Genomic DNA, 72089 nt, shown 5'->3' on the forward strand with positions numbered 1-72089 from the left:
GCACCTTTCGGATTTGACAGGTCATTTTTTTCAGAATTTGATTTCAAACTCCTTACCACACATTTGGGCCCCTAGAATGCCAGGGCAGTATAACTACCCCACAAGTGACCCCATTTTGGAAAGAAGACACCCCAAGGTATTCCGTGAGGGGCATGGCAAGTTCCTAGAATTTTTTATTTTTTGTCACAAGTTAGTGGAAAATGATGATTTTTTTTTTTTTTTTTTTTTTCATACAAAGTCTCATATTCCACTAACTTGTGACAAAAAATAAAAACTTCCATGAACTCACTATGCCCATCAGCGAATACCTTGGGGTGTCTTCTTTCCAAAATGGGGTCACTTGTGGGGTAGTTATACTGCCCTGGCATTCTAGGGGCCCAAATGTGTGGTAAGGAGTTTGAAATCAAATTCTGAAAAAAATGACCTGTCAAATCCGAAAGGTGCTCTTTGGAATATGGGCCCCTTTGCCCACCTAGGCTGCAAAAAAGTGTCACACATCTGGTATCTCCGTACTCAGGAGAAGGTGGGGAATGTGTTTTGGGGTGTCATTTTACATATACCCATGCTGGGTGAGAGAAATATCTTGGCAAAAGACAACTTTTCCCATTTTTTTATACAAAGTTGGCATTTGACCAAGATATTTATCTCACCCAGCATGGGTATATGTAAAAAGACACCCCAAAACACATTCCTCAACTTCTCCTGAGTACGGGGATACCAGATGTGTGACACTTTTTTGCAGCCTAGGTGGGCAAAGGGGCCCACATTCCAAAGAGCACCTTTTGGATTTCATAGGTCATTTTTTACTGAATTTGATTTCAAACTCCTTACCACACATTTGGGCCCCTAGAATGCCAGGGCAGTATAACTACCCCACAAGTGACCCCATTTTGGAAAGAAGAGACCCCAAGGTATTCGCTGATGGGCATAGTGAGTTCATGGAAGTTTTTATTTTTTGTCACAAGTTAGTGGAATATGAGACTTTGTATGAAAAAAAAAAAAAAAAAAAAAATCATAATTTTCCACTAACTTGTGACAAAAAATAAAAAATTCTAGGAACTCGCCATGCCCCTCACGGAATACCTTGGGGTGTCTTCTTTCCAAAATGGGGTCACTTGTGGGGTAGTTATACTGCCCTGTCATTCTAGGGGCCCAAATGTGTGGTAAGGAGTTTGAAATCAAATTCTGAAAAAAATGACCTGTCAAATCCGAAAGGTGCTCTTTGGAATATGGGCCCCTTTGCCCACCTAGGCTGCAAAAAAGTGTCACACATCTGGTATCTCCGTACTCAGGAGAAGGTGGGGAATGTGTTTTGGGGTGTCATTTTATATATACCCATGCTGGGTGAGATAAATATCTTGGTGAAATGCCAACTTTGTATAAAAAAATGGGAAAAGTTGTCTTTTGCCAAGATATTTCTCTCACCCAGCATGGGTATATATAAAATGACACCCCAAAACACATTCCCCACCTTCTCCTGAGTACGGAGATACCAGATGTGTGACACTTTTTTGCAGCCTAGGTGGGCAAAGGGGCCCATATTCCAAAGAGCACCTTTCGGATTTGACAGGTCATTTTTTTCAGAATTTGATTTCAAACTCCTTACCACACATTTGGGCCCCTAGAATGCCAGGGCAGTATAACTACCCCACAAGTGACCCCATTTTGGAAAGAAGAGACCCCAAGGTATTTCGTTATGGGCATAGTGAGTTCATAGAAGTTTTTATTTTTTGTCACAAGTTAGTGGAATATGAGACTTTGTAAGAAAAAAAAAAAAAAAAAAAAAAATCATCATTTTCCGCTAACTTGTGACAAAAAATAAAAAGTTCTATGAACTCACTATGCCCATCAGCGAATACCTTAGGGTGTGTACTTTCCGAAATGGGGTCATTTGTGGGGTGTTTGTACTGTCTGGGCATTGCAGAACCTCAGGAAACATGACAGGTGCTCAGAAAGTCAGAGCTGCTTCAAAAAGCGGAAATTCACATTTTTGTACCATAGTTTGTAAACGCTATAACTTTTACCCAAACCATTTTTTTTTTACCCAAACATTTTTTTTTTATCAAAGACATGTAGAACTATAAATTTAGAGCAAAATTTCTATATGGATGTCGTTTTTTTTGCAAAATTTTACAACTGAAAGTGAAAAATGTCATTTTTTTGCAAAAAAATCGTTAAATTTCGATTAATAACAAAAAAAGTAAAAATGTCAGCAGCAATGAAATACCACCAAATGAAAGCTCTATTAGTGAGAAGAAAAGGAGGTAAAATTCATTTGGGTGGTAAGTTGCATGACCGAGCAATAAACGGTGAAAGTAGTGTAGGTCAGAAGTGTAAAAAGTGGCCTGGTCTTTCAGGGTGTTTAAGCACTGGGGGCTGAGGTGGTTAAGTGGTTGATAGTGAAAAAAAAAAAAAAAAAAGTATGTGTATATATATATATATATATATATATATATATATATATAAAAAAAAAATAATAATAATATATACATTTTTGAGTCTCTCACGCATGGCTTCTCCGTGTTAGTTTTACACATACAGATCTGCCATTAGAGTCTCTCACGCATGGCTTCTCCGTGTGAGTTTTACACATATGACTCCGCCATTAGTCTCTCACGCATGGCTTCTCCGTTTTAGGTTTACACATATGACTCCACCATTAGTCTCTCACGCATGGCTGCTCCGTTTTAGGTTTACACATATGACTCCGCCATTAGTCTCTCACGCATGGCTGCTCCGTTTTAGGTTTACACATATGACTCCGCCATTAGAGTCTCTCACGCATGGCTTCTCCATTTTAGGTTACACATTTGACTCCGCCATCTGAGTCTCTCATGCATGACTTCTCCGTTTAGGTTCACACATATGTCTCCGCCATTAGAGTCTCACGCATGGCTGCTCCGTTTTAGGTTACACATATGACTCCGCCATTAGAGTCTCTCACGCATGGCTTCTCCGTTTTAGGTTTACACATAGGACTCCGCCATTAGAGTCTCTCACGCATGGCTGCTCCGTTTTAGGTTTACACATATGACTCCGCCATTAGAGTCTCTCACGCATGGCTTCTCCGTTTTAGGTTACACATTTGACTCCGCCATCTAAGTCTCTCACGCATGGCTTCTCCGTTTAGGTTCACACATATGTCTCCGCCATTAGAGTCTCTCACACATGGCTTCCCCGTTTTAGGTTACACATATGACTCCGCCATTAGAGTCTCTCACGCATGGCTTCTCCGTTTTAGGTTTACACATAGGACTCCGCCATTAGAGTCTCTCACGCATGGTTTCTCCGTTTTAGGTTACACATATGACTCCGCCATCTGAGTCTCTCACGCATGGCTTCTCCGTTTTAGTTTTACACATATGACTCCGCCATTAGAGTCCCTCACGCAGAGCTTCTCCGTTTTAGTTTTACACATATGACTCCGCCATTAGAGTCTCTCACGCATGGCTTCTCCGTTTTAGGTTTACACATAGGACTCCGCCATTAGAGTCTCTCACGCATGGTTTCTCCGTTTTAGGTTACACATATGACTCCGCCATCTGAGTCTCTCACGCATGGCTTCTCCGTTTTAGTTTTACACATATGACTCCGCCATTAGAGTCCCTCACGCAGAGCTTCTCCGTTTTAGTTTTACACATATGACTCCGCCATTAGAGTCTCTCACGCATGGCTTCTCCGTTTTAGGTTTACACATATGACTCCGCCATTAGAGTCTCTCACGCATGGCTTCTCCGTTTTAGGTTTACACATAGGACTCCGCCATTAGAGTCTCTCACGCATGGCTTCTCCGTTTTAGGTTACACATATGACTCCGCCATTAGAGTCTCTCACGCATGGTTTCTCCGTTTTAGGTTACACATATGACTCCGCCATCTGAGTCTCTCACGCATGGCTTCTCCGTTTTAGGTTACACATATGACTCCGCCATCTGAGTCTCTCACGCATGGCTTCTCCGTTTTAGTTTTACACATATGACTCCGCCATTAGAGTCCCTCACGCAGAGCTTCTCCGTTTTAGTTTTACACATATGACTCCGCCATTAGAGTCTCTCACGCATGGAGATTAAAAAAAAAAAAAAAAAAAAAAAGAATTTCCTCACCAGGCCCAGCTGCGCTGGGACTAGTCTCCCATCTCACCATAGCTAAGAGACTGATGGCCAATTCCTTGGCCAGTAATACTCTGAGGGCTTACAAGACAGCTTGGCACCTGTTTCAGAGATATGAGAACACCTACCCGGCCGCTGGCCGGGGACCTATCACTCACCTATTGGGCTTCGTCTGGGTTTTGCCACTCTCAATTAAACCTGTCCTATAGCATTGTTAACTATACATGGCAGGTATTCAGCACCATTGGTGCAGGCTACATCCGGACCTACCGTCACTCTTCTCCGCCCACCCGATCAAAGCGGCGTTGAAGGGTTTGCGCAAGATGTCTGTTGTGAAACGACATGGGCGTCAGCCATTTACCGGTAGCTTGTTCAGGCCGTGACAGGCAAACTGCAGGGGCAAACCGTTCGGGCCACAGGTTAGCGCTCTGGTAGAAACAGCCTTGTACCTGGCTTTCCATGGATTCCTCAGGTCAGGCGAGCTCATGGGCACCAATACGCTGGCTGGGTGCCTGCGGAAAGGTCAGCTCATCCGGCGCGGGTCCATCTATGTCCTCACCTTGGCCTCGTCCAAGACGTCACGGCCGGGGCAACCAGTGGCGGTCAGATACTTTCCCACGGACAGCAGATGGTGTCCGGTGCAGGCCTTGGAGGCTTGGCTGCGTAGTATTTAGTCCAAGCGGCATGTTCTCCCGTACTCGAACTAGGCAATGCCCGGCTAACCACCGCGGCCTTTCTTACGTACTTTCAGGTTAGTTGACAGGTCCAGGGGTCGGTCCTCGCTGGATCACAGGACATTCCTTCCGCATGGGCGCGGCAGCGGCGGCGTCCATGCATAAGGTGCCAGTACATGTCATCAAACGGTTGGGTCGTCGCAGTTCCGTGTGTTCCATACGTAATATCCCGGATCCTTATACGAAATATCATTGGCTTTCGAGTTTTGGTCTGTAGTTTCTGTTATCAAGTTTTCTAACTCCTATGCATGGTTCTTTTGGCCCCTTTAGGCTACCCTTCGATAAGCAGTTCCGGCATAACTCTGCTGCTTCTAGGTTGGGGGGGTGGAGTATAGGCGTAGGTAGGGGACCCTCTCAGCATGAGCCGATCCGAGCACAAGTGGTAGGCAATTAAGAGTGCCGTATTTGTGTGAGGGGAGGCGGGGCGTTCACTATTTAAACCTGGCCCTCCTCCCCCCACTTGTCGGTTCGAACGATTTCAACCCACCCAGGAGCCCTCCCTTCTTTCAGGTCTCATTATTGGGGTAGCCCCCTTTAGGCTACCCTTCGATAAGCAGTTCCAGCATAACTCTGCTGCTTCTAGGTTGGGGGGGTGGAGTATAGGCGTAGGTAGGGGACCCTCTCAGCATGAGCCGATCCGAGCACAAATATATATATATATCATAAACACACTCCAAAACTGTTTGTATCAGGCCGCAAACTAACTCCAAAAGGGTGAAAGGACGTACTTTTATATATTTAAAATAAATACACGCCAAAACTGGTTTCATCAGTGTGCAAATTCACCCCAGAAGCAAGGATTAATTGAAGTACTTTTATATATGAAATAAACACACCCCAAAACTGTTTGTATCAGAGTGCAAATTCACCCCAAAAAGCAAGGATGAATAGAAGTACTTTTAGATTTAAAATAAATACACCCCAAAACTGGTTGTATCAGACCGCACTTTCAGTACAGAAGCAAAGTAGTTGCAGTAGATATCATCTAAATACTCACCAAAAGCAAAGTAGTTACAGTAGATATCATCTAAATACTCACCAAAACTGGTTGCATCAGACAGCACTTTCACCCCAATAACAGATGCTTGGATTACTGCAATTACTGTTTGTAACAACCTAAAATCTATAGTAATAGATCCGTGTTAGTAACCCCAATTAGTGCTGCAAGGTGTAATAGAATAGCTCAGTGCCGTAGCTATAAATGACTGGGCCCCAGAGCAAATTTTTAAATGGGCCCCCCTCCCCCAGTAATTTTTTAGCGACCCCTTACTTTCATGCCGCCCCCATTCCTGTGATTATTAAAGATTGCTCTCTCAGACCAGGCCCAGCAGCTGTTCCACCCGTTTTCTACACTGTCTACAGCATGGGTGTCAAACATGCGGCCCGGCAAAGATGCAGCATCGCAGACTGGAGAGAGGAGGAGGACGGGAGAGAGGAGGGGCTGGAGTCCGTAACTAGGGGCGGGGCCCGGTGCAGTCACTGTACTCTTACACCGGGCCCCGCCGCTCACCAAAGTATTTATAAACGTGAATCCTTATCCTGTTATTAAGTTGAACTAACGCTGCCCTCTCCCATGTTCCCATGTTCCCCTGTATCCCCATAGCACTTACTTAAGCTTCAATAGCAGGCAGAGCGGACGGCAGCAGTAACGTCACTCACTGACGTCGAGCGCCTGCTCCGCCCACTTTATGAATGAAGCAGGCGGAGCAGACGCGCAACATCAGTGAGTGACATTACTGGTGCCGTCCGCTCTGCCTGCTATGGAAGCGTGTGAATCGTAAGTGCTGTGGGGATACAGGGGAACATGGGAGAGCGCAGCGTTAGTTCAACTTAATAACAGGATAAGGATTCACGTTTATAAATTCTTCGGTGAGCAGAGGGCCGGTGTATTGGGGGACACTGTTATGAGGGAGATCTGTGGATGACATATAGCAGTGTCATCCACAGATCCCCCCCATAACAGTTCCATCCACAGATCCCCCCACCTCATAGCAATGCCATCCACAGATATCCCACCCCATAGCAGTACCATCCACAGATATCCCACCCATAACAGTTCCATCCACAGATCCCCCACCTCATAACAATGCCATCCACAGATCCCCCATAACAGCACCATCCACAGATCTCCCACCCCATAACAATGCCATCCACAGATCCCCCCACCCCATAACAATGCCATCCACAGATATCCCACCCCATAGCAGTACCATCCACAGATCCCCATAACAGTGCCATCCACAGATCCCCCATAACAGTGCCATCCACAGATCCCCCATAACAGTGCCATCCACAGATCCCCATAACAGTGCCATCCACAGATCCCCCATAACAGCACCATCCACAGATCCCCCATAACAGCTCCATCCTCAGATCCCCATAACAGTGCCATCCACAGATCCCCCATAACAGTGCCATCCACAGATCCCCCATAACAGTGCCATCCACAGGTCCCCCATAACAGTGCCATCCACAGATCCCCCACATGACAGTGCGTCATCCACAGATCCCCCATAATAGTGTCATGCACAGACCACCATTAATTCAAAGACCACCAAAAGCACAACTTTTGGTTAAAAATATTTTTTTCTTATTTTCCTCCTCAAAAACCTAGGTGCGTCTTATAGTGAAGTTTAATATTTGTATATATATATAGGTCTCACTTGTGTTATTGGGCAACGGGATGTTGGGGGTCAGCAGTCATGAAACAACAATGTTGTTCTATGAAAATGTACGATTTTTTTATTTTTTTTATTTTTTTTGATGCGGCCCACATAAACTTAAATTTTGATTTTTTGGCCCATGTTAGCCTTTGAGTTTGACAAGCTTGGTCTACAGTATACTGTCACTGTATATAATTTCCTTGTTTAATACTGTTGAGGGGGCCCTGACCAAATCTTTTAGTCCTCCTCCTTCTGGATGGGCCTCTTCTGGGTCAGGGCCCCAAAGCAGCCACTTCCCCTGCTTCCCCTATACAGGGAGTGCAGAATTATTAGGCAATGAGTATTTTGACCACATCATCCTCTTTATGCATGTTGTCTTACTCCAAGCTGTATAGGCTCGAAAGCCTACTACCAATTAAGCATATTAGGTGATGTGCATCTCTGTAATGAGAAGGGGTGTGGTCTAATGACATCAACACCCTATATTAGGTGTGCATAATTATTAGGCAACTTCCTTTCCTTTGGCAAAATGGGTCAAAAGAAGGACTTGACAGGCTCAGAAAAGTCAAAAATAGTGAGATATCTTGCAGAGGGATGCAGCACTCTTAAAATTGCAAAGCTTCTGAAGCGTAATCATCGAACAATCAAGCGTTTCATTCAAAATAATCAACAGGGTCGCAAGAAGCGTGTGGAAAAACCAAGGCGCAAAATAACTGCCCATGAACTGAGAAAAGTCAAGCGTGCAGCTGCCAAGATGCCACTTGCCACCAGTTTGGCCATATTTCAGAGCTGCAACATCACTGGAGTGCCCAAAAGCACAAGGTGTGCAATACTCAGAGACATGGCCAAGGTAAGAAAGGCTGAAAGACGACCACCACTGAACAAGACACACAAGCTGAAACGTCAAGACTGGGCCAAGAAATATCTCAACTGATTTTTCTAAGGTTTTATGGACTGATGAAATGAGAGTGAGTCTTGATGGGCCAGATGGATGGGCCCGTGGCTGGATTGGTAAAGGGCAGAGAGCTCCAGTCCGACTCAGACGCCAGCAAGGTGGAGGTGAAGTACTGGTTTGGGCTGGTATCATCAAAGATGTGCTTGTGTGGTCTTTTCGGGTTGAGGATGGAGTCAAGCTCAACTCCCAGTCCTACTGCCAGTTTCTGGAAGACACCTTCTTCAAGCAGTGGTACAGGAAGAAGTCTGCATTCTTCAAGAAAAACATGATTTTCATGCAGGACAATGCTCCATCACACGCGTCCAAGTACTCCACAGCGTGGCTGGCAAGAAAGGGTATAAAAGAAGAAAATCTAATGACATGGCCTCCTTGTTCACCTGATCTGAACCCCATTGAGAACCTGTGGTCCATCATCAAATGTGAGATTTACAAGGAGGGAAAACAGTACACCTCTCTGAACAGTGTCTGGGAGGCTGTGGTTGCTGCTGCACGCAATGTTGATGGTGAACAGATCAAAACACTGACAGAATCCATGGATGGCAGGCTTTTGAGTGTCCTTGCAAAGAAAGGTGGCTATATTGGTCACTGATTTGTTTTTGTTTTGTTTTTGAATGTCAGAAATGTATATTTGTGAATGTTGAGATGTTATATTGGTTTCACTGGTAAAAATAAATAATTGAAATGGGTATATATTTGTTTTTTGTTAAATAATAATAATTATGCACAGTAATAGTCACCTGCACACACAGATATCCCCCTAAAATAGCTAAAACTAAAAACAAACTAAAAACTACTTCTAAAAATATTCAGCTTTGATATTAACCACCTCAGCCCCCAGTGCTTAAACACCCTGAAAGACCAGGCCACTTTTTACACTTCTGACCTACACTACTTTCACCGTTTATTGCTCGGTCATGCAACTTACCACCCAAATGAATTTTACCTCCTTTTCTTCTCACTAATAGAGCTTTCATTTGGTGGTATTTCATTGCTGCTGACATTTTTACTTTTTTTGTTATTAATCGAAATTTAACGATTTTTTTGAAAAAAAATGACATTTTTCACTTTCAGTTGTAAAATTTTGCAAAAAAAACGAGATCCATATAGAAATTTTGCTCTAAATTTATAGTTCTACATGTCTTTGATCAAAAAAAAAAATGTTTGGGTAAAAAAAAAAATGGTTTGGGTAAAAGTTATAGCGTTTACAAACTATGGTACAAAAATGTGAATTTCCGCTTTTTGAAGCAGCTCTGACTTTCTGAGCACCTGTCATGTTTCCTGAGGTTCTACAATGGCCAGACAGTACAAACACCCCACAAATGACCCCATTTCGGAATACCAGATGTGTGACACTTTTTTGCAGCCTAGGTGGGCAAAGGGGCCCATATTCCAAAGAGCACCTTTCGGATTTCACAGGTCATTTTTTACAGAATTTGATTTCAAACTCCTTACCACACATTTGGGCCCCTAGAATGCCAGGGCAGTATAACTACCCCACAAGTGACCCCATTTTGGAAAGAAGACACCCCAAGGTATTCCGTGAGGGGCATGGCAAGTTCCTAGAATTTTTTATTTTTTGTCACAAGTTAGTGGAAAATTATGATTTTTTTTTTTTTTCATACAAAGTCTCATATTCCACTAACTTGTGACAAAAAATAAAAACTTCCATGAACTCACTATGCCCATCAGCGAATACCTTGGGGTCTCTTCTTTCCAAAATGGGGTCACTTGTGGGGTAGTTATACTGCCCTGGCATTCTAGGGGCCCAAATGTGTGGTAAGGAGTTTGAAATCAAATTCTGTAAAAAATGACCTGTGAAATCCGAAAGGTGCTCTTTGGAATATGGGCCCCTTTGCCCACCTAGGCTGCAAAAAAGTGTCACACATCTGGTATCTCCGTACTTAGGAGAAGGTGGGGAATGTGTTTTGGGGTGTCATTTTACATATACCCATGCTGGGTGAGATAAATATCTTGGTCAAATGCCAACTTTGTATAAAAAAATGGGAAAAGTTGTCTTTTGCCAAGATATTTCTCTCACCCAGCATGGGTATATGTAAAATGACACCCCAAAACACATTCCCCACCTTCTCCTGAGTACGGAGATACCAGATGTGTGACACTTTTTTGCAGCCTAGGTGGGCAAAGGGGCCCATATTCCAAAGAGCACCTTTCGGATTTCACAGGTCATTTTTTACAGAATTTGATTTCAAACTCCTTACCACACATTTGGGCCCCTAGAATGCCAGGGCAGTATAACTACCCCACAAGTGACCCCATTTTGGAAAGAAGAGACCCCAAGGTATTCGCTGATGGGCATAGTGAGTTCATGGAAGTTTTTATTTTTTGTCACAAGTTAGTGGAATATGAGACTTTGTATGAAAAAAAAAAAAAAAAAAAAAATCAGCATTTTCCACTAACTTGTGACAAAAAATAAAAAATTCTAGGAACTCGCCATGCCCCTCACGGAATACCTTGGGGTGTCTTCTTTCCAAAATGGGGTCACTTGTGGGGTAGTTATACTGCCCTGGCATTTTCCAGGGGTCCTAATGTGTGGTAAGTAGGTAAATGACCTGTGAAATCCTAAAGGTGCTCTTTGGAATGTGGGCCCCTTTGCCCACCTAGGCTGCAAAAAAGTGTCACACATGTGGTATCGCCGTATTCAGGAGAAGTTGGGGAATGTGTTTTGGGGTGTCATTTTACATATACCCTTGCTGGGTGAGAGAAATATCTTGGCAAAAGACAACTTTTCCCATTTTTTTATACAAAGTTGGCATTTGACCAAGATATTTCTCTCACCCAGCATGGGTATATGTAAAATGACACCCCAAAACACATTCCCCACCTTCTCCTGAGTACGGCGATACCAGATGTGTGACACTTTTTTGCAGCCTAGATGCGCAAAGGGGCCCAAATTCCTTTTAGGAGGGCATTTTTAGACATTTGGATACCAGACTTCTTCTCACGCTTTGGGGCCCCTAGAATGCCAGGGCAGTATAAATACCCCACATGTGACCCCATTTTGGAAAGAAGACACCCCAAGGTATTCAATGAGGGGCATGGCGAGTTCATAGAAAATTTTTTTTTTTGGCACAAGTTAGCGGAAATTGATATTTTTAATTTTTTTCTCACAAAGTCTCCCGTTCCGCTAACTTGGGACAAAAAATTCAATCTTTCATGGACTCAATATGCCCCTCACGGAATACCTGGGGGTGTCTTTTTTCCGAAATGGGGTCACATGTGGGGTATTTATACTGCCCTGGCATTCTAGGGGCCCTAAAGCGTGAGAAGAAGTCTGGAATATAAATGTCTAAAAAAATTTACGCATTTGGTTTCCGTGAGGGGTATGGTGAGTTCATGTGAGATTTTATTTTTTGACACAAGTTAGTGGAATATGAGACTTTGTAAGAAAAAAATAAAAAAATTCCGCTAACTTGGGCCAAAAAAATGTCTGAATGGAGCCTTACAGAGGGGTGATCAATGACAGGGGGGTGATCAATGACAGGGGGGCTGATCAATGACAGGGGGGGTGATCAATGACAGGGGGGGTGATCAATGACAGGGGGGGTGATCAATGACAGGGGGGTGATCAGGGAGTCTATATGGGGTGATAACCACAGTCATTGATCACGCCCCTGTAAGGCTTCATTCAGACGTCTGTATGTGTTTTGCGGATCCGATCCATCTATCAGTGGATCCGTAAAAATCATGCGGACGTCTGAATGGAGCTTTACAGGGGGGTGATCAGGGAGTCTATATGGGGTGATCACCACAGTCATTGATCACGCCCCTGTAAGGCTTCATTCAGACGTCCGTATGCGTTTTGCGGATCCGATCCATCTATCAGTGCATCCGTAAAAATCATGCGGACATCTGAATGGAGCTTTACAGGGGGGTAATCAATGACAGGGGGGTGATCAGGGAGTCTATATGGGGTGATCACCACAGTCATTGATCACGCCCCTGTAAGGCTTCATTCAGACGTCTGGATGCGTTTTGCGGATCCGATCCATCTATCAGTGGATCCGTAAAAATCATGCGGACGTCTGAATGGAGCTTTACAGGGGGGTAATCAATGACAGGGGGGTAATCAATGACAGGGGGGTGATCAGGGAGTCTATATGGGGTGATCATCACAGTCATTGATCACGCCCCTGTAAGGCTTCATTCAGACGTCCGGATGCGTTTTGCGGATCCGATCCATCTATCAGTGGATCCGTAAAAATCATGCGGACATCTGAATGGAGCTTTACAGGGGGTTGATCAATGACAGGGGGGTGATCACCACAGTCATTGATCATGCCCCTGTAAGGCTTCATTCAGACGTCCGGATGCGTTTTGCGGATCGGATCCATCTATCAGTGCATCCGTAAAAATCATGCGGACATCTGAATGGCGCTTTACAGGGGGGTGATCAGGGAGTCTATATGGGGTGATCACCACAGTCATTGATCATGCCCCTGTAAGGCTTCATTCAGACGTCCGGATGCGTTTTGCGGATCCGATCCATCTATCAGTGCATCCGTAAAAATCATGCGGACATCTGAATGGAGCTTTACAGGGGGGTAATCAATGACAGGGGGGTGATCACCACAGTCATTGATCATGCCCCTGTAAGGCTTCATTCAGACGTCCGGATGCGTTTTGCGGATCGGATCCATCTATCAGTGCATCCGTAAAAATCATGCGGACATCTGAATGGAGCTTTACAGGGGGGTGATCAGGGAGTCTATATGGGGTGATCACCACAGTCATTGATCATGCCCCTGTAAGGCTTCATTCAGACGTCCGGATGCGTTTTGCGGATCCGATCCATCTATCAGTGGATCCGTAAAAATCATGCGGACGTCTGAATGGAGCTTTACAGGGGGGTAATCAATGACAGGGGGGTAATCAATGACAGGGGGTGATCAGGGAGTCTATATGGGGTGATCACCACAGTCATTGATCATGCCCCTGTAAGGCTTCATTCAGACGTCCGGATGCGTTTTGCGGATCCGATCCATCTATCAGTGGATCCGTAAAAATCATGCGGACATCTGAATGGAGCTTTACAGGGGGGTGATCAATGACAGGGGGGTAATCAATGACAGGGGGGTGATCAGGGAGTCTATATGGGGTGATCAGGGGTGATCAGGGGCTAATAAGTGGTTAATAAGTGACGGGGGGTGGGTGTAGTGTAGTGTAGTGGTGCTTGGTGCTACTTTACTGAGCTACCTGTGTCCTCTGGTGGTCGATCCAAACAAAGGGGACCACCAGAGGACCAGGTAGCAGGTATATTAGACGCTGTTATCAAAACAGCGTCTAATATACCTGTTAGGGGTTAAAAAAAACACATCTCCAGCCTGCCAGCGAACGATCGCCGCTGGCAGGCTGGAGATCAACTCTCTTACCTTCCGTTCCTGTGAGCGCGCGCGCCTGTGTGCGCGCGTTCACAGGAAATCTCGGCCATCGCGAGATGACGCGTATATGCGTGACTGTGCGCAGCGCTGCCACCTCCGGAACGCGATCCTGCGTTAGGCGGTCCGGAGGTGGTTAATGAGTTTTTTGGGTTCATTGAGAACATGGTTGTTGTTCAATAATAAAATTAATCCTCAAAAATACAACTTGCCTAATAATTCTGCACTCCCTGTAGCTACGCCCCTGGAATAGCTCCTATTACACATGATTTACACTCCACTATTGGACCTTGTCCAGTACGCAGCCCTGCAGGGTATTGCGATGGTGAGGTCACGGTTACTAGGCAATCGAGGGTTGCTCTTGGTTACTCACAGTTTATAGGAAAACCCTGGGCAGGCGTACAGCAGTGATGGAGAGGCTGGCACAGAAGTCCTCTGGGGCACTCTCTGTACAGGGAGTGCAGAATTATTAGGCAAGTTGTATTTTTGAGGATTAATTTTATTATTGAACAACAACCATGTTCTCAATGAACCCAAAAAACTCATTAATATCAAAGCTGAATATTTTTGGAAGTAGTTTTTAGTTTGTTTTTAGTTTTAGCTATTTTAGGGGGATATCTGTGTGTGCAGGGGACTATTACTGTGCATAATTATTAGGCAACTTAACAAAAACCAAATATATACCCATTTCAATTATTTATTTTTACCAGTGAAACCAATATAACATCTCAACATTCACAAATATACATTTCTGACATTTAAAAACAAAACAAAAACAAATCAGTGACCAATATAGCCACCTTTCTTTGCAAGGACACTCAAAAGCCTGCCATCCATGGATTCTGTCAGTGTTTTGATCTGTTCACCATCAACATTGCGTGCAGCAGCAACCACAGCCTCCCAGACACTGTTCAGAGAGGTGTACTGTTTTCCCTCCTTGTAAATCTCACATTTGATGATGGACCACAGGTTCTCAATGGGGTTCAGATCAGGTGAACAAGGAGGCCATGTCATTAGATTTTCTTCTTTTATACCCTTTCTTGCCAGCCACGCTGTGGAGTACTTGGACGCGTGTGATGGAGCATTGTCCTGCATGAAAATCATGTTTTTCTTGAAGGATGCAGACTTCTTCCTGTACCACTGCTTGAAGAAGGTGTCTTCCAGAAACTGGCAGTAGGACTGGGAGTTGAGCTTGACTCCATCCTCAACCCGAAAAGGCCCCACAAGCTCATCTTTGATGATACCAGCCCAAACCAGTACTCCACCTCCACCTTGCTGGCGTCTGAGTCGGACTGGAGCTCTCTGCCCTTTACCAATCCAGCCACGGGCCCATCCATCTGGCCCATCAAGACTCACTCTCATTTCATCAGTCCATAAAACCTTAGAAAAATCAGTCTTGAGATATTTCTTGGCCCAGTCTTGACGTTTCAGCTTGTGTGTCTTGTTCAGTGGTGGTCGTCTTTCAGCCTTTCTTACCTTGGCCATGTCTCTGAGTATTGCACACCTTGTGCTTTTGGGCACTCCCGTGATGTTGCAGCTCTGAAATATGGCCAAACTGGTGGCAAGTGGCATCTTGGCAGCTGCACGCTTGACTTTTCTCAGTTCATGGGCAGTTATTTTGCGCCTTGGTTTTTCCACACGCTTCTTGCAACCCTGTTGACTATTTTGAATGAAACGCTTGATTGTTCGATGATCACGCTTCAGAAGCTTTGCAATTTTAAGAGTGCTGCATCCCTCTGCAAGATATCTCACTATTTTTGACTTTTCTGAGCCTGTCAAGTCCTTCTTTTGACCCATTTTGCCAAAGGAAAGGAAGTTGCCTAATAATTATGCACACCTAATATAGGGTGTTGATGTCATTAGACCACACCCCTTCTCATTACAGAGATGCACATCACCTAATATGCTTAATTGGTAGTAGGCTTTCGAGCCTATACAGCTTAGAGTAAGACAACATGCATAAAGAGGATGATGTGGTCAAAATACTCATTTGCCTAATAATTCTGCACGCAGTGTATATAGGGACCAGGCCGGTGGTAGGTGAGGTGCCCTGGGTGTTGCAGGTTTAATGTGCCGGTGGCAAGATCCCTTTAAGTTTGTGACGCCAGTGCCGGTAACGGTGGCACACCGATTTATAATAGGAATAATACATAGAGATATGAAATGCACACGTAATTAGCATTTTTCTTTGCCCCATTCAAATGAATAGGTCTGCAGACGGGCCGCAAAAAAAAATAAAAATGGAACGGACACGGACAAAAAATATGTTTGTGAGCATAAGCTCTAAGGGTACGGGTAAACGCTCAGAAGAATTGCATGATTTTTCATACTTATTTCTGTGCGTTTCTGCATACAAACCACACCAAAACAACAATTTCTAATTGTGTTTTTTTTTTTTTTTTGCAGATTTGATACGGTTTGCAACAGATCTCACCCTTCATTTGAAAAGTGTCATCCGACAACATTTGTCCACGGTTCCTCACTTCTATGTTTTACTAAAAGCAACCAGGGTATGACAGAGATCTGTGCACTAGTGATGATCGAGCACCCCGAATCTCGGGTGCTTGGGTGCTCTGCCCGAGCACACGGGGATGCTTGGGTGCTCTACCGAGCACCCGAGCTCTATAGAAGTCAATGGGAGGACTCAAGCATTAAACCAGGCACCCCCTGCTCTGAAGAGGGGAGGGTGCCTGGTTCATAGGAAAAGGTCAGAAATTGATTGAAACACCACCGAAATGGGTCGGGGACAGCATGGGAAGGATGTCTGGAGGCATCTTGGACTACAATGTCGCTGCTGGTAACGATGTGCCCGAGTTGTACGCCACTTTTACAGACTGACCATAAAACTCACAAAACTAAAGATAAAAGCGATTTTAGATGAAAAATTGTTAGGAAACATTCTTTCCTGTATATTTACTGAGCAAGTTCAGACAAAAATTTTCGGGATTTTCGGAACTAGGGCCATGACTAAGAGGGACGGCCGGTGGTTTCGATTGTGTTGACCGGACTCTTGGACGATCAATCTGAACTCATTGGAAGAGGAATGGCCGGTGGCATCCGTATTGTACCTGTAGAGGTGAAATTCTTGTACCGGCGCAAGCCGAACCACAGCCGAAACCTTTGTTGCCACGAACGTTTTCATTAATCAACAACTTAAGTTGGAGGTTCGAAGACGATCCCCGGCAGCATTATTCCCATTTCCCGCCGAACATTTTCTGGGAAACTAAAGTCTTTGGGTTCCGGGGGGAGTATGGTTGCAAAGCTGAAACTTAAACTAATTGATGGAAGGGCACCACCAGGAGTGGAGCCTGCGGCTTAATTTGACTACGCATGGAAAGCCTCACCCGGCCCGGACAGCGAAAGGATTGACAGATTGATACCTATTTCGCGATTCTGTGGGTGGTGGTGCATGGCCGTTTTGAGCGTGTGGATCAAGTCGATTTGTGTGGTTCATTCTGATAACCAAAGACACTCCTCCGTGCTAATTAGCTACGTAACCCCCGGCGATTACTATTGTGTTGACCAGACTATCATCTGATCATAATGAACTTGGAAGAGGAATGGACGTTGAGCTGACCGTGTAAAAAATTGTAGGTGAGGGCCTGCTGCCGCTTTGTTAACTCTAGATAACCTCTAAGCTGATCGCACGTCCCCGTGATGTTGACGATCTATTCGGATGTCTGCTCTATCAACTTTGGATGTTCTTTTTTGCGCCTACCATGGTGACCACGGGTAATGGGGAATCAGGGTTCGCTTCCGGAGAGGGATCCTGAGGGATGGCCACAGCTACCACTTCCAAGAAAGGCAGGTGGGGGCGTGCAAATTTCCCAGTACTGACTCAGGGAGGTAGTGACGATAAATAACAATACAGGACTCTTAAGAGAGCCTGTCATTGGAATGAGTACAAAAAAATTTCAGGGAATGTCATAGGTATTTAGGATGAGGAAACGTTATACAGGAGAGGTAAAGTATGATTGATGGCCTGCTGGTGACCCACTAAACATTAGGGGTGAGGGTCTTCAGCTGAGCTGACCATCTAAAACATTATGGGTGAGGGCCTGCTGGTGAGCTGACCATCTAAAACATTATGGGTGAGGGCCTGCTGGTAAGCTGACCATCTAAAACATTATGGGTGAGGGCCTGCTGGTGAGCTGACCATCTAAAACATTATGGGCAAGGGCCTGCTGGTGAGCTGACCATCTAAAACATTATGGGTGAGGGTGAGCTGACCATCTAAAACATTATGGATGAGGGCATGCTGGTGAACTGACCATCCGAAAAATTATATGAGAAGGCATATACGTGATGGACGAGGAGGAGGAGGATGAGAAAAGGAAGATTCAACCATATACCATTTTTTGTGGCAGAAGGGGTGCATGGGAATACAGAGTATTCAGTACATTCTAAACAACACATTTAAAGTGCCTTTATGTTCAGTTGTGGCTTTCCTCTGGTGGAGTGGAGAAGTCAGGGGCAATCCAGGCCTTGTTCATTTTTATAAGAGTCAACCTGTCAGCATTTTCAGTATCTGTTATAATGCCACCAGCAGCACTAAATACCCGCTCAGATAAAACGCTGGCGGCAGGGCAGGCCAGCACCTCCAAGGCGTAGAGCGCCAGTTCGTGTTGTAAGGCAGTGAGGGATCACTGAGGACGCTGACACGGTCTGCTACGTACTCCTTTACCATCTTCCAAAACTTTTCCCTCCTTGTGACACCAGGACGTGCATCATGTTGAGGGTGCTGGCGGGGTGTCATAAAACTGTCCCAGGCCTTGGAGAGTGTTGCCCTGCCTTTGCTGGAAGTGCTGTGTGTTCCCCTTGTCTCCCCACCTCGGTTGCCCAAGGAAGTAGGGACTCTGCTGCCAGCGCTGTCAGATGAAAATTTTTGCAGCAATCTGTCAACAAGGAACTTCTGGTATAGCACCATTTTGCTCGTCCTCTCCATCGGAGGAATGAGAGATGAGAAGTTCTCTTTGTAGCGGGGGTCCAGAAGGGTGAACACCCAGTAATCCCTGTTATCTAAAATGCGTATAACACGGGGGTCACGGGAAAGGCCAGGGCCGGTGCAAGGATTTTTGCAGCCCTAGGCAAGATAAAAAGTTGCAGCCCCCACCACCTTTATCAGATGATCTGCCCATATCATGACATCACATATGTTCCACCCCTTTCTCAGCATTTAAATTGAAAGAAATGCTATGTTTCCCTTAGGGTTAATCAAGCTTCTTGTAGCTGTCTCCCTGACAGCCTCTAGAGGTGCTTCCGCGATTCTCACTGTGAAAATTACAGTGGGAAGACGCGGAACATAGTTTTGAATGCGTGCGCATGCGCATTCGCAGCAGAGAGGAGGATCGGGGAGAAGAGTTCCCAGTGTCGGCGCTGGAGAAAGGTAAGTGGCTGAAGGGGTTTTAACCCCTTCAGCCCAGTGGGAGGGGGACACAAGGGTGCCCCACTACTAACAACTATATAGTGCCAGGAAAATGAGTTTGTTTTCCTGGCACTATAGTGCTACTTTAACACCAGTACTGCACAGTGTCTTTTCTCTGCAGGAACAGGCTATAGACACCAGTACCACTACATTAAACTGTAGTGGTTCTGGGACTATAGTGTCCTTTTAATGTGAGGTAAAATAGTTTCCAATGTAGTATTAAAAACTAAACAAATAAACATATTGCATTGTCTCCTTACCACTAGGACAATAAGATGATCTGGTCTCTGGCTGCAGTCTGGCTCTTGGTCTGGCTCTGGGGACTCCCTTGTCACTCTCTTCTCCCCCCCCCCTCCCTTGTCACACTCCCCCCCTCCCTTGTCACTCTCTTCTCCCCCCCTCCCTTGTCACTCTCTTTCCCCCCCCTCCCTTGTCACTCTCATCCCCCCCACTCCCTTGTCACTCTCATTTCCCCCCCACTCCCTTGTCACTCTCATTCCCCCCCCCACTCCCTTGTCACTCTCATCCCCCCCTCCCTTGTCACTCTCATTCCCCCTCTCCCTTGTCACTCTCATCATTTCCTCCCTCCCCCTTGTCCCTCTCATTCCATTTCCCCCTTACCTCTAGTGTAGCGTGGCCGAGCTCTGTTCGGTCCGCGGTACAGGAGCATTTTTTTCCTGTACCCGGCCGGACTGAAAGGAAGTGCACACTAAGTGAGCACTTCCTGTCAGTCTGGCCAGGTACAGAAAACAAAATCTCCTGTACCGCGGACCAAACAGAGCTCGGCCACGCTACATTAGAGGCGCTTCCCTCCTGTCAGTCCCTCTCTCTGGGCAGTGCGGGGGAGGGCCAGCCACCGTACTTTAAAAAAACAACTTGCGGCAACGCTTTTTTTAAAAACTGCACGGCTGCCTAGGTCGCCTTACAGGTGGTGCCGGCCGTGGGAAAGGCAGCCTAACATGAAGTCAGCCATGTGTGCCAGAGCGCCAGTGGGCAAGACTTCGCTGTTATCATCAGGAGGATGACTGTCCATCTCCTCATCCTCTTCCTCCTCTTCTGTCCACCCACGCTGAACAGATGGAATTAAAGTTCCATGGCTACTACCCTGTGTAGTGGAGGCAACCGTCCCCTGCTCCTCCTCCTCCTCCAATACGCGCTAAGAAGACAAACTGAGGGTGTTCTGGCTATCACCCATGGTCATGTCTTCTTCCCCCATTTCCAACTCTTCCCCACGAACAGCGTCGGCCTTAATTGTGAGCAGCGAGCGTTTGAGTAGACACAGAAGTGGGATGGTTACACTAACAATAGTGTTATCGCTGCTCACCATCTGTGTTGATTCCTCAGAGTTTCTTAACACCTCACAGAGGTCAGACATCCATGCCTACTCGCAAAAAAATATGGATGGACAGCACTCCTAAGTAGTGATGTGTCGGGTGCTCGTCTCCAGGAGGGGTGGTAAAAACCCCTAGTAAAGCAACTTGTAGAAATCCAGAAAAATAAAAAAAATGGAGACAGCACGTCCAAAAAAGGTGCAAAAGGTGGAATTTATTCCGGGTGCAACGTTTCGGCTATGTTAGCCTTTTTCAAGCATGCATTTCGGCTATGTTAGCCTTTTTCAAGCATGCATATACATCCAAATGGTGGGGATTATATACCCACATACAAATACATGTGAGGGGGAGTGACCTGTGATGCAATTAATTTCATTGACATCAGCAGTTTGGGATAACATACCTTGTACCATAATGTGCATGTGAGGTTGGGCGGGTAGCCTGTAGTATTGGAGCCGTTCATCTCGCCATGAGGAACGCCAACGGAAGTTTGATACAGGTGAAACGCGTGTGTAAAGACTCACAACATCAAAGGAGACTAAGATTGCTGTGGTAGTGACTTTCAGTTCCTGTAATTTATTCAGGAAATCTGTAGTGTCACGTATGTAAGAGCGTGATTGTGTGGCGAATCGTCTCAGCATTTTGTCTAGGAAAGTTGCCATTGGTGTGAACAGGGAATCCTTTCCTGACACAATTGGGCATCCTGGTGGGTTCTGTAGCTGTTTATGTATCTTTGGTAAGCAGTATATGACTGGAGTGACTGGGTTAGTCACTCGCAGATACTCAAATAGATCTTGATCGATCACATTATTGGTTACTGCCCCAGTTAGTATTTTGTTTATCTCATCCATGATCTTGAATTTTGGGTCTCCTGTTAGCGGTTCATATACTGCCGTGTCTGTCAGTTGACGTCTTAGTTCAGCTATATAATCAGTTGTGTTCTGAACCACTATTGCTCCACCTTTGTCTGCCGTTTTTATTATAATGGCATTGTTTTTCTTCAAGTTGTGAATAGCTTGTTCTTCATCCTTTGTTATGTTCCTATGGAGTCTCTCATATGTGTTATTACGCAAATTATGTATTTGTGTTGTGACCACATCTATGTATGTTTCCACACTATGATCAGTTGTTGGTGGCGTGAAGGAGCTCCTATTTCTTAACCCACATTCTCTCAATGTAATCTCATTTGTTAGTGTAGTTTCTCTAGTGAGTGCATGGTCATCTGATCGGGCCTTGTTGGCAAAAAATGTTTTGAGTCTTAATAGACGAAAGAATTTTTTAAGTTCAATGTCAGTGGTGAACCAGTCAATTTTGGGATCAGGAACAAAAGACATACCTTTATTCAGGATTGCTGTCTCACTTGGTGTCAGGGAACATGATGATATGTTGACGACTAAGTTGTCCTCTTCTGTCTCGCGGGATATCTTCGGAATGGTGGTTTCCTTATTTGTGCAGATGATCCCATTGCGTCTCTTGTGTTTCCGTCCTCCTCTTCTCCAGGGGCGATTCCTGTTGGTTGTCCGGTCTTGTGTTCTGAGCCTAAAAAAGGAACTGCATCCGATGAATCCGAATCAGCTGTTGCGGGACTTCCGCCTTTTCTTCCCATTCTCCTTTGTCTTCTCCTTGGAGCCTGGTCTCTGTGTTGCCATTGGTAGATGTTTCCACATTGGTAGTCCTCCGCATCGCGATGCCATTTCTGTCTCTTTGTTTCCTCCGTTTCTCTACGGTGTCGGCTGAGGTGAATCTGGATGCGTTCTTTATCAGTATTGAGTTCACTCTCTGATAATTTGGTTGATAATTGACTCTCATCTGTAGTTTTACAGATATTGCCTCATTATACAGAATTATGTACATGCCATGTCATATCAGATCACAGCATCTGACTATACGTATTCATTATGCAACAGTATCCAAAGAAATTTATCCGTTTATGTTTGTGCATTTTATGAGTGCCACACGGGGATGGAGCCCCGGGACACAATCAAAATTCAATTCGCAGGTGGATTAGGCACACACAGGATTTTATTGCTGTGCATGAGCAGGGCACATAAGTTATGCTCAGGTATACTTAAAAATATGCATATTTACAGGCTTGTTCCATTGCGCATACGCCCACCCTTGATCCTGCATCTAGACACATTATAGATATTGCACTCTATAACATTGCGCATGCGCGCCATACAGTATTGGAGTGGATTGGAGCTTACGATCCGCATTGAGTGCCATGGAAAACTATCTTTATTTTTCCATTATCCCCTCCACTTAGTGCGCCGCAACACCTACTTTGTGCGCAAATATAGTTATACTGCATTACCAGCAGAGCACACTATTGATTCTGTATCTTACGCAACCGGAAGAGTCAGGTGGAACGCAAATGCGGTCCACACATGACCGGCACCCACATCCGGAAGTCACCTGACCGGATGTGCCGCTTTGGAACGCAAATGCGGTCCACGAGGGCTCGACACCGGAAGTGACGACTCCGGCAGCCCGCTTTTGATACGCAGATGCGTTTCACCTGTATCAAACTTCCGTTGGAGTCCCTCATGGCGAGATGAACGGCTCCAATACTACAGGCTACCCGCCGAACCTCACATGCACATTATGGTACAAGGTATGTTATCCCAAACTGCTGATGTCAATGAAATTAATTGCACCACAGGTCACTCCCCCTCACATGTATTTGTATGTGGGTATATAATCCCCACCATTTGGATGTATATGCATGCTTGAAAAAGGCTAACATAGCCGAAACGTTGCACCCAGAATAAATTCCACCTTTTGCACCTTTTTTGGACGTGCTGTCTCCATTTTTTTATTTTTCTGGATTTATCCATGCCCACTCCTCGCTTGTGAAGAGCGGAAGCTGACTGGAAAGGCGACAACCATGCTGCAGCTGGTATTCCATTACAGCCCTTTGCTGCTCATAAAGCCTGGCCAACATGTGTAACGTGGAGTTCCAGCGCGTGCTCACATCGCACAACAGCCGGTGAGCTGGCAATTTCAAGCGCTGATGCAGCATCAACAGACCGGCTGAAGCTGTTGATGACTTGCGGAAATGTGCACAAACGCGGCGCACCTTCGCCAGTAGCTAGGGCAAATTGGGGTAGGTTTTCAGAAACCACTGAACCACTAAGTTAAAGACGTGGGCTAGGCATGGGATGTGTGTGAGCTTGCCGAGCTCCAAAGCCGCCACCAGGTTATGCCCATTATCACACACAACCATGCCTGGTTTTAGGTTGAGTGATGAGAGCCACAGCTCAGTCTGGTCTCTTATCCCCTGCCACAGCTCTGCGGCGGTGTGCTGTTTATCCCCTAAGCATATCATCTTCAGCACGGCCTGTTGACACATCCCCACAGCAGTGCTACACTGCTTCCAGCTGATGGCTGACTGGTGCTGCACGCGGAGAATTTGGAGATGGAAGTGGAGGCGGAGGAGGAGCCACTTACATAGGTGCTGGCGGTAACCCTGATGGAAGTAGGGCCCGCAATCCTGGGCGTCGGTAGCACCTGTGCCATCCCAGGGTACAAGTCGCTCCAAGCCTCTACTTCGTTCACCCAGTGTGCGGTCAGGGAAATGTAGCGTCCCTGGACACAAGCACTTGTCCATGTGTCAGTCGTTAGGTGGACCTTAGCAGTAACTGCGTTGGTCAGGGCACGGCAGTAACTGCGTTGGTCAGGGCACGGGTGATGTTAGCAAACACATGCTGATGTAAGACAGGGACGGCACACCGGGAAAAATAGTGGCGGCTGGGGACTGAGTACCGAGGGACGGCCGCCGACATCAGGCCGCGAAAGGCCTCAGTGTCCACAAGGCTAAATTTCAACATTTCAACCGCCAGTAACTTAGAAAGTTGGGCGGTTAGTGCCATGGCCTGTGGGTGGGTGGCTGTGTATTTGCGCTTGCGTTCAAATGCCTGGGGTAAAGACATTTGGACGCTGCGCTGGGACAGGGAAGTGGATGTGGTCGCTGATGGTGCTTGCGACGGTACAGGTGCAGCGCGGGAGGTATCCGGGCCTGTGCCTTCGACAGGTGATTGGTCGTCACCAAACATAGGGGAAGAGGAGGCAGTGGTGTGACCTGTGGACATAGATTGTGGAACCAGGCGTTCCTCCCACTTATTGCGGTGCTTGGCTGCCATGTGGCGGATCATGCTGGTGGTGGTGAGGTTGCCACTGTTCACACCTCGGCTCATTTTGGTGTGGCACAGGTTGCAAACTACTATTCTTTTATCGTCTGTACTTTCTGCAAAAAAGTGCCATACCGCGGAACACCTACCCCTTGGCAAGGGAGATTTCCGCAAGGGGGTGCTCCGTGGAAGACCTGCGGGCCTGTTTGGCGTGACCCGCCTTCTCCCTCTTGCCACCCCACTGCCTCATCCAGCCTGGTGCGGTGCTGCAGATCGCTCCCCCTCGGGACTGCTGTCCTCGCTCGTGTTTCCGCCTTCCCATGTTGGGTCAGTGACATCATCGTCCACCAAGTCCTCTTCAACTTCCCCACTCCGATCATCCTCCTCATTTGCTGACCCCAACACAACTTCAGTGATTGACAACGGTATATCACCCTCTTCATCAACCTCTGCAGACAGTAATTGTGGTTGACTTGATGGCAACTGTGTCTCGTCATCATCCACCTCCTTAAACACATCATCTTGTGAGTGTGAAGGCTCTAGAGGTTGAGAATCAGGGCACAAGATCTCATGTCCCTCTTCAAGAGTGCTTGAAGAGAGGGCCAAATTAAGTGATGGGGGTGAAAATAGCTCATCGGAACATCCGAGTACCGGATCGCTTGATTGGCCAGACTCTACATGGCGGGAGGAAGGATGATCAGGGTGAGGATTGTGTTGTTGACCAGACTGTTGGCTACTGAGACTGGAATGGTGAAAGACAGGGTGGTGCTTAACCCAGTGGAAGCATTATCTGCTGCAATCCAAACGACCACCTGGTCGCACTGGTCTGGATGACTGTTTTCCTTGTGCTCTAGCAGCAGGCACAGTTGCAACGCGCCCGGAGCCACGGCCTCTGCGTGAACCATCAGAATCACATCCACTTCCCCGTCCCTTAATACTGGCCTTCTTCATATTGACACTGGATGTCAATGATATTTGGATTAAATATAGGCCTCACACACTGTCTAGAAATAAGTGTATATTTGCTACTCACTAGTCAAAGCAAGAAGAGTTTGAACAATACAGAAACTGACTGTAAAAGCTATTTGGATTAAATATAGGGGTCACACACGGCCTAGATATCAGTGTAGATTTGCTTCTCACTGGTCACAGCAAGCAGAGTTTGTAGAATACAGAAACTGACAAACTGCTATTTGGATTAAATATAGGCCTCACACACTGTCTAGATATCAGTGCTGATTTGCTTCTTACTGGTCACAGCAAGCAGAGTTTGTAGAATACAGAAACTGACTGTAACTGCAATTTAGATTAAATATAGGTGTCACACACAGCCTAGATATCAGTGCTGATTTGCTTCTGACTGGTCACAGCAAGCAGAGTTTGTAGAATACAGAAACTGACTAACTGCAATTTAGATTAAATATAGGCGTCACACATGGCCTAGATATCAGTGCTGATTTGCCGGGTGTCTTCCAGCAGCTTTTGTTCCCCCAGGGTCAGGGTTCTGCAGTCCACCCCCATACGGGCCATGATCACTCGACCGTTCCACTACGCTGTCGGGGTTTCCTTTGAATGGGTCTCCACAGCATAGGTCCAGGCTGATCTCCTATCCGGCTGCAGCGTAAAGCCCCTTCGTCGAGCGATACCCCCTTCGGACACATAAACTTTGGCCAGCAGGGTGTTTGCGGGGACGGTTAACTCGCAGTCCTCAACATTACAGCAGCGTATAGGCACACATCCGTCTTTCACAACACCAAGGGCCCGGGCTACCAGTGGGCGAATCTGCGTGTCTTCTTGATAAGCGGGCTCGATCAGGATCTCCAGTCCATTCAGTCGTTGTCCAGCCCCTACTGGCAGCATCAATATTTGCTCCTGTCGAGGTGGGATCTTCAACGGAGTCCTCCGTTGCACCCTCACGTCTCCAATGGCCCGTCCGGACAGGTTACCCTTTTGCAGGCTACAGCTCCTCACCATTTGTTGCAAGACCTTCTGAGTAGGCCGGTGTGCGGTGGCCCTTTGCCAGTACTTCGGCCCTTCCTTGGCATAGAGTTGATGATCTAGGTCTCTCAGTATATTCATGCCCAGAGTCACGTCCATTCCTTTCCGGGACGAATGGTCCACCAGCACGACCCCTTTCTTGCTATCTCTCTATTATCGGGAGCTGAAAGCATGATGACGCTCCCGTCTTCGGGCTCCATCATATGCCCTAAGTGCCGCTCGAAGAACTCCAAAGGCATTAGAGTGCATTCTGACCCTGTATCAACTAGGCAGAAAACCTTTCGGCCTTCCAACTCGGCTTCTAATACGGGGCTGCTGGCATACAGATCACGTTCTTCACGCAGAGGGCTTAACTTCGGTTGCACCGCCGCAGGACGCCCAGCTACTACAGCGGTCAGAAGTTTAACGTCGGCTCAGACGCTACCTGTTCTGGGCACTCTCTGGCCATATGGGAGTACTTTCGGCAAACCCAACAGAGGGGCCCTCTTCTGCCCGGCCCCCTCACCGGGGTTTTTCTGGGTGGAGTGGCACGAGGTGCGGGGACAGTTTCCGGAGGCCGGGATGGTTCTGCCTTCATCTGGGACACTTCCAGCCGAAGCTCTTTCAATTCCGCCCGCAGGGCCTGGACCACATCCTTTAAGGACTCCGATTCTTCAGATCCCGACCAGTCCCTTGTCACATGCGTGCTATTCACCACTCTCGCTGCCGTAGGTATGGTCTCTTCCTCTCTCTCTACGGCGGCTAAGTAAACGCTGTAGAACAGGGATGGCCAACCTGTGGCTCTCCAGCTGTTGCAAAACTACAACTCCCAGCATGCCCACTCTGCCTACAGCTATCAGCCTACAGCAGGGCATGGTGGGAGTTGTAGCTTTACGACAGCTGGAGAGCCGCAGGTTGGATAGCCCTGCTGTAGAATGTCATATCGGCCATTGTTCGGGTCATCTCTTGTAATTTATCTTGTAGGAATTTATTGGAGAGCCCCACTATGAACTGATCTCGTATAAGCCGGTTCACCTCTAGGAAGGTGCCAATAGCCTCAGGGTCTCGTCGTTGTATCTCATTCAGTGTCCCCTGTAGAGCATTGGAATATTGCATCAGGGTCTCGCCCTCTCGCTGGGGTCGGTTAAAGAAGTGACTCCGTAACTGTACAACTTTGGCCCGCCCCCTTTGGGCTCTCTCTAGCAGGGAGAATATCTTCTCTAGGGTATCTCTCTCAGAGTCAGGTCTTACCATCACTGTCTGCCTGACGTCACCCTCTAGGGCTCCCAATGCAACCTCGGCCCGCAGTTCGAGGGTCAGGTTACACATTTTAACCGCACTTCGCACCCTTTCAGTCCAGTCCTGCAATGTCATGTAGTTACCTTCATACTTTGGCAGATGATACAGCAGTGCCCCTACAGGGATGTATCCTACTGGGGTAGCCATATTGTTGGGGGCAAGCTGGACTTGTGCCTGTGCACCCTGGGCTGGATCCTGATCCGGCACCACTGGCGCCGGGGGACGATCTCCTGCCGTGTTCCCGTCCAAAACGGTCACTGTATCCTGCCGACTACGCCAAGTTATAAGCCGTGTACCGGGGCGGGCTCCCCAGGATACAGCGAAGTCACAGACAAGGAAAGCGACACTGACACCAGCTTAATATGCAAGAACAGAAACTTTACTTATGCAAAAAAGTAATATCACAAACATAACCAAAACAATGCAAACATACATAGAAAAACACTATGTCCCAGACCCACAGTCAATGTCCCTGCCCACTGGACAGGCCTAGCCGATGGCGGACACAGCAGAGCCTGCAAGTCGTGCTGTGCCGCTACAGAGGACACCCCTAGCCGATGGCAGACGCTGCAGAGCCTGCAAGTCAATAACTGCGCTGCAGTCCAGTACAGAAAAGCCTAGCAAAACGATATAATCCTAACTAACTAATGCGAGGCCTAGGCTAGTCTCTGTTACTTCAGGCGCCACACAATATATTACAATCCGTAACCAGGTGCACTGACCTGCGTCCGTTCTGGGCCCGAGGATGCAGCCTACTAGAAATGGCCACCAACCTCTCAGCAACCGTGCGGCCTTGCTTGATGATGAGGCGTTCTGTCCACACACTGAACTGGTCTTCCTGGGACAGCCTCTCTTTCAGAAGAGCTGGATACAGAAAGGATATAACAGCTACTCTCCTTCTTTTGAGTGTCCATTAACTGCCGGCCATCTGCAAGCCAGGATGGAATCGGATTCAGTCCCTCACAGCACAAATTTGCTTCTCACTGGTCACAGCAAGCAGAGTTTGTATAATACAGAAACTGACTGTAACTGCAATTTGGATTAAATATAGGCGTCACACACGGCCTAGATATCAGTGCTGATTTGCTTCTCACTGGTCAAAGCAAGCAGAGTTTGTAGAATACAGAAACTGACTGTAACTGCTATTTGGATTAAATATAGGCCTCACACACGGCCTAGATATCAGTGCTGATTTGCTTCTCACTGGTCACAGCAAGCAGAGTTTGAACAATACAGAAACTGACTGTAACTGCTATTTGGATTAAATATAGGCGTCACACACGGCCTAGATATCAGTGCTGATTTGCTTCTCACTGGTCACAGCAAGCAGAGTTTGAACAATACAGAAACTGACTGTAACTGCAATTTGGATTAAATATAGGCGTCACAGACAGCCTAGATATCAGTGTATATTTGCTTCTCACTGGTCACAGCAAGCAGAGTTTGTATAATACAGAAACTGACTGTAACGGCAATTTGGATTAAATATAGGCGTAACACACGGCCTAGATATCAGTGCTGATTTGCTTCTCACTGGTCACAGCAAGCAGAGTTTGAACAATACAGAAACTGACTGTAACTGCAATTTGGATTAAATATAGGCATCACACACGGCCTAGATATCAGTGCTGATTTGCTTCTCACTGGTCACAGCAAGCAGAGTTTGTAGAATACAGAAACTGACTGTAACTGCTATTTGGATTAAATATAGGCCTCACACACGGCCTAGATATCAGTGCTGATTTGCTTCTCACTGGTCACAGCAAGCAGAGTTTGTATAATACAGAAACTGACTAACTGCTATTTGGATTAAATATAGGCGTCACACACGGCCTAGATATCAGTGCTGATTTGATTCTCACTGGTCAAAGCAAGCAGAGTTTGTAGAATACAGAAACTGACTGTAACTGCTATTTGGATTAAATATAGGCGTCACACACGGCCTAGATATCAGTGCTGATTTGCTTCTCACTGGTCACAGCAAGCAGAGTTTGAACAATACAGAAACTGACTGTAACTGCTATTTGGATTAAATATAGGCGTCACACACGGCCTAGATATCAGTGCTGATTTGCTTCTCACTGGTCAAAGCAAGCAGAGTTTGTAGAATACAGAAACTGACTGTAACTGCTATTTGGACTAAATATAGGTGTCACACACGGCCTAGATATCAGTGCTGATTTGCTTCTCACTGGTCACAGCAAGCAGAGTTTGTAGAATACAGAAACTGACTGTAACTGCAATTTGGATTAAATATAGGCGTCACACACGGCCTAGATATCAGTGCTGATTTGCTTCTCACTGGTCACAGCAAGCAGAGTTTGTATAATACAGAAACTGACTGTAACTGCAATTTGGATTAAATATAGGCCTCACACACGGCCTAGATATCAGTGCTGATTTGCTTCTCACTGGTCACAGCAAGCAGTGTTTGTAGAATGCAGAAAATGAATGTCACTAACGGTCGCCCTGACACAAAAAAATAATTCCCCAAAAATAAATTGTGCTGCCACCTCTAACAATTGTCCTTAAAAGGACTTTTGGGTCTCTGAAAGGTTTGAGATCAAATTCGCTCTACACTCGCTCTGTCCCTTCCTAACAGCAGTTCTCCCTGACTCGCAATGAGCCGAACCCGCGTGACCGGGTGCTATATAGCACCCGATGACGTGTTCCGGCCAGCCAATCACTGTAATGCCAGTAGAAAACATGTCTAATGGCATTACAGTGATGGCAATACTTACCAGCATGTTTATTGGCTGCTTAGAAGGCGCCAAACGTCCGGGGAGGAGACTCAAGCATGGCGCTCGAGCACATGTGGTACTCGGCAGAGCGCTCAGATCTGCCGAGCATAGCGATGCTCGAGCCGAACCGGTATTTGGCCGAGCATGCTCGATCAGCACATGTCTCTGTATTAGGGTTTGTTAAAAAAAACTCGCTTTCTGGGCCTAATAAAGTGGGGAGAGAAGGGTGGTCCCCCACTCCATCCGGACAGTTTGGGTCTTGAGATGTACAGTACAGACCAAAAGTTTGGACACACCTTCTCATTCAAAGAGTTTTCTTTATTTTCATGACTATGAAGGCATCAAAACTATTAACACATGTGGAATTATATACACTGCTCAAAAAAATAAAGGGAACACAAAAATAACACATCCTAGATCTGAATTAATTAAATATTCTTCTGAAATACTTTGTTCTTTACATAGTTGAATGTGCTGACAACAAAATCACACAAAAATAAAAAAATGGAAATCAAATTTTTCAACCCATGAAGGTCTGGATTTGGAGTCACACTCAAAATTAAAGTGGAAAAACACACTACAGGCTGATCCAACTTTGATGTAATGTCCTTAAAACAAGTCAAAATGAGGCTCAGTAGTATGTGTGGCCTCCACGTGCCTGTATGACCTCCCTACAACGCCTGTGCATGCTCCTGATGAGGTGGCGGACGGTATCCTGAGGGATCTCCTCCCAGACCTGGACTAAAGCATCTGCCAACTCCTGGACAGTCTGTGGTGCAACGTGACGTTGGTGGATAGAGCGAGACATGATGTCCCAGATGTGCTCAATTGGATTCATTTCTGGGGAACGGGCGGGCCAGTCCATAGCATCAATGCCTTCGTCTGGCAGGAACTGCTGACACACTCTAGCCACATGAGGTCTAGCATTGTCTTGCATTAGGAGGAACCCAGGGCCAACAGCACCAGCATATGGTCTCACAAGGGGTCTGAGGATCTCATCTCCGTACCTAATGGCAGTCAGTCTACCTCTGGCGAGCACATGGAGGGCTGTGCCGCCCTCCAAAGAAATGCCACCCCACACCATTACTGACCCAATGCCAAACCGGTCATGCTGGAGGATGTTGCAGGCAGCAGAAGGTTCTCCACGGCGTCTCAAGACTCTGTCACGTCTGTCACGTGCTCAGTGTGAACCTGCTTTCATCTGTGAAGAGCACAGGGCGCCAGTGGCGAATTTGCCAATCTTGGTGTTCTCTGGCAAATGCTAAACGTCCTGCACGGTGTTGGTCTGTAAGCACAACCCCCACCTGTGGACATCGGGCCCTCATATCACCCTCATGGAGTCTGTTTCTGACCGTTTGAACAGACACATGCACATTTGTGGCCTGCTGGAGGTCGTTTTGCAGGGCTCTGGCAGTGCTCCTCCTGTTCCTCCTTGCACAAAGGCGGAGGTAGCGGTCCTGCTGCTGGGTTGTTGCCCTCCTACGGCCTCCTCCACGTCTCCCGATGTACTGGCCTGTCTCCTGGTAGAGCCTCCATGCTCTGGACACTACACTGACAGACACAGCAAACCTTCTTGCCACAGCTCGCATTGATGTGCCATCCTGGATAAGCTGCACTACCTGAGCCACTTGTGTGGGTTGTAGACTCCGTCTCATGCTACCACTAGAGTGAAAGCACCGCCAGCATTCAAAAGTGACCAAAACATCAGCCAGGAAGCATAGGAACTGAGAAGTAGTCTGTGATCACCACCTGCAGAACCACTCCTTTATTGGGGATGTCTTGCTAATTGCCTATAATTTCCACCTGTTGTCTATCCCATTTGCACAACAGCATGTGAAATTGATTGTCACTCAGTGTTACTTCTTAAGTGGACAGTTTGATTTCACAGAAGTGTGATTGACTTGGAGGTACATTGTGTTGTTTAAGTGTTCCCTTTATTTTTTTGAGCAGTGTACATAATAAACAAGTGCGAAACAACTGAAAATATGTCATATTCTAGGTTCTTCAAAGTAGCCACCTTTTGCTTTGATTACTGCTTTGCACACTCTTGGCATTTTCTTGATGAGCTTCAAGAGGTAGTCCCCTGAAATGTTTTTCACTTCACAGGTGTGCCCTGTCAGGTTTAATAAGTGGGATTTCTTGCCTTATAAATGGGTTTGGGACCATCAGTTGCGTTGAGGAGAAGTCAGGTGGATACACAGCTGATAGTCCTACTGAATAGACTGTTAGAATTTGTATTATGGCAAGAAAAAAGCAGCTAAGTAAAGAAAAACAAGTGGCCATCATTACTTTAAGAAATGAAGGTCAGTCAGTCAGCCGAAAAATTGGGAAAACTTTGAAAGTAAGGGCTATTTGACCATGAAGGAGAGTGATGGGGTGCTGCGCCAGATGACCTGGCCTCCACAGTCACCGGACCTGAACCCAGTCGAGATGGTTTGGGGTGAGCTGGACCGCAGAGTGAAGGCAAAAGGGCCAACAAGTGCTAAGCATCTCTGGGAACTCCTTCAAGACTGTTGGAAGACCATTTCAGGGGACTACCTCTTGAAGCTCATCAAGAGAATGCCAAGAGTGTGCAAAGCAGTAATCAAAGCAAAAGGTGGCTACTTTGAAGAACCTAGAATATGACATATTTTCAGTTGTTTCACACTTGTTTGTTATGTATATAATTCCACATGTGTTAATTCATAGTTTTGATGCCTTCATAGTAATGAAAATAAAGAAAACTCTTTGAATGAGAAGGTGTGTCCAAACTTTTGGTCTGTACTGTACATATTATTAGTCTGCAGGTATGATGGCCTTATTTAAGGTCAGGAGCCCAGTCATACCTCGTTCTCAGCTTGGGAACAGGTCATCTGCTTGGATCTTGTGGTATGGACTTGCTGTTATGTTTGATGCCCGGTATTAGGCCGGCACTGGGTTAGTGAGGATTCCCGCTGTATAGTTAGTGCCGGACAGGCATAGGATTTTGTTTTATTTAATGTTCTGTACTTCAACCTGGCAATAAAACTGGCTGAGGTCAGTTGAATGAAATTCCTGCTGTTTGGACTGAAATTTCTATGCTGTACCTGCTAAAGTGTGCCCGTCTACCCAAGAGACAACAACCCAGCTACCTAATCCTAAAATATATATACATAATAATAATTTGGTGACAAAATCAGTTAAGAAATTATAAAATGAATAAAATGTTAATAATGTCCATATTGTATATTCTGTTTATTATGGTCAGCATTTGCTAAAAAATATTATGTAGAAATTCATATACAAATGTATTTATTGTTTCTTAAGAGGATGATCATATTCACGCTGATTTTATATCAGATGTTAGCCACTAATATTTATAAATGTATTCTGAAATATGACAATGAGAAGATTGATTAATTAAAATGGGCACCAATTCTCTAATTATGCTCCTGAGGGCAATGAACCTCTATTTTCCATTGTTTCTTTTCTTTTTCAATCCGCTTGTCATTCTTTGATTTTATTTCCCTGTACAATTTGTGTAAATTATTTGGAACAATGTTTGCACTATATGACTAACAATATAGAGAATAATATTCATACATTCATTACATGCCTTAAAAAGATGTCAAATTGCCTAATTAAATGCTTGATACGGTAATTAGGTGTCAGTTTCCTTGATCAAAATGTATCAGAAAATATTTTGTATCTCCACAGAGAGAGTAATATAGAGTATGCATTTATAGTGTGTGCAGGAAAGTCACATGCAGGTCATTTTTACTATGTGGTCTACAGCAAGGATGCTGGACGTTTCTTACAGAATGTGCCAACATTCTCAATCTTGTTAGATATGCTCTTGGGTACCAAGGTAATGACAGTGATGGCCACAGTGCCCCAATAATAGCCAAAGACACCGTGTAAATAACAGTGGCAGCTGCAGACAAACCAGTAACAGGCACAGAACCACCAATAACAGTGACAGCCAGTAACAGAAATATACATGAAACATATTTACTACATCATAGAACATGCTAGGTATAGAATTGTAATTATGATCCCATAATCAGCACTAGAGTTGAGCGAACACCTGGATGTTCGGGTTCGAGAAGTTCGGCCGAACTTCCCGGAAATGTTCGGGTTCGGGATCCGAACCCGATCCGAACTTCGTCCCGAACCCGAACCCTATTGAAGTCAATGGGGACCCGAACTTTTCGGCACTAAAAAGGCTGTAAAACAGCACAGGAAAGAGCTAGAGGGCTGCAAAAGGCAGCAACATGTAGGTAAAACCCCTGCAAACAAATGTGGATAGGGAAATGAATTTTAAAAAAATTAAAAAAATAAAAATGACCCAATATCAATTGGACAGAGGTCCCATAGCAGAGAATCTGGTTTCACGTCAGCAGAGAATCAGTCTCTTCATGCCATAGCAAAGAATCTGGCTTCATGTCAGCACAGAATCAGTCTCTTCATGCCATAGCAGAGAATCTGGCTTCATGTCAGCACAGAATCTGTCTTCATGTCATAGCAGAGAATCAGGCTTCACGTCACCCACCACTGGAACAGGCCACTGTCACACATTTAGGCCCCGGCACCCAGACAGAGGAGAGCGGTCCCGTAACAGAGAATCTGGCCGTATGTCAGCGCAGAATCTGTATTCATGTCATAGCAGAGAATCAGGCTTCACGTCACCCACCACTGGAACAAGCCACTGTCACATATTTAGGCCCCGGCACCCAGACAGAGGAGAGAGGTCCCGTAACAGAGAATCTGGCCTTATGTCAGCGCAGAATCTGTATTCATGTCATAGCAGAGAATCAGGCTTCACGTCACAGAACAGAGAATCTGGCTTGATGTCAGCACAGAATCTGTCTTCATGTCATAGCAGAGAATCAGGCTTCACGTCACCCACCACTGGAACAGGCCACTGTCACACATTTAGGCCCAGGCACCCAGACAGAGGAGAGCGGTCCCGTAACAGAGAATCTGGCCTTATGTCAGCGCAGAGTCTGTATTCATGTCATAGCAGAGAATCAGGCTTCACGTCACCCACCACTGGAACAGGCCACTGTCACACATTTAGGCCCAGGTACCCAGGCAGAGGAGAGAGGTCCCGTAACAGAGAATCTGGCCTTATGTCAGCGCAGAATCTGTCTTCATGTCATAGCAGAGAATCAGGCTTCACGTCACCCACCACTGGAACAGGCCACTGTCACACATTTAGGCCCCGGCACCCAGACAGAGGAGAGCGGTCCCGTAACAGAGAATCTGGCCTTATGTCAGCGCAGAATCTGTATTCATGTCATAGCAGAGAATCAGGCTTCACGTCACCCACCACTGGAACAGGCCACTGTCACATATTTAGGCCCAGGTACCCAGGCAGAGGAGAGAGGTCCCGTAACAGAGAATCTGGCCTGATGTCAGCGCAGAATCTGTCTTCATGTCATAGCAAAGAATCAGGCTTCACGTCACCCACCACTGGAACAGGCCACTGTCACACATTTAGGCCCAGGCACCCAAACACAGGAGAGGTTCATTCAACTTTGGGTTGCCCAGCAATATAATGGTAAAATGAAATTAAAAATAGTATTGAATGAGGAAGTGCCCTGGAGTAGAATAATATATTGTTAAGGGGAGGTAGTTAATATCTAATCTGCACAAGGGATGGACAGGTCCTGTGGGATCCATGCCTGGTTCATTTTTATGAACGTCAGCTTGTCCACATTGGCTGTAGACAGGCGGCTGCGTTTGTCTGTAATGACGCCCCCTGCCGTGCTGAATACACGTTCATACAAAACGCTGGCCGCCGGGCAGGCCAGCACCTCCAAGGCATAAAAGGCTAGCTCTGGCCACGTGGACAATTTGGAGACCCAGAAGTTGAATGGGGCCGAACCATCAGTCAGTACGTGGAGGGGTGTGCACAGGTACTGTTCCACCATGTTAGTGAAATGTTGCCTCCTGCTAACACGTTCCGTATCAGGTGGTGGTGCACTTAGCTGTGGCGTGGTGACAAAAATTTTCCACATCTCTGCCATGCTAACCCTGCCCTCAGAGGAGCTGGCCGTGACACAGCTGCGTTGGCGACCTCTTGCTCCTCCTCTGCCTTCGCCTTGGGCTTCCACTTGTTCCCCTGTGACATTTGTCAATGCTCTCAGTAGCGCGTCTACCAACGTGCGTTTGTACTCGCGCATCTTCCTATCACGCTCCAGTGTAGGAAGTAAGGTGGGCACATTGTCTTTGTACCTGGGATCCAGCAAGGTGGCAACCCAGTAGTCCGCACACGTTAAAATGTGGGCAACTCTGCTGTCGTTGCGCAGGCACTGCAGCATGTAGTCGCTCATGTGTGCCAGGCTGCCCAGAGGTAAGGACAAGCTGTCCTCTGTGGGAGGCGTATCGTCATCGTCCTGTGTTTCCCCCCAGCCACGCACCAGTGATGGGCCCGAGCTGCTTTGGGTGCCACCCCGCTGTGAACATGCTTCATCCTCGTCCTCCTCGTCCTCCAGTAGTGGGCCCTGTCTGGCCACATTTGTACCTGGCCTCTGGTGTTGCAAAAAACCTCCCTCTGAGTCACTTTGAAGAGACTGGCCTGAAAGTGCTAAAAATGACCCCTCTTCCTCCTCTTCCTCCTGGGCCATCTGCTCTTCCATCATCGCCCTAAGTGTTTTCTCAAGGAGACATAGAAGTGGTATTGTAACGCTGATAACGGCGTCATCGCCACTGGCCATGTTGGTGGAGTACTCGAAACAGCGCAACAGGGCACACAGGTCTCGCATGGAGGCCCAGTCATTGGTGGTGAAGTGTGTCTGATCCGCAGTGCGACTGACCCGTGCGTGCTGCAGCTGAAACTCCACTATGGCCTGCTGCTGCTCGCACAGTCTGTCCAGCATATGCAAGGTGGAGTTCCACCTGGTGGGTACGTCGCATATGAGGCGGTGAGCGGGAAGGCCGAAGTTACGCTGTAGCGCAGACAGGCGAGCAGCGGCAGGGTGTGAACGCCGGAAGCGCGAACAGACGGCCCGCACTTTATGCAGCAGCTCTGACATGTCGGGGTAGTTGCGAATGAACTTCTGCACCACCAAATTCAGCACATGCACCAGGCAAGGGATGTGCGTCAAACCGGCTAGTCCCAGAGCTGCAACGAGATTTCGCCCATTATCGCACACCACCAGGCCGGGCTTGAGGCTCACCGGCAGCAACCACTCGTCGGTCTGTTGTTCTATACCCCGCCACAACTCCTGTGCGGTGTGGGGCCTGTCCCCCAAACATATGAGTTTCAGAATGGCCTGCTGTCGTTTACCCCGGGCTGTGCTGAAGTTGGTGGTGAAGGTGTGTGGCTGACTGGATGAGCAGGTGGAAGAAGAGGAGGAGGAAGCTGAGTAGGAGGAGGAGGAAACAGGAGGCAAAGAATGTTGACCTGCGATCCTTGGCGGCGGAAGGACGTGCGCCAAACAGCTCTCCGCCTGGGGCCCAGCCGCCACTACATTTACCCAGTGTGCAGTTAGGGAGATATAGCGTCCCTGGCCGTGCTTACTGGTCCACGTATCTGTGGCTAGGTGGACCTTGCCACAGATGGCGTTGCGCAGTGCACACTTGATTTTATCGGACACTTGTTTGTGCAGGGAAGGCACAGCTCTCTTGGAGAAGTAGTGCCGGCTGGGAACAACATACTGTGGGACAGCAAATGACATGAGCTGTTTGAAGCTGTGTGTGTCCACCAGCCTAAATTACAGCATTTCATAGGCCAGTAGTTTAGAAATGCTGGCATTCAGGGCCAGGGATCGATGGTGGCTAGGTGGGAATTTACGCTTTCTCTCAAATGTTTGTGAGATGGAGAGCTGAACGCTGCCGTGTGACATGGTTGAGATGCTTGGTGACGCAGGTGGTGGTGTTGGTGGTACATCCCATGTTTGCTGGGCGGCAGGTGCCAACGTTCCTCCAGAGGCAGAGGAAGAGGTTGAGGCGGCGGCGGCAGCAGCAGCAGAAGAGGCCGAGGCAGCAGCAGAAGAGGCCGAGGCGGCAGCAGCAGAAGAGGTAGCAGGGGGAGCCTGAGTGACTTCCTTGTTTTTAAGGTGTTTACTCCAATGCAGTTCATGCTTTGCATGCAGGTGCCTGGTCATGCAGGTTGTGCTAAGGTTCAGAACGTTAATGCCTCGCTTCAGGCTCTGATGGCACAGCGTGCAAACCACTCGGGTCTTGTCGTCAGCACATTGTTTGAAGAAGTGCCATGCCAGGGAACTCCTTGAAGCTGCCTTTAGGGTGCTCGGTCCCAGATGGCGGTGGTCAGTAGCAGGCGAAGTCTCTTGGCGGCGGGTGTTCTGATTTTGCCCACTGCTCCCTCTTTTGCTACGCTGTTGGCTCGGTCTCACCACTGCCTCTTCCTCCGAACTGTGAAAGTCAGTGGCACGACCTTCATTCCATGTGGGGTCTAGGACCTCATCGTCCTCTGCATCGTCTTCCACCCAGTCTTGACCCCTGACCTCCTGTTCAGTCTGCACACTGCAGAAAGACGCAGCAGTTGGCACCTGTGTTTCGTCATCATCAGAGACGTGCTGAGGTGGTATTCCCATGTCCTCATCATCAGGAAAAATAAGTGGTTGTGCGTTAGTGCATTCTATCTCTTCCACCCCTGGGGAAGGGCTAGGTGGATGCCCTTGGGAAACCCTGGCAGCAGAGTCTTCAAACAGCATAAGAGACTGCTGCATAACTTGAGGCTCAGACAGTTTCCCTGATATGCATGGGGGTGATGTGACAGACCGATGGGCTTGGTTTTCATGCGCCATCTGTGCGCTTTCTGCAGAAGACTGGGTGGGAGATAATGTGAACGTGCTGGATCCACTGTCGGCCACCCAATTGACTAATGCCTGCACCTGCTCAGGCCTTACCATCCTTAGAACGGCATTGGGCCCCACCAAATATCGCTGTAAATTCTGCTGGCTACTGGGACCTGAGGTAGTTGGTTCACTAGGACGTGTGGCTGTGGCAGAACGGCCACATCCTCTCCCAGCACCAGAGGGTACACTAACACCTCCACGTCCGCGTCCCTTATTAGATGTTTTCCTCATTGTTCCCGTTCACAACAATTTTGAGAATGGCAAATTTGGGAATGCTTTTTCAACCCAGAACAAAAAGTCTGCTTTTACGGTCACTACAAATAACTTGACCAGCTAAAACTGTGCAGATTTGGTTGAATAGAGATGTGAGACCTGGTTTTTATTTGCGCTGTGTGACAGTTATAGGTTTAATCACAGAATGACACTTCTATCAGCACGCTAGCGTGTGTCTTAGGTTTTTCTGAATGACACTATCAATACCTTCAATGTAAGATTTTCTTTTTGGGATAGATTTCAAGTAGGCCTCAAATACCACAAACTAGTAATTTTGAGAATGGCAAATTTGGGAATGCTTTTTCAACCCAGAACAAAAAGTCTGCTTTTACGGTCACTACAAATAACTTGACCAGCTAAAACTGTGCAGATTTGGTTGAATAGAGATGTGAGACCTGTTTTTTTTTTGCGCTGTGGGACAGTTATAGGTTTAATCACAGAATGACACTTCTATCAGCACGCTAGCGTGTGTCTTAGGTTTTTCTGAATCACACTATCAATACCTTCAATGTAAGATTTTCTTTTTGGGATAGATTTCAAGTAGGCCTCAAATACCACAAACTAGTTATTTTCAGAATGGCAAATTTGGGAATGCTTTTTCAACCCAGAACAAAAAGTCTGCTTTTACGGTCACTACAAATAACTTGACCAGCTAAAACTGTGCAGATTTGGTTGAATAGAAATGTCAGGTCTATTTTTTAGGCGCTGGGTGACAGGCTCAACTTGTTCCTGATGTAATATATGGCCAAAAAATAACCACACTGTTGATGGTTAAATGCACTTGGGTGACACAGGCTCAGCCTGCAGCTGATGTAGTATATGGCCAAAAAATAATCAGACTGTTGATGGTTAAATGCACTTGGGTGACACAGGCTCAGCCTGCAGCTGATGTAGGATATAGCACAAAATAACCATACTATCGATGGTTAAATACACTTGGTGATAGCTCGTGCTGGTGCACCACAAGTCACAAAATGGCCGCCGATCACCCCAGAAAAAAAAGTGATCTAAAAACGCTCTGGGCAGCCTCAAAAAAGTGAGCAAGTCAATAATAACACTTCAATGATCCACAGCTGCAGATCGATCACAGAATCAAGTCTTTTGGAGGAGTTAATCTGCCTAATCTCGCCCTAACGTCGCAGCTGCAACCTCTCCCTATACTGATCATAGCAGAGTGACGTGCGGCGCTACGTGACTCCAGCTTAAATAGAGGCTGGGTCACATGGTGCACTGGCCAATCACAGCCATGCCAATAGTAGGCATGGCTGTGATGGCCTCTTGGGCCAAGTAGTATGACGCTTGTTGATTGGCTGCTTTGCAGCCTTTCAAAAAGCGCCAAGAAAGCGCCGAACACCGAATCCAAACACGGACTTTTACGAAAATGTTCGGGTTCGGGTCCGTGTCACGGACACCCCAAAATTCGGTACGAACCCGAACTATACAGTTCGGGTTCGCTCATCCCTAATCAGCACCATCATCTCTACAGCAGGCACCAAGAGAGATGCTTCTGGGCCAATAATATACAATATTAATGGTATTATTAGTCAATGGCAACTTATTTTTACCCTGTGATAAAATTGACACTGATGTTTTCATCTTCATTAGGATTACTGTCATGTCCCATGTGATGTAGTTATCAAATTATCAGATACCAGGGGTTCACCAACCCTAACCTTAAAGCCTGTAAATGTATGTGTGCATTATAAGAAATTTAATCTCATTTTAAAGAAATTTGGCAAAAATATGTTTTTATGCCAGTGTAGCAAAATAGTCTTAGACTTGGCATGTGCAAAAAATAACATTCAGAACTACTGATAAATTTGTCTTACAAGTAAAGCAACTGAAAAGTCACAATATACTCCAGAAAAAAAGACAAAACCAGTTAGAAAAATCATGGACAATGCCTCATAGTTGAATTGAATCACAGTATTTCCTTCTCGAGCACCAACCAAATTCATTGGACACTTATGCTAAGGGCAAACACTAATGGCCTGATGGATGATAACTAGTGTTGAGCGCGAATATTCGAATACCATATTTTTTTTAGCAAATATCGCAACTTCGAGAATTCACTAATATTTCGAATATAGTGCTATATATTCGCTATATCCAATATTCCTAATTTTTTTACATCTGAAAACCTGATTCCTCACTGCTTCTTGCTTGTGGGTCAATGAGTCATTGGCCCACGAGCAACTTAAGCAGGGAGCAATCATATTTTCATATGGAAAAAAATTCAACGAATATTCAAAAAAACTAATATATAGCAATATAGTGAATATATTCGTTATTTAGAATATTCATATATTTTTTTCCCCCAATCTGTACAGTTGTTCACATACTCCTCCACAACAAGCGTCCCCGTCACCATGGGAATGCCTGTGGGTTAGAATATACTATCGGATATGAGTTTTTCCTGAGATCGTGAAAACTCAGATCCAATGGTATATTCTAACCCACAGGCGTTCCCATGGTGACATGGACGCTTGTCGGGGAGGAGTATGCTAACAACTGTACAGGTTGAAGAAAAAAAATGACAAATATTCTAAATAACGAATATATTCGCTATATTGCTATATATTCATTTTTCTGAATATTTGTCATATTCTAAAACAAGAATATATAGTAATAGCGAATATTCAGCGCTTTCTAGAGCAGGGCTATGCAAGGACCTGGAAAAGAGATGAGAAAGATTCCATCATACGGTCTGTCCGGGCTGAATTAAAATTAATACGTGGGATCTGGCACAATCACAAAGCTATACAAAAAAGTTTTGCAACCTGAAACACCTACACCACGATCGGGTCGATGAGTATAGTAGGAGATTATGCCCAGGTACAATGCTTACATGAATTTATTCATATCTCTCTCTACAACACTCAGTAATGTATATATGCAGTTATGCTGCTAATCCGTAAAGATGTAGTAGGGTTAACACACAACCTCAACTCAAATTTCTTAACTCATCACGTAATCTTGAAACAAAAGCCATTTTATAAAATAGCGTAACGTATTTAAGTGCATTAAGTTTACATAACACGTTTCATAAAGCATGTGTGTTAACTCTACTACATCTGTGTTTTATCCCTTTTCAAATGATTACTTAATACCTGGTGTGACATGTACAAAATCTTCTGGTTACATCATACATCTCTACCTCACTGAGATTGTATATACAGTATATTGTTATACACACAGCGCGGTACTGATGTATGATTTCACCGGATGATTTCATACGTTTCACACACATAAATATATATAGGTCTTTTTGTTTATATCTACATAAACTGCAAACATCATTCAGTATTCCGGTCAAAGTCCCCGACCATTAAATATTTCGCCCACACAATTTGCATGGGATTCAAGATTATATTTTATATATATATATATATATATATATATATATATATATATAATGTCAAAAAAGCGTGCAGCACTCCATGAGATAAAAAAGTTGAAACATCTTTATTTTCCCAGACAGGACATGCAACGTTTCGGCTCTATGCTGGAGCCTTCCTCATGCAGTGTATACAGACAAAGTGCTCAGTATACACTCACCTAAAGAATTATTAGGAACACCATACTAATACGGTGTTGGACCCCCTTTTGCCTTCAGAACTGCCTTAATTCTACGTGGCATTGATTCAACAAGGTGCTGATAGCATTCTTTAGAAATGTTGGCCCATATTGATAGGATAGCATCTTGCAGTTGATGGAGATTTGAGGGATGCATATCCAGGGCTCGAAGCTCCTGTTCCACCACATCCCAAAGATGCTCTATTAGGTTGAGATCTGGTGACTGTGGAGGCCATTTTAGTACAGTGAACTCATTGTCATGTTTAAGAAACCAATTTGAAATGATTTGAGCTTTGTGACATGGTGCATTATCCTGCTGGAAGTAGCCACCAGAGGATGGATACATGTTCTCATTCTGTTTACGCCAAATTCGGACTCTACCATTTGAATGTCTCAACAGAAATCGAGACTCATCAGACCAGGCAACATTTTTCCAGTCTTCAACAGTCCAATTTTGGTGAGCTTGTGCAAACTGTAGCCTTTTTTTCCTATTTGTAGTAGAGATGAGTGGTACCCGGTGGGGTCTTCTGGTGTTGTAGCCCACCCGCCTCAAGGTTGTGCGTGTTGTGGCTTCACAAATGCTTTGCTGCATACCTCGGTTGTAACGAGTGGTTATTTCAGTCAACGTTGCTCTTCTATCAGCTTGAATCAGTTGGCCCATTCTCCTCTGACCTCTAGCATCCACAAGGCATTTTTGCCAACAGGACTGCCGCATACTGGATGTTTTTCCCTTTTCACACCATTCTTTGTAAACCCTAGAAATGGTTGTGCGTGAAAATCCCAGTAACTGAGCAGATTGTAAAATACTCAGACCGGCAACCATGCCACGCTCAAAATTGCTTAAATCACCTTTCTTTCCCATTCTGACATTCAGTTTGTAGTTCAGGAGATTGTCTTGACCAGGACCACACCCCTAAATGCATTGAAGCAACTGCCATGTGATTGGTTCACTAGATAATTGTATTAATGAGAAATAGAACAGGTGTTCCTAATAATTCTTTAGGTGAGTGTATATAGCAAACCAAGTTAATGTGCCAATTCACAACAATTACAGACAATCATATACTATCATAATAAAACATGAACAAAATAAACTATGACAATTACTTAATGTGTCCTATAATGACATCATGTATGACAGTGATTAAAATACATAAAAAAAATTAATCTCATGTGAAAAAGAATTCACGTGAATACATAATTGATATAAATAACATTATTGGTGCCATGTGCAAACATTGATACAAAGTGCTAAGTGCTTACTAGATGATATAGCTGAGGAAGCATGAAGGAGGAGCGATGAGGCGAATGGCAGCCATCGGCTGCTTAGCGTGTATTCCGGCGTGCCTGCGGCTCAATTGCGCATGTCAGGATGACGTATATTCTTTACTTCCAAATGTAACTGCCCTCATCTCTGTGCATTTGCGCACTACGACCCAGAAGCAAAGTCAGCCATTTTAAGTGCGGGAATAGCACATAGGAGATCCGGCGCATGCGTATTCATAACAATAATACCTGATATACACAGGATAGGGGTCCTGGTGCACAATTCAGTGCAACAAATGAAAGCTGATGGCTATATGGGGTCAGATGGGGGCAACCACAGCTAATTAGACATGGAGCCACCACCCGGGATCACGGACCAAATGTGAGCCCGCACGTCAATGCGGGGTCACACTGTATCCATGACCCTAACCCACTTATCACCAACATTTCAGAGGGGTCTCTTAAAAAAAGGTCCACCGTCATCATATACAAGTTGTAATAATAACTAAACGCCATTGCTTGACATCACCTCATTCTTCCTCTCTTCACACTCCGTGACATATCATCTGTAATACATAATTTTAAATATAAGAAAAATATGTTATGTTAAAAAGTGAAAATTCATAAAGAACATATACTTTGTCCGATACAAAAAATCACAAAAATACACGGAAACAACGTTATAAATCAAGATGAAACCAGGGCAAGCCACAATCCTATGTCATTACTCCAATTTTATAATCAACGCTCAGACCATGTGGTTTTAGAGAGTTCAGTGTGTGTATCCATTGTAATTCCCTTTTTATTTAAAAGGCTGGTTCTGTTACCACCTCTCCTGGACATTGGTACAAAGTCGATGATACAACATTTAATATCCTTTTCTGTATGATTGAAATCAACAAAGTGCTTTGAGACTGGCAAATCAAGTCGTTTTTTCCTTATGGTGTATCGGTGATTGTTGAGACGCGTCTTAAAATCAGTGGTCGTCTCACCAACATACAATAAATTGCATTGGCATAAGAGCACATAATACCAATGCCCAGGAGAGGTGGTAACAGAACTAGCCTTTTTAAAAAAGGGAATTACAGTGGATACACACACTGAATGTGTTTCATCTTGATTTATAATGCTGTCTCCTTGTATTTTTGTGATTTTTTTCTTACAGTAACACATCCGATCACTCCTGTGATCTATGTGTTGCCTAAGATCGACAAGTCTCTCATTGACCCACTCAGACGTCCCATCGTATCTGGCTCTGATTCGATCTTCAGCCAAATTGCCATTTTTCTTGATAAATTACTGCGTAGTTATGCATGTGGTGGCAGTTCGTATATACAGGACACAACAGATTTTTTGCTTAAATTGCAGAAGATTGATTTGGAGGGTATTCAGGGGGTGATATTGGCATCATTCGATGTCACCTCCCTTTACACCTCTATAGATCACCAAAGGGGGCTACATGCTGTTTTTTGCATGTTGAAGAAATCATCCCTTACTTTAGAAGCCCGACAATTTATATTATCTCTTTTGGAGATTGTCTTGAGGTTCAATTACTTCTTATTTCAGGATTCCTACTACATGCAAAAACAGGGCGTGGCCATGGGGTCCAATGTGGCCCCAACTTACGCCAATACTTTTATGCGTCAATTTGAGGAGGATGTCGTCTATGGAAGCCACCATTTCTGACATGTCAGGGCGTGGTGGCGGTACATAGACGACATCTTCCTCATCTGGACGGGCACTGTGGAATACCTTTGAAACTTTCATGTGTTTCTCATAGGGATTGATAGTGTGCTTCAGTTCACATTGGCTCATTCTCACACTGAGATGCAATTTGTGGACACTAACGTGATCTTGGCGGAGGGCAGGTTGCACACAGAGTTGTTCACCAAGCCTACTGACAGAAACACGTTGTTGACATATAGTAGCAACCATCCTAGACCAATGGTCAGATCCCTACCTTTTTCACAGTTTTTGAGGGCCAGACACATAGTCGCAGATCCCAACACATTTGACAGAACTCTGGACACACTGGTCAGCAAATTTCACAATCGGGCATAGCCAACCAAACTATTGCAACAAAAAAAGGAAATGGCAATTAAATTGGATAGGAATGATACTCTTTTAAGTAAGGTACCACACTCTAAAACAGTCAGGATTCCTTGTATCTCAACTTACTCTGAACAGAGTGTGGATATAGGGAACATCATCTGACGCCATTGGACTATATTGAGAGGTTGTCACAATACAATTGAAGAATTCCACTCCCCTCCTCTAATGTCATACCGTAGATCCAAGAGCATAAATGATCAGTTAGTTAAGGCTGATGTGGGTACACGGAAAACAAACAGGCAGACAACTCTAACTACAACTAGTGTAGAATGTCTTCCCTGCTTAGCATGTGTCAACTGCAAGCATATCATGAAAGGTAAAACCTTTGTACAGCCTAAGTCTGGCATCGTATATCAGATATGACATTATCTGACCCGCGATTCCAGTTATGTTATTTATATGCTCTTATGCCCATGCAATTTATTGTATGTTGGTGAGACGACCACTGATTTTAAGACGCGTCTCAACAATCATCGATACACCATAAGGAAAAAACGACTTGATTTGCCAGTCTCAAAGCACTTTGTTGATTTCAATCATACAGAAAAGGATATGAAATGTTGTATCATCGATTCTGTACCAATGCCCAGGAGAGGTGGTAACAGAACCAGCCTTTTAAAAAAGGGAATTACAATGGATACACACACTGAATTCTCTAAAACCACATGGTCTGAACGTTGATTATAAAATTGGAGTAATGACATAGGATTGTGGCTTGCCCTGGTTTCATCTTGATTTATAATGCTGTCTCCTTGTATTTTTGTCATTTTTTTTGTATCGGACAAAGTATATGTTCTTTATGAATTTTCACTTTTTAACATAACATATTTTTCTTATATTTACAATTATGTATTGCAGATAATATGTCACAGAGTTTGGAGAGAGGAAGAATGAGGTGATGTCAAGCGATGACATTTAGTAATTATTACAACTTGTATATGATGCCTGTAATTGATTTTCATTTGTTATACACTGTTTTGCACATGGACGGTGGACCTTTTTTGAAGAGACCCCTCTGAAATGTTTGTGATAAGTGGGTTAGGGTCATGGATACAGTGTGACACCGCATTGACGTGCGGGCTCACATTTGGTCCGTGATCCCGGGTGGTGGCTCCATGTCTAATTAGCTGTGGTTGCCCCCATCTCACCCCATATAGCCATCCGCTTTCATTTGTTGCACTGAATTGTGCACCAGGACCCCTATCCTGTGTATATCAGGTATTATTGTTATGAATACGCATGCGCCGGATCTCCTATGTGCTATTCCCGCACTTAAAATAACTGACTTTGCTTCTGGGTCGTAGTGCGCAAATGCACAGAGATGAGGGCAGTTACATTTGGAAGTAAAGAATATACGTCATCCTGACATGCGCAATTGCGCCGCAGGCACGCCAGAATACACGCTAAGCAGCCGATGGCTGCCATTCGCCTCATCGCTCCTCCTCCACGCTTCCTCAGCTATATCATCTAGTAAGCGCTTATCACTTTGTATCAATGTTTGCACATGGCACCAATAATGTTATTTATATCAATTATGTATTCACATGAATTCTTTTTCACATGAGATGAATTTTTGAATGTATTGTAATCACTGTCATACATGATGTCATTATAGGACACATTAAGTAATTGTCATAGTTTATTTTGTTCATGTTTATTATGATAGTATATGATTATCTGTAATTGTTGTGAATTGGCACATTAACTTGGTTTGCTATATATACTGAGCACTTTGTCTGTATACACTGCATGAGGAAGGCTCCAGCAAAGAGCCGAAACGTCGCATGTCCTGTCTGGGAAAATAAAGATTTTTCAACTTTTTTATCTCATGGAGTGCTGCACGCTTTTTTGACTTTTATACATTGGATTTGCTTGATCCCAACTGGGCCAGTGTCACCCCCTTGATTTCTCAAAAGACGGTGCTGCCACTTTTTTTCTTTTTTCTATATATATACAGTACAGACCAAAAGTTTGGACACACCTTCTCATTCAAACAGTTTTCTTTATTTTCATGACTATGAAGGCATCAAAACTATGAATTAACACATGTGGAATTATATACATAACAAACAAGTGTGAAACAACTGAAAATATGTCATATTCTAGGTTCTTCAAAGTAGCCACCTTTTTGCTTTGATTACTGCTTTGCACACTCTTGGCATTCTCTTGATGAGCTTCAAGAGGTAGTCACCTGAAATGGTCTTCCAACAGTCTTGAAGGAGTTCCCAGAGATGCTTAGCACTTGTTGGCCCTTTTGCCTTCACTCTGCGGTCCAGCTCACCCCAAACCATCTTGATTGGGTTCAGGTCCGGTGACTGTGGAGGCCAGGTCATCTGGCGCAGCACCCCATCACTCTCCTTCATGGTCAAATAGCCCTTACTTTCAAAGTTTTCCCAATTTTTCGGCTGACTGACTGACCTTCATTTCTTAAAGTAATGATGGCCACTCATTTTTCTTTACTTAGCTGCTTTTTTCTTGCCATAATACAAATTCTAACAGTCTATTCAGTAGGACTATCAGCTGTGTATCCACCTGACTTCTTCTCAACGCAACTGATGGTCCCAACCCCATTTATAAGGCAAGAAATCCCACTTATTAAACCTGGCTGGGCACACCTGTGAAGTGAAAACCATTTCAGGGGACTACCTCTTGAAGCTCATCAAGAGAATGCCAAGAGTGTGCAAAGCAGTAATCAAAGCAAAAGGTGGCTACTTTGAAGAACCTAGAATATGACATATTTTCTGTTGTTTCACAGTTGTTTATGTATATAATTCCACATGTGTTAATTCATAGTTTTGATGCCTTCAGTGTGAATCTACAATTTTCATAGTCATGAAAATAAAGAAAACTCTTTGAATGAGAAGGTGTGTCCAAACTTTTGGTCTGTACTGTATATATATACATATAAAAAAGGACGTATGTGTGTATGTATGTATTTATGTGTGTATATGTGTATGTTCCACAAAAACTCAAAAACGCAACCATTGATTTCAACAAAACTTGGTATACACATCCCTTGCTACCTGGAAAGAAATCTTGCGGGGGTCTCAGCTCTCTAGGACGTACCGTTCCCGAGATATTCCCAAAAAATGACCTGCCTTAGCCAATACAAGCCTGCCAGCCTTTCACTTAAATCCTAACTGCCAACTGGCGGGCGCTGTGGAGTTCACAGTTAAAGGGCCGGTCACCGTGAAAGTCACTGTTAAAGGGGCTGTCACCATCAAAGTCACTGTTAAAGGGGCAGTCACCATCAAAGTCAATTTTAAAGAGGCGGTCACCGTCAAAGTCAAAGCTAAAGGGGAGACTTTACCCCTCCTTCTAATTATAAAGTCACCGTGACAACTAAATCAACAGGGAGGGAGAGCGGGCAGGCTGGCAGCAGATCTTCAAAATGCGGCTTGGAAGACAGTATAACGCTGGCAGCCACAAAAAATGATATACCCAACATAACACCATCCAATAACACCTTATCTAATTTCCGAACTGTTGTTTGGTTTCCCTAAACGTCAATAACCCAGTCACAATGCCCTATAGGACACCTTCCTAACAAATCCACTGTTACCTCATCCTACCTTGTGACTTAGACTAGTTCTACCCATCTATAAAACTGGTTTTGGCATGTTATTTACCAACAAAATGAGGCAAATCCACTATTGGGATAATTCACAATTTCTTTATCTTTACCTTTGTTATGATTTTATAGTTGTTTGTCTAAATTCTTAACATTGTGTCATTATTACAGGTCAACCGGTTCCCTCCGTTCGCCAGCACAAAAAATAAAAAAAATAATTTAGAGGAGGTTTTAATGGAGGAGGAGAAGTGTGAGGAGCAGGCAGAGTGAGAAGATGCCGGACCCTCAGAAAATGTTGAGGCCACTTCCCCCCCTTAATGTTGAGGCCACTTCCCCCCCTTATATTTGCACTATGGAGGAAGTTGCCCCCCCCCCCCGGCTCCAGAAGAGGAGGAGGAAGAGGTGGTCTACACCCAACACCAGGAGGGTAAATATGTGCACACATTACTATAATTTAGTATACATAACATATTCACAAGCATCCCACAATCCCCCAACCACCCTGCATCTCTGGAGCTGCAATGCACATGTGTAATGAATCTGAAAAATAGCAGCCCTTAGTTAACATGGCTGCCTGTTTAGCTGAGCAGCATTTGCACCCCGGTTCACAAACGTTTATGCCTGGGGCAGGGTGTCTGTTGGCCCGTAATAGACTGTCCCTCTGCGTCAAGTCCCGTCCCGTTGAGGCCTACTCTTAATGGCCAGCCGTGAAGTAGTTAAAAGTGGCAACAATGAGGGGACAACAGAAACTATTGTAAAAGGAAAATAAAAAAAAGCGACATACTCTGTAAACTACCTAAAAACTATTAACTAACCAAATAAACAACATTATAGTCTATCCCAACTATCACTAAGGAAACGAAAATATAATAAACGTAAATATCTATAGTTATTGTATTAAGATGTAAATCGGCAGTGTTTAAACACATACTACACACAATGCACTAATTGTCTTGTTAGTAACCCTAATTGAAATACATTTTTTGTTTGTTTTCTTTCAGTAGTGAACAAGTGCATAAAGCACTTGGAAGAAATTTAAAAAGAATATAAGAATGACATGCTAGAAATGAAAAAGCTGCAACATCGAGTCAATAAGACGGTGCGTGACATGAAGCAAAAGCACCTTCTCCGAAAAGGACGAGCTATTATCGGAGCTCAAAAAGGTTCCCTAGAGGCGTGTTTTATTATTATGTTTGTAATAAATACCTTTTTTCAGTTTGATAACGCGTGCTTTCATTTTTTATAATGTAAAGTTACAGTGTAATTTTATAAGTTAGTTGTAAGGTCCCTTTATTCCAGGGTCAAACTCATCTTGATCAGGACAGAGAGCAGAACAGACAGCAGTAAATACATGGTAAAACTGTAGTATACGGCCCACACATAACTCAGCAGTGTCAGGACCTGCAACAGCAAGTATAGGTAATGGTGGAGTATAAGGCCTACATAACTCAGCAGTGTCAGGACCTACAACAGCAAGTATTGGTAACGGTGGAGTATAAGGCCCACACATAAGTCATCAGGGTCAGGACAGACTTCAGCATCATCAGCAGGTAGATGTTAAAGGTCCAGTATAAGGCCTACACATAGCTTGGCCTAACTGAGCACAACATCCAGCAGCAGGTTCGAAGTGTGCAGCAGGAATGTATTCCCAGGAATGGGCCCCCACCAGACTAGGACAGCACCAAAAATAAACCAAGACACCTCTGACAGCATCATGTTGTAAGTGTGCAGCAGGAATGGGCTAACATGAAAAAAAATACACTATTTGACTTTCAAAATTTTTTGTTTAAATAAATAATTATTTTTTTAAACAACAAGAAAAAGAAGTACAAAATTAGCTACACACGACACGTATATACAACAGGGCATGGTATATAGAGGATTACGCATTCCTCTGAGACCAAACGCACATTTGGAAGATACCCAATTTACTAAGGGCTGGGAAGATCTATTAACAGAGTGCTCCCTGAGATTATTGAAATATCTAGCTGAATACGAGAAGGAGTTCTTCAAAAAAGGGGACCAACAACTAGAGAAGGAGATCAGAGAAATACAGGAATTTAGCCAACATTCAGAGTTCCCTGATCTCGAACAAAAAATAAAGAAAAATATAGATGCGTTACAAAATGAAATTAAGGAAAGGAAACACGCTAAATATTTGAGGGATCACACTGACTTCGAAAGCAATAGAGTATATATTTGGAGGAATATTGTTAATAACAGGAACCCACAGAGGGGATATAGGGAAAATTCAGAAGCAGAAACCTCAGGAACAGAGGGGTCAGCCTATAGCTCTATTGGACAAGGGAATCAACCAAAGGGAACAAAGCATAAAACCAAGAGGAGACAGTATCCTGCAAGAAAATCGTCCCTAGAGAGACGTGAACCCTTCCAAATATGCTCAAGAGGAACAGTAGGAAAACAAGGTATATCAGATTTAAACACCACAGTAACGAATACAAGTGTGATACCCAGTCAATCCTATCCATCCTCATCTATACAACCCTTCTCTTTTGGCCCACCTCAAGGGGGGAATATGGGTCAGGGCCTTACAATGTTTCAACCATCAATATCACAACCCCCAACTCAGACGTACCCACCCCAGACAAATATGGGTGTAGGAGAAAAGACCACCTCTATTGCCCCCCTTTTTTTAGGACAAGTAGGGGTTCAACTGAGGGATCGGGAGAGATGGGGTTACAGCAAAAAGCAGCAATAACATCTAATGAAGATCTAGATGACAAACAGATTATAAATTTGTCAACATATATAATGTCACCATCACAAAAAATCCTCTTAAGTAAAGGCCTCACCTTTGCTCCGGTCCCACAGTGTGACAAGTTCCTGTGGATCAAGGATGTCAACCTCTTTGCACAAAAACTGTCCCTGCACAATGTACATAAACAAGAGGAATATGACGCACGTAGATTATATGACAATGAAAGGAGATGTGTGGCGATGTTGGAAGCCTTACAGAAGGAGAGTGAGGGTCATCAGATTATCCCTGACCCCCCCTTCTCAACATTGAAACCAAAATCAAAAACTACCCCACAGTTCACACAGTTCCAAGAAATAGAGACCTTTGTACAGCTGGTCACAAAAGATATTAAATCACTGCAAATGAGGAAGGAGCACATAGAATCAAATTTGAGTATCCAAGAACAAGAGGCCCTAGAGATCCTAAAAAATAATGATAATATCATAAAAAAAACGAGTGACAAAGGGGGCAATATAGTCATTCAAGATAAAAAAGACTACATAGACATGGTACTGAAACTACTAAGAGACAAGAAGACATACAAGGCCCTACCCAACGACCCGACAAAGGAATATTTGATTGAACTTAAAAACATGTTACATGAAGCACTCCAGGAAAATATTATAACAAAGGATGAATACCAATACCTTTATAATAAAAACCCAATGAGCTACCACCTTCTACGCCTTACCAAAGGTGCATAAGAACAAAACACCGGTTCCAGGGAGACCTATCGTCTCGGGTAATGACAATTTAACACAGGCCGTCAGTGAATACGTTGACCAAATACAAAGACCCTTTGTGACCACCCTGCCTTCATACATCAGGGACACTAAAGATCTCCTCCTTAAGATTAATGACATTTCACTGACACCAGACACAGTTTTAGCAAGCTTGGATGTAGAATCACTTTATAGTAACATCCAACACTCACTAGGTATACACGCGGTTGAATATTATTTAAACACTAGGAGTCAAAATTTCAATAAGCACATTAAGTTTGTTTTATCCTCACTTAAGTTTGTTTTAGAGCACAATTATTTTGTTTTTCAGGGACAATTCTATAAACAAATTAACGGGACCGCGATGGGGACGTCATGTGCCCCAACGTATGCAAACTTATTTTTAGGGTGGTGGGAAAGTGATCACGTTTTTACGGAGGGAATGTCGTCATATATCTGCCACATCATATTTTGGGGCAGATATATTGACAACATTCTCATCCTATGGGATGGGGGTCATTCACTATTTCACGAATTCACTCAGAAGTTGAATAACAATAAGATAGGCATGAAATATACTTACGAAATTCAGGATAGTGAGATTGTGTTTCTAGACCTGAAAATAAAGAAAACAGAAGGGGGTCAGATGGTAACAGAGGTCAATCGAAAACCCACATCAACGAATAGTTATCTACATTGGAACAGTTGGCATCTAGGGATGAGCGAACCCGAACTGTATAGTTCGGGTTCGTACCGAATTTCGGGGTGTCCGTGACACGGACCCGAACCCGAACATTTTCGAAAAAGTCCGGGTTCGGGTTCGGTGTTCGGCGCTTTCTTGGCGCTTTTTGAAAGGCTGCAAAGCAGCCAATTAACAAGCGTCATACTACTTGCCCCAAGAGGCCATCACAGCCTTGCCTACTATTGGCATGGCTGTGATTGGCCAGTGCAGCATGTGACCCAGCCTCTATATAAGCGTGGGTCACGTAGCACTGCACGTCACTCTGCTGATTCAAGCATAGGGAGAGGTTGCTGCTGCGACGTTAGGGCGAGATTAGGCAGATTAACTCCTCCAAAAGACTTAATTCAGTGATCGATCTCCAGCTGTGGATCATTGAAGTGCTGATATTGAATTATTCACTTTTTTTAGGCTGCCCAGAGCGTTTTTATATCACTTTTTTCTGGGGTGATCGGCGGCCATTTTGTGGCTTGTGGTGCGCCAGCACAAGCTACCACCAAGTGCATTTAACCATCAATAGTGTGGTTATTTTTTGCTATATCCTACATCAGCTGCAGGCTGAGCCTGTGTCACCCAAGTGCATTTAACCATCAACAGTGTGGTTATTTTTTGGCCATATACTACATCAGGTGCAGGCTGAGCCTGTGTCACCCAAGTGCATTTAACCATCAACAGTGTGGTTATTTTTTGGCCATATACTACATCAGGTGCAGGCTGAGCCTGTGGCACCCAAGTGCATTTAACCATCAACAGTGTGGTTATTTTTTGGCCATATACTACATCAGGTGCAGGCTGAGCCTGTGTCACCCAAGTGCATTTAACCATCAATAGTGTGGTTATTTTTTGGCCATATACTACATCAGGGGCAATTTGAGCCTGTCACCCAGCGCCTAAAAAATAGGCCTGACATTTCTATTCCTCCAAATCAGTACAGTTTTAGCTGGTCAAGTTATATTTAGTGACCGTAAAAGCACAGTTTTTGTTCTGGGTTGAAAAACTATTCCCAAATTTGCCATTCTCAAAATTAGTAGTTTATGCTATATCAGGCCTACTTTAAATCTATCCCAAAAAGGATATCTTAGATTGAAGGTGCTGATAGTGTCATTCTGAAAAACTGAACACACACGCTACAGTGCAGATACAAGTCTAATTCTGCGATTAAAGGTATATCTGTCACACAGCGCGTAAAAAATAGGCCTCACATTTATATTCAACCAAATCTGTACTGTTTTAGCTGGTCAAGTTATATTTAGTGACCGTAAAAGCACAGTTTTTGTTCTGGGTTGAAAAACTATTCCCAAATTTGCCATTCTCAAAATTAGTAGTTTCTGCCATATCAGGCCTACTTTAAATCTATCCCAAAAAGGATATCTTAGATTGAAGGTGCTGATAGTGTCATTCTGAAAAACTGAACACACACGCTACAGTGCAGATACAAGTCTAATTCTGTGATTAAAGGTATATCTGTCACACAGCGCGTAAAAAATAGGCCTGACATTTCTATTCAACCAAATCTGTACTGTTTTAGCTGGTCAAATTATTTGTAGTGACCGTAAAAGCACAGTTTTTGTTCTGGGTTGAAAAACTATTCCCAAATTTGCCATTCTCAAAATTAGTAGTTTATGCTATATCAGGCCTACTTTAAATCTATCCCAAAAAGGATATCTTAGATTGAAGGTGCTGATAGTGTCATTCTGAAAAACTTAACACACACGCTACAGTGCAGATACAAGTCTAATTCTGCGATTAAAGGTATATCTGTCACACAGCGCGTAAAAAATAGGCCTCACATTTATATTCAACCAAATCTGTACTGTTTTAGCTGGTCAAGTTATATTTAGTGACCGTAAAAGCACAGTTTTTGTTCTGGGTTGAAAAACTATTCCCAAATTTGCCATTCTCAAAATTAGTAGTTTCTGCTATATCAGGCCTACTTTAAATCTATCCCAAAAAGGATATCTTAGATTGAAGGTGCTGATAGTGTCATTCTGAAAAACTGAACACACACGCTACAGTGCAGATACAAGTCTAATTCTGTGATTAAAGGTATATCTGTCACACAGCGCGTAAAAAATAGGCCTGACATTTCTATTCAACCAAATCTGTACTGTTTTAGCTGGTCAAATTATTTGTAGTGACCGTAAAAGCACAGTTTTTGTTCTGGGTTGAAAAACTATTCCCAAATTTGCCATTCTCAAAATTAGTAGTTTATGCTATATCAGGCCTACTTTAAATCTATCCCAAAAAGGATATCTTAGATTCAAGGTGCTGATAGTGTCATTCTGAAAAACTTAACACACACGCTACAGTGCAGATACAAGTCTAATTCTGTGATTAAAGGTATATCTGTCACACAGCGCGTAAAAAATAGGCCTCACATTTATATTCAACCAAATCTGTCATTACTTGTGTGCCTGTATTAGTGTAATACGGTACCTAAATAGATAGCCAGACAGTGTTAGGTGTCTGTAAAAAAAGGCCTGAATTTTAATTCAATACATTGGCGCAAATAATATTTTTCTTATTGTGGTGAACGGTAACAATGAGGAAAACAACTAGTAAGGGACGCGGACGTGGACATGGTCGTGGTGGTGTTAGTGGACCCTCTGGTGCTGGGAGAGGACGTGGCCGTTCTGCCACAGCCACACGTCCTAGTGTACCAACTACCTCAGGTCCCAGTAGCCGCCAGAATTTACAGGGATATTTGGTGGGGCCTAATGCCGTTCTAAGGATGGTAAGGCCTGAGCAGGTACAGGCATTAGTCAATTGGGTGGCCGACAGTGCATCCAGCACGTTCACATTACCTCCCAGCCAGTCTTCTGCAGAAAGCGCACAGATGGCGCATGAAAACCAAGGCCATCAGTCTGTCACATCACCCCCATGCATATCAGGGAAACTGTCTGAGCCTCAAGTTATGCAGCAGTCTCTTATGCTGTTTGAAGACTCTGCTGCCAGGGTTTCCCAAGGGCATCCACCTAGCCCTTCCCCAGGGGTGGAAGAGATAGAATGCACTAACGCACAACCACTTATGTTTTCTGATGATGAGGACATGGGAATACCACCTCAGCACGTTTCTGATGATGACGAAACACAGGTGCCAACTGCTGCGTCTTTCTGCAGTGTGCAGACTGAACAGGAGGTCAGGGATCAAGACTGGGTGGAAGACGATGCAGGGGACGATGAGGTCCTAGACCCCACATGGAATGAAGGTCGTGCCACTGACTTTCACAGTTCGGAGGAAGAGGCAGTGGTGAGACCGAGCCAACAGCGTAGCAAAAGACAAAGAGGGAGCAGTGGGCAAAATCAGAACACCCGCCGCCAAGAGACTCCGCCTGCTACTGACCGCCGCCATCTGGGACCGAGCACCCCAAAGGCAGCTTCAATGAGTTCCCTGGCATGGCACTTCTTCAAACAATGTGCTGACGACAAGACCCGAGTGGTTTGCACGCTGTGCCATCAGAGCCTGAAGCGAGGCATTAATGTTCTGAACCTTAGCACAACCTGCATGACCAGGCACCTGCATGCAAAGCATGAACTGCAGTGGAGTAAACACCTTAAAAACAAAGAAGTCACTCAGGCTCCCCCTGCTACCTCTTCTGCTGCTGCCGCCTCGGCCTCTTCTGCTGCTGCCGCCGCCTCGGCCTCTTCCTCCGCCTCTGGAGGAACGTTGGCACCTGCCGCCCAGCAAACATGGGATGTACCACCAACACCACCACCTGGGTCACCAAGCATCTCAACCATGTCACACGGCAGCGTTCAGCTCTCCATCTCGCAAACATTTGAGAGAAAGCGTAAATTCCCACCTAGCCAACCTCGATCCCTGGCCCTGAATGCCAGCATTTCTAAACTACTGGCCTATGAAATGCTGTCATTTAGGCTGGTGGACACAGACAGCTTCAAACAGCTCATGTCACTTGCTGTCCCACAGTATGTTGTTCCCAGCCGGCACTACTTCTCCAAGAGAGCCGTGCCTTCGATGCACAACCAAGTGTCCGATAAAATCAAGTGTGCACTGCGCAACGCCATCTGTGGCAAGGTCCACCTAACCACAGATACGTGGACCAGTAAGCACGGCCAGGGACGCTATATCTCCCTGTAACGGACCGTTTCAGCAGACAAGGGGTTAAAATCCGTTTAGGCGATGTGCCCCTTTCTGAGAGACAGGCCCAGCTCCTGCAGGATACACCAAACTCCCGAACTGGATACAAAATAGCACTCCAAACTGGAACCTCACGAATAGCTGCTAGCAGACGAACAGGGATCAGCTTACATTTCTGGCAATCGGTCTTCTAACAGCATACAGTGAATCCCCCCAATAACGAGACAAGGCTCCGTGTTGAGGGTCAAGCAGTGGTCTGACTGTACTTCACGTACAGCCTTTTTTATTCATAAACCACAAACATAGTACTGCCCACAGGGGTTTGAAATACAACCAATCAGTAATTTACAACACATACAATGTAACTACAGCAACCAATCGTTCACGCCCCCAGAGGACCAGAATGAAGACTGTGACATAGGACAGATACAACATATCCCCACAATGCATAATGGTTCCCTCCTCTCTGTCCCGGAGACAACCTGAGGAGCAATCCAATTATCTCTCAAGACAAAGAGAAGTCACCAATACACATGTGCAGACAATAGGACAGACATCACCCTTTAAACACACAATGGGACAATGGCACAATAGAAACACACACAGCATATTCCTCCCAAGCTGACAAGTTACATTTATTATAAATTGTTACAACTTTGTGAGTTTACATTGGCCATACATATAACTTTCATCAATTTAAACAGTATAACTTGGGGACAAACTTATCCAAAATTCACTTGAATAGGTTCAGGGGTTTAAAAGTTAGTATATGGCCCATAATCCTGGGGCAAGAGGCCAGCAGCCAGACCTCTCCAAAACCCAGTGGCGAGGTTGGTTTCGCCACACTCCCTAACTGCACACTGGGTAAATGTAGTGGCGGCTGGGCCCCAGGCGGAGAGATGTTTGGCGCACGTCCTTCCGCCGCCAAGGATCGCAGGGCAACATTCTTTGCCTCCTGTCTCCTCCTCCTCCTACTCAGCTTCCTCCTCCTCTTCTTCCACCTGCTCATCTAGTCAGCCACACACCTTCACCACCAACTTCAGCACAGCCCGGGGTAAACGTCAGCAGGCCGTTCTGAAACTCATATGTTTGGGGGACAGGCCCCACACCGCACAGGAGTTGTGGCGGGGTATAGAACAACAGACCAACGAGTGGTTGCTGCCGGTGAGCCTCAAGCCCGGCCTGGTGGTGTGCGATAATGGGCGAAATCTCGTTGCAGCTCTGGGACTAGCCGGTTTGACGCACATCCCTTGCCTGGCGCATGTGCTGAATTTGGTGGTGCAGAAGTTCATTCGCAACTACCCCGACATGTCAGAGCTGCTGCATAAAGTGCAGGCCGTCTGTTCGCGCTTCCGGCGTTCACACCCTGCCGCTGCACGCCTGTCTGCGCTACAGCGTAACTTCGGCCTTCCCGCTCATCGCCTCATATGCGATGTGCCCACCAGGTGGAACTCCACCTTGCACATGCTGGACAGACTGTGCGAGCAGCAGCAGGCCATAGTGGAGTTTCAGCTGCAGCACGCACGGGTCAGTCGCACTGCGGAACAGCACCACTTCACCACCAATGACTGGGCCTCCATGCGAGACCTGTGTGCCCTGTTGCGCTGTTTCAAGTACTCCACCAACATGGCCAGTGGCGATGACGCCGTTATCAGCGTTACAATACCACTTCTATGTCTCCTTGAGAAAACACTTAGGGCGATGATGGAAGAGGAGGTGGCCCAGGAGGAAGAGGAGGAAGAGGGGTCATTTTTAGCACTTTCAGGCCAGTCTCTTCGAAGAGACTCAGAGGGAGGTTTTTTGCAACACCAGAGGTCAGGTACAAATGTGGCCAGACAGGGCCCCGTTACTGGAGGACGAGGAGGACGAGGATGAGGAGGAGGTGGAGGAGGATGAGGATGAAGCAGGTTCACAGCGGGGTGGCACCCAAAGCAGCTCGGGCCCATCACTGGTGCGTGGCTGGTGGGAAACACAGGACGATGACGATACGCCTCCCACAGAGGACAGCTTGTCCTTACCTCTGGGCAGCCTGGCACACATGAGCGACTACATGCTGCAGTGCCTGCGCAACGACAGCAGAGTTGCCCACATTTTAACGTGTGCGGACTACTGGGTTGCCACCCTGCTGGATCCCCGGTACAAAGACAATGTGCCCACCTTACTTCCTACACTGGAGCGTGATAGGAAGATGCGCGAGTGCAAGCGCACGTTGGTAGATGCGCTACTGAGAGCATTCCCAAATGTCACAGGGGAACCAGTGGAAGCCCAAGGCGAAGGCAGAGGAGGAGCAAGAGGTCGCCAACGCAGCTGTGTCACGGCCAGCTCCTCTGAGGGCAGGGTTAGCATGGCAGAGATGTGGAAAATTTTTGTCACCACGCCACAGCTAACTGCACCACCACCTGATACGGAACGTGTTAGCAGGAGGCAACATTTCACTAACATGGTGGAACAGTACCTGTGCACACCCCTCCACGTACTGACTGATGGTTCGGCCCCATTCAACTTCTGGGTCTCCAAATTGTCCACGTGGCCAGAGCTAGCCTTTTATGCCTTGGAGGTGCTGGCCTGCCCGGCGGCCAGCGTTTTGTCTGAACGTGTATTCAGCACGGCAGGGGGCGTCATTACAGACAAACGCAGCCGCCTGTCTACAGCCAATGTGGACAAGCTGACGTTCATAAAAATGAACCAGGCATGAATCCCACAGGACCTGTCCATCCCTTGTGCAGATTAGACATTAACTACCTCCCCTTAACAATATATTGTACTCCAGGGCACTTCCTCATTCAATCCTATTTTTATTTTCATTTTACCATTATATTGCGGGGCAACCCAAAGTTGAATGAACCTCTCCTCTGTCTGGGTGCCGGGGCCTAAATGTGTGACAGTGGCCTGTTCCAGTGGTGGGTGACGTGAAGCCTGATTCTCTGCTATGACATGAAGACTGATTCTGTGCTGACATGAAGCCAGATTCTCTGTTACGGGACCTCTCTCCTCTGTCTGGGTGCCGGGGCCTAAATATGTGACAGTGGCCTGTTCCAGTGGTGGGTGATGTGAAGCCTGATTCTCTGCTATGACATGAAGACTGATTCTGTGCTGACATGAAGCCAGATTCTCTGTTACGGGACCTCTCTCCTCTGTCTGGGTGCCTGGGCCTAAATATGTGACAGTGGCCTGTTCCAGTGGTGGGTGACGTGAAGCCTGATTCTCTGCTATGACATGCAGACTGATTCTCTGCTGACATGAAGCCAGATTCTCTGTTACGGGACCTCTCTCCTCTGCCTGGGTGCCTGGGCCTAAATATCTGACAATGGACTGTTCCAGTGTTGGATGACGTAAAGCCTGATTCTCTGCTATGACATGCAGACTGATTCTCTGCTGACATGAAGCCAGATTCTCTGTTACGGGACCTCTCTCCTCTGTCTGGGTGCCGGGGCCTAAATGTGTGACAGTGGCCTGTTCCAGTGGTGGGTGACGTGAAGCCTGATTCTCTGCTATGACATGAAGACTGATTCTGTGCTGACATGAAACCAGATTCTCTGTTACGGGACCTCTCTCCTCTGTCTGGGTGCCGGGGCCTAAATATGTGACAGTGGCCTGTTCCAGTGGTGGGTGATGTGAAGCCTGATTCTCTGCTATGACATGAAGACTGATTCTGTGCTGACATGAAGCCAGATTCTCTGTTACGGGACCTCTCTCCTCTGTCTGGGTGCCTGGGCCTAAATATGTGACAGTGGCCTGTTCCAGTGGTGGGTGACGTGAAGCCTGATTCTCTGCAATGACATGCAGACTGATTCTCTGCTGACATGAAGCCAGATTCTCTGTTACGGGACCTCTCTCCTCTGCCTGGGTGCCGGGGCCTAAATATATGACAATGGACTGTTACAGTGGTGGGTGACGTGAAGCCAGATTCTCTGCTATGGCATGAAGACTGATTCTCTGCTGACGTGAAGCCAGATTCTCTGCTATGGGACCTCTCTCCAATTGATATTGGTTTATTTTTATATATTTTATTTTTATTTTAATTCATTTCCCTATCCACATTTGTTTGCAGGGGATTTACCTACATGTTGCTGCCTTTTGCAGCCCTCTAGCTCTTTCCTGGGCTGTTTTACAGCCTTTTTAGTGCCGAAAAGTTCGGGTCCCCATTGACTTCAATGGGGTTCGGGTTCGGGACGAAGTTCGGGTCGGGTTCGGATCCCGAACCCGAACATTTCCGGGAAGTTCGGCCGAACTTCTCGAACCCGAACATCCAGGTGTTCACTCAACTCTATTGGCATCCTGTTCCCCTTAAGAAGGGAATTCCTGTAGGCCAATACCTGAGGGCACGCCAGAATTGTTCGGATGAGGCCTCCTTTGGTAGAGAAAGCGGACATCTCCTCCAAAGATTCAGGAAGAGAGGATATCCAAAAATATCCTTAAAAAATGCATATAACAGAGCCAACACTGTAGATAGAGAAGATCTACTTAAAGAAACTCCCCATAAAAAGAGTGATGTTATTAGATGCATAGGGACGTATGATGGTTATAATAGAGAAATTTATGGCATTCTTAGGAAACATTGGCACATAATAAAATCTGACAGAGATCTAAATATGGTACTTACCCAAAATCCATCTGTAACGTATAGAAGAGGTCCTAATTTAAAGGACCAATTGGTACATAGCCATCTAATGGAGAAGGGAGCCAATCCTGGAAGAACAGGAGAGAGATATCGAGGCTCATCGCCATGCGGAGATTGCTCCTTTTGCAAGTCCATCCCCCGCATAAAGAAGTTCATCAACCCTGCGGATAAAAAAAAAGAGTATGAAATAAGACAACTTATCACTTGTAAAACGCAGGGGGTGATATATTTGGCCTCCTGTCCATGCCCTAAACTATAAGTGGGTAAAACCATACAAGAATTACGACGCCGTATCTCAGGTCACCTGAGCACTATAGAAACAGGAAAAGAAACACCTATAGCTAGGCATATAAAATATTTCCATGGGAATAAGAGCTCTGTCCTACGTTTCTGGGGTATTGAAAAAATATCCCTGGGACCAAGAGGGGGCAATTTAGATAAAAAACTATTACAGAGTGAGGCTCGCTGGATACATAGATTGGACACCATGAGCCCCCAGGGCCTGAATGAAGGATTTTCCTTCACGGCATTTATCTGACTATATACTCTAAATCTGGAGGAACCCAGAATATACCAGTATAACTTTGAAATATTAGAAAAAGAAAAGATAACCTTGTAAAAGGAAGAAGGACAGTAACCCGTAAACATACCCAGCCTCCTATATATATTAACCCTTTTTAAAAAATTGATGATTAAAAGGGACAATGGATATGATTTGTCATACACACATAGGAAGAATCATATGACTAGGAATAAGTTCCAGCGCAGTATTCCATGTATATATAGGAAGAATTATATTAGTGATAAGCCCCTGGACAAATCAAGATAAAAATCTTTGCGCAGATGAAAATAAGGCCCTATAGGCCAATACATCTTATTTAAAATACGAATACAAATGGAATCTATGAATACAAATATAAAAGGAAAAGATCTCACACATGCGCGGAGACTTAGAAGTATTCGCACCGACCCCATGTAACGGTGCTGTATGAACTTATGATTAGAGATAAAACTAAGTTCGGGCGCATGCGCTGGAGGTCCCGGAATACCATAAAAGATCTTGCGCATGCGTGGACTCTTAGGAAAAAGAATGTATTCGAGACCTGGACCGGACCTGTAATGAACTTACGGGAATCTAAGTCCGGACGCATGCGCGGAACATACAGGACATGCGTGGAACGAGCCTAAGATTCAGGAAGTGATTCTGAGTTCACACGCATGCGCTAGTACTCGAATATCTATTGACGCAAAAATATGATGAACGAACCCTGACGGAGGCGGAAGGTTAGTTTGCCTGTCTGTCACACGAGCGCTTGGCAGTGATTGGTTGCAGGACAAGTAACAATCCACCCATAGTAGGTATAAGCACTCACTTGCAAAGCGCTCGTGTTGACAATAGCTCCATTCCCCTGAAGAAGTCACATCTGTGGCGAAACATGTTGGGGGAGCTGCAATTCGGTTTTTAGGTTAGGCGCATGTTGAACTAAGTGTAGGAGTGTGGAGTGACTGCAGACCCACCTCCCTCAAGACACATTCAGCAGCAGCGGAGTCACGATAAATGATATATAACTAACGAAAATGATGGATTGAAACTAAAAGCGACTAGCTAGACGATCCACACCAATGCGATCTATCTAGACATGAAGGAAGGCCTTAGCTAGCATACCAAAAAGAACTGTAAAGTAGGGAATAATGATTGCTGTAACAGAAAATAAAGAAAGATAGACGCATGTGAATGAGGCAGAATATATAGGTGAAGCAACCTATATCCTCTGCCGCTTGAGTTCAACAGCACCTATAATTTTAAAAGTTTCTATCCTTTTCCTTCCCGATTCATATTAGCTTTAATAAATGAAATAAATGTTATGTTTTAATTGACCTGAAATGGGAATTTAGTGGCCTAGGCTATTTGAACCTTACTACACACGACACAACGCAATCCTCTGACTGATAGAACTTTCAAGATCGGGCACATCAAGTCTGTGGCAGATGAATATTTTTTACAATATTTTAACAATAACAATTAACAATATTTTAACAATAACTGTCCTTTCGGGCTACTTTGTTAGTTTTTCATGGAAATCCACTATTTCCTTCATTATTTGACAGTTCCTCTTATCCATCTTCTGAACCTTCTTCGAAACCTGCCACAGCAGCTTATGGAGAGCCAATAGATCTTTTTAATGCTCCTTCTGGAACTTGGCCATTCGTTTATGGCATTTATTGATTACTGTATGTTTAAAATTAAATTAAATATTAATGCAAATGCATTGTGTGGAGTAGGTGTATAAAAACTTAAGATTTACATCAAAATCCAAAAGTTACACATGTTTATGGTCATTATAGTGTTTTTTGGATTAGCGATAGTTCGGATACAGTTTAATGTTATTTTTTTGGGTAGTTTATATTTTTAAGCTACTTTAGACACTTACGCCACTTGCACACGACCGTATGCCCTTCGAGACATACAGTCCATGAGAAGGCCATATGTCCATGAGCGGCATACATCGTGCACATGGAAGCGCACAGCAGCAGAGGTTACTATAATATTCTCTGCATCGGCCGCCCGTGGAACTATAGTCCTGTGTTCATATGAGTGTAGGTTAATCATCCCGTGAGTGGCCGATGCGCACAGCATCAATAGTAAACTATGGTTAATATACATTATTGGCATAGTAACCTATGATGCTGCGCGCTCCCGTGCGCACGTTGTATGCGCAATTAGCGTAACTGCCCAGACAGCCATTTAAATAATTGCCTATTCTTGTCTGCAAAACGGACAACAATAGGACAGGTAATACTTTTTCTAGTTTTTCTAGGCACCAAATAACGGAGCTACGGATGGGGACAGCACACGGATTGCAGACCGCATCTTCTTCGGCGCCATCTAATTGAAGGGGTCCATATCCAAGCTGTAAAAACTGTGGCTCGGATGCAGACCTAAACAACGGTCGTGCGCCTAATGGAAGGGTGCATTACTGTATCTTTATACTAAGGTAGTTTATGTTGACCCCCTCATTGTAGGCACTTATAATCAATTACCAACCGGCCAATTTACTAGTTAGCCGCAGCGGGAATTGACTGGACTCACAGGGACGTACTATTATGTAACAACAAACCCCCGGGCCCCAGGCGTAGTCGCTTGCTAACCGAGGTACAAAGGCTGCTCAGGTAAACAGGCAGCCATGTTAACTAAGGTCGGCTATAGTTTAGATTTCTTACACATGTGCATTTTAGCTCCAGAGTTGAAGGGGGGTGGGGGGATCATGTGATGCACGTTAACATCTTATGTTTACAGAATTATTTTGATGTGTGCACATATTTACCCTCCTGGTGGGGGGTGTAGACCACCTCTCCCTCCTCCTCTTCTTCTTGACCTGGGTGGTTAGATTCTGGTGGATGAGAATGTCCAGCCTCCTCCACCTCGACTTCCGCCATTGTGCATACATCAGGGGGGAAGTGCAGACATCAGGGGGGAAGAAGTGCAGACATCAGGGGGGGACCTGCAGACATCAGGGGGGGAAGTGGCCAAGACATTTGCAGAGGGTCCGGCTTGCTCTCCCTCCGTCTCTTCGTCCATCGACACCTGCACAATGTTCACAACAGGCCTTTTGGGTCTTCGTCGTTTTGTCGATGGAACGGGAAGCCCTGTAAATAATCACACAATGTTAATGTAACGGTCGCGTACACACACACACAGGGGGGAGGGAAGTGACCACTGCGCTGCACCCTTACCCCTGGCCCTGCCTACTTGCCTCGTGAGTCCTAATGACAGGGGACAACTGGACAGCAATCCCTAGCTTGGAATAAGTGCAGGGATGACAGACAGACAAACAACAGAACGTGAACGGACCGAGTCAATACCAGGAAAGCTACAAAGTACAAATGGAGCAAGCAGAGAATTGTCAGGAGAAGCCGGGGTCATAAATACCAGGAGAGTCATGAAGTACCAAAGGAGTCAGCAGAGGATCGTCAGGAGGAGGCTGGGGTCAGAATACCAGGAGAGCAGCAAAGTACACAAGGAGCAGGCAGAGGATCGTCAGGAATTCAGCAGGAGGTAAGTACGCCAGGAAAGACAAAATCACAGGTGGAACCTAAATTAACAAGCAACCTGTGGCCAGCAGGCTGCCTGTATTTATAGTGGGGAGTGAGGGTCATGTGACGTGGCCAGCGTCACATGACCGACAGACCAACCAGGCGAGCACCGAGTGATAAGCTCGGCACTCAAGGCAGACTTAGGAGCAGGGGGCCTCCCAGCTAGCAAAACCACCCTGGGATCGAGGTCAAACACAGATCCTCGCTCCACAAGCTAAGCAGCAGGTCTGCGGCTAATGGGAGACCGAGTGCACCTTCGGAACCCCGTTACAGTACCCCCCCTTTTACGAGGGGCCACCGGACCTAAGACTTCAGGCGATGGCTTTTCAGGGTGTTCTAAATGAAATTTTCGAACAAGTCTAGGAGCATGAACCTCCCTGGCAGGTACCCAAGATCTCTCTTCAGGTCCATACCCCTTCCAGTGAATCAGGTACTGCAAGGAATTATGCACCTTCCTGACATCCACTATTTTAGACACCAAATACTCGACAGCATCATTAACAAGAACCGTCAGAGGCGAGGCTTTCGATGGTACTACCGGTTCAAAATATTTTTGAAGCAGAGATTTATGGAACACATTATGAATGTGGAATGATTCGGGCAGCTCCAACCTAAATGATACCGGGTTATCATAAACGAGGAGTAAACTTTTTAGAATCTACCTTAAGAGAGAGATTCTTGGAGGACAAACATACCTTATCCCCAATCTGAAAATTCACCCCCCCTGAACGTCTCCTATCGGCCTTGAGTTTCTGAGAACTTTGAGCCTTTTCTAAGTTCGATTGAACCCGGGCCAAAACTGTGCACAGTTCAGAGGAGAGCCTATCCGCCTCAGGGTTAGAGGAGGAGACGGATGACCCAGAATGAAAACGGGGATGGAAACCATGGTTACAAAAGAAAGGTGAAACCCCAGCAGAAGAATTGACACGGTTATTCAAAGCAAATTCAGCCAATGGAAGAAATTTCACCCATAATTGCTGGTCATCAGCAACATACAACCTCAAGAATTGTTCCACAGACTGATTAAGGCGTTCAGTCTGCCCATTACTCTCAGGGTGGTAGGCAGAGGAAAAAGACAATGAAATTTTACATTTTTGACAGAAGGCCCTCCAGAATTTGGACACAAACTGCACACCCCTGTCAGAAACAATATTGTCCGGGATACCATGCAATCGAACAATTTCTTTCACAAAAATAGACGCCAGGGTTTTGGCATTCGGGAGTTTAGACAGGGGAATAAAATGGACCATCTTGCTAAACCTATCGACCACTACCCAAACTACAGTCTTACCCTCCGCCGGCGGTAGGTCAGTTATAAAGTCCATCGAGATATGGGACCAGGGTCTACTGGGAATGGGTAGGGGTCGTAGGTTACCAGCAGGGCGAGTCCTAGGTGTCTTGGACCTGGCACAAACCTCACAGGCTGACACGTAGGACTTGACATCCCTAGTTAGAGTGGGCCACCAATAAGATCTAGAAACCAGATCCTTAGTGCCCTCAACACCCGGATGTCCACAAAAGGCAGAATCGTGACACTCACCCAACAGCTGGAGACAAAATTGTACGGGAACAAACAACTTATCTGTGCCAGATGTTGTTCAGTTAATGCGAGCCGAGATATCCTGGGTAAGAGCTGCTATGAAGATTTTTGCTGGTAGGATGGATTCAGGTGGTACCTCAGTAGGTTGAAAAGCATGGAAGCTCCGAGATAATGTGTCCGCCTTCACATTTTTACTTCCCGGCCTGAACGTAATAGAAAAATCAAAACGAGTAAAAAACAGAGCCCATCTGGCTTGACGGGGATTCAACCTCTTAGCAGACTCGAGAAACATCAGGTTTTTATGGTCAGTGACAACAGTTACACAATGCCTTGCCCCTCCAGAAAATGCCTCCACTCCTCAAATGCCCATTTAATGGCCAGCAGCTTCCTATTCCCTATGTCGTAGTTTCTCTCCGTGGGAGAGAATTTCCTGGAGAAGAAGGCACATGGTCTCAGGTTAGTGAGGCTAGCAGGACCTTGTGAAAGGACTGCTCCTGCGCAGTCCTCGGACGCATCCACCTCCACAATAAAAGGTTTCTCCTGATCAGGCTGGATCAGAATGGGAGTGCTACTGAATGCCTTTTTTAATTTTTTAAATGAAGAAATGGCCTCAGTAGACCAATTCTCCAAATCCGCCCCTTTCTTAGTAAGGTCGGTCAATGGTTTAGCAATTACGGAAAAATTTATAATAAATTTACGATAGTAATTGGCGAAACCTAAGAACCGTTGTAAGGCCTTTAAGGATGAAGGTCTTACCCATTCCTTAATTGCTAGTACCTTACCAGGATCCATCTTGAAGGCGTGAGGAGTCAGAACATGCCCTATAAACAGAATCTCCTGTACACCAAAGACACATTTCTCTTGCTTAGCGGATACCTGATTCTCCCTCAACACCTCTAATACTTGTTTAACATGAGACACATGGGATTCAAAGTCAGGAGAGAATATCAAAATGTCGTTAAGATAGACAATAACAAATTTACCTAAGAACTCCCTAAGAATGTCATTCATGAAGTTTTGGAACACAGCTGGGGCATTGCTGAGTCCAAAAGGCATCACCTGATATTCAAAGTGACCTACCGGAGTATTGAACGCCGTCTTCCATTTGTCTCCCTCCTTGATTCGGATTAGATTGTATGCCCCTTTCAGGTCAATTTTAGAAAACCAGGTTGCCCCCAGAACCTGGTTAAATAAATCCGGAATCAATGGGAGGGAGTATCTATTCTGGACAGTGATTTTATTTAATCTCCGGTAATCGATACATGGCCTAAGACCACCATCTTTTTTCTTAACGAAGAAAAACCCCGCCCCCATAGGAGAGACAGAAGGTCTAATATGCCCTTTACCAAGGCTCTCCTTAATATAATCTTCCATGGCCTTGCGTTTGGGCTTAGAAAGATTATATATTCACCCCTTAGGAAACTTGGCCCCCTCTACTAGCTCTATAGTACAATCATAAGGTCTATGGGGGGGTAGAACCTCTGGGGTTGGTGATGAGAATACATCCGAATATTCCCTAACAACAGTGGGTAAAGTTTCAGACTTTACTGAGACCCCAGCCTGTACCACGGACAAGCACGAGTCACACTTAGGCCCCCATCTCACCAACTCCCCATTGGACCAATCTATAGTGGGGTTATGTAGTCGGAGCCAAGGCAACCCTAGTACCACCTCAGCCGGTAGGTTCTCCAGGACTAAAAGGGAACATCTCTCTGAGTGGCACACACCCACAGTTAGAGAAGTCTCCGAGGTACATGAGCTCACCGTACCACCAATAAGAGGAGTAGCATCAATAACCATGACATGGATAGGAGTTGGTAAAGCAAACATTGGAATACCCAATCTTACAGCATACTCAGAGTCAATAAAGCTGGCCGCTGAGCCAGAATCAATAAAGGCCTTACCCGGCCATTTATCTACTGCCAGAGAAATCGTAATGGGTACCAAAAGCTTACATTTAGAAAAATCAGGGTGTACCTGGTCTTTAGGTTGCCTTGTCTTAGGAGACTTGACAGAGAGGACCTTCTTAGGACACTGGTTGATCCAATGGTCAGGATCTCCACAGTAAAAGCATTCTCCACGTCTGCGGCGAAGATTCCCTCGGGTCATGCCAACCTGCATGGGTTCCTCGGTGGAGACCTCACTATTGTCTCTGGGATAGGCCTCTGGCTGGACCACCATCTGGGAAGAGAACTGTTGTTCCTGTCGTCTCTCTCTAACCCGTCGGTCAAGTCGGACCACAAGGGTCATCATCTCCTCTAAGGTCTCTGGAAGTTGATAACTGACCAGAAGATCCTTTAAATTATCAGACAGACCTGACCTGAACTGACTCTTCAGGGCTGGTTCGTTCCATCCTGAGGGGACACACCACTTTCTGAATTGGGTGCAATAATCCTCCGCAGGTAGATTGCCCTGAACCAGTGCCTTTAGAGCCGTCTCGGCTACTAGAGCCCTGTCTGGTTCATCATAGAGGGTACTCAGGGCCTGAAAGAACCCCTCCACAGAAGATAAACAACTGGCACCAGCAGGTAAAGAGAACGCCCAGTCCTGGGGATCACCCTGTAGTCGGGAAATGATAATGCCCACGCATTGACTCTCGGTCAAAAGTTTGCAATTCTCCTTAAAAGAGAGAAACCTCTTCTAGTCTCCAGAAAAGGGTTCTGGGAGCTTAATCTGGGGCTCAAAATGCAGACTGGAGGCCTGAGGAGTGGAAGAGTTTTTCCCCTAACTCCTGCACCATCTGCGTCAGATTAGAGACATGGTCAGTCAGGGTCACCAGAGGATTCATTATACAGTGGTTATTGGGCCTGTTAATCTGTAACGGTCGCGTACACACACACACAGGGGGGAGGGAAGTGACCACTGCGCTCCACCCTTACCCCTGGCCTGCCTACTTGCCTCGCGAGTCCTAATGACAGGGGACAACTGGATGGCAATCCCTAGCTTGGAATAAGTGCAGGGATGACAGACAGACAAACAACAGAACGTGAACGGACCGAGTCAATACCAGGAAAGCTACAAAGTACAAATGGAGCAAGCAGAGAATTGTCAGGAGAAGCCGAGGTCATGAATACCAGGAGAGTCGTGAAGTACCAAAGGAGTCAGCAAAGGATCGTCAGGAGGAGGCCGGGGTCAGAATACCAGGAGAGCAGCAAAGTACACAAGGAGCAGG

The sequence above is a fragment of the Bufo bufo genome, chromosome 1 (genome assembly GCF_905171765.1).
Source record: "Bufo bufo chromosome 1, aBufBuf1.1, whole genome shotgun sequence".
Taxonomy (NCBI): domain Eukaryota; kingdom Metazoa; phylum Chordata; class Amphibia; order Anura; family Bufonidae; genus Bufo; species Bufo bufo.